General features: G+C 51.8%; 2 protein-coding genes across 2 annotated transcripts; both read right to left on the bottom strand.

Annotated features, from left to right (window-relative positions):
* Window positions 1-242: 242 nt before the first annotated feature.
* On the bottom strand, window positions 243-54702 carry TIMP2 (TIMP metallopeptidase inhibitor 2). Its single transcript, XM_055575284.1, has 5 exons — window positions 54269-54702; window positions 17117-17217; window positions 14740-14848; window positions 4647-4771; window positions 243-3189 (listed from the first exon to the last, which is right to left on the bottom strand). Exons 1-5 carry the CDS (start codon window positions 54396-54398, stop codon window positions 2992-2994), a joined length of 663 nt encoding a protein of 220 aa, XP_055431259.1. The 5' UTR covers window positions 54399-54702; the 3' UTR covers window positions 243-2991.
* Window positions 29361-35657, bottom strand: CEP295NL (CEP295 N-terminal like). Its single transcript, XM_055575283.1, has one exon. The coding sequence runs from the start codon at window positions 31570-31572 to the stop codon at window positions 29896-29898; it is 1677 nt and encodes a 558-aa protein (XP_055431258.1). The 5' UTR covers window positions 31573-35657; the 3' UTR covers window positions 29361-29895.
* Window positions 54703-70833: the final 16131 nt, after the last annotated feature.

The following is a 70833-nucleotide window of genomic DNA, read 5'->3' on the forward strand; positions in this document are numbered from 1 at the left end:
CAGGAGACACGGGTTCCAACGCTGGGTTGGGAAGATGCCCCTGGAGAAGGGAATGGCTACCTACTTCAGTATTCTTGCCTGGAGAATCCCATGGACAGAGGAGCCTGGTGGGCTACAGTCCGTGGGGTCCCAAAAGAGTCGGACACGACTTAGACAACAGGCCAACCCCCACCCTCCCCCATTCCAAAGTTAGAAAGGGGTGGCTTGAAACGTCGAAAATGAGCACACGGAGACAGCCAGTGTTCTCACTGATAATACTGTTTATTGTCCATGGGCCGAGTGGCCACTGGAGAACGACACAAAGCATCGGAGACATGCGCGGTCTGCCTGTCGACTTTCAATAACTCTCGCGTGTTCCCAGCACAGGAAGGTCTCAAGACTTCATATTCCAGCAAAATCACATTGCCCCAAAATTGAAAAAACAAACAAACGAAAAAAAAAAAATCCAAACAAAAACGAACAAGATCAACAAAGCTTTAAATTACGGCGGCAGGTCCGATATTTCTTAATACTTATCAAGCAAAGATTTGGAAATAACTACAATGTAAACTTTATTTTAAATATTTTGAGTCGCTTGCAGAAGACAAGAATAGAGGGAGGAAAGAGCAGTGCTTAGAACATAACATATAAATTAATGCCAAATGGAGAGCCTTCTTAAACTATATATATATGGCAATTATTGACTGTGAGGGTATTTGAGTGGCTTCTCAGCCACCATTGTGTTCTTCATCTTGACTTTTTTTTTCCTGCTCAGCATGGCTACAAGATCAATGTGTGTGGACTGAATATAAAGGCCATCTTTTAGAACCAACCTACACAAAGATTCTTTGCTTTGTGATAACTGGAACCAGAGAACAAAAAATAGGAGACAGAAAAGCAATGATACTCAAAGAACGGAAGAAAAGATCTGAAGGAATCACCATCATAGGCTAGCTACCATGCCATTTCCACTCTGGATCCAAAGCTCCCACGATGCAGAAACCTTTGGGAAAAAAAAGGTGCGTGTCTAACCCCTATCAAGGGTAATAGAAAACACAGCACAGGAATGATTACAACTGATGTCAGAAACAAACCAAAACATTAAAAAAAAAATCAGCAGAAACAGGAGTAAATGTTACATATGATAACACCGTACAGGAAGCAGACGGGGGTGGGGTGTTATATTGACTGGAGGGTCTGGTGTTCTTATATATACTGAAATCACACGGACTGGTCCATTATGACATCTTACAAACTTTCTATCACTGCACAACATGAAGCTGCCCTTGGAGCGGGCCGAATTCCTGGAGAGTCCCCTAGTCTGCCCTAGAAAGGGGGTCATCAAAATCTGTGCTGACCAGGCCCCCGGGTGGGCATGTGGGCTGCACGCCATGGCGGGGGAGGGTCAGGAGTCTTAGAGGTGCTTTGGGGTCACCACAGAATAGAGCAGGCTTAGAAGATGACTTTGGAACAACTCTACAGAATGACTACTCCCGAGCCAACAGACTCCAGTTTCATTGTGTGTGTTTGCATAGCGTGCATGATAAACTCAGGGCAGTTGATCTTCACAACACAAGTGGGGAGAAAAAGGAGACTATCTTTACTGTTACTGAGAAATTTTTGCCTCCGTTAACCCCCGATTTACTGGCATCAGGAAACTACCTTTAGGGAACAGCTAGGCTCCTTAGCTCCCTATGAAGTTTCTTACTTGGAGATCTTTGTAATACAAGAAATATAAGCAGAGGAGGGCGGGTACACCGGTAAATTTGGCTTCACCTATTCTCTAAGAATTCATTTTTAGCAGAATGAGATGTCTCTTAAAGCCGGCTACAGTGTTCTGGAGGCCCAGAAAAGCCATGAGCGCTTTACTGACACCACCTCCCCACCAAAATTCATTCTTCCCAAGGGAGGACTTCATTCTGCGCTTCGCTGACTTCACTCTGGGGAACCCCTGCACTCCTGGGGTACACTGACAAGTCAAGTCTTCCAGGGAGCTCACACTGTTAAAACTCTGGCACCTGCTTGGGGGGGCTCTGAGGTGTGTTGGGGGACAGGGCAGGACCCAGCTTTTGACGTCTTCAAGATGTGCCAGACAACAGGGGGAGTTCATGCCACCGGCCACACAGAACCCCTCGCAAAGCCAATTCATGTCCCTCCACCTGGGTGCCTGAGGCCAGAAAGAGGAAGGCGTGAGAGGGGCCTTAGCAGCTCAGGAACGAACTCTAGGGGCAGCCAGGCCTCCCTGCCAAACGTCTGCGTCAGGGCATGACGTTATAGACTCCCTCAAGGGCTGAGGCGGGTCCTGTGGGCCGGGGATGGAACCGAAAGGACTTGGCTGGAGCTGACGCCTGCCGCCCTCACATCTCTATGAGGCCAGGGAGGGAGGCTCCTGCTGGAATCCTGCAGATTAATATGATTAACTGGGGATCCTTCAAGAGCAAGCCACTGATCCAGGGCTGCTCCCGAAGTCAGACGCTGGGAGTCCGTGGTGGGCGTGGGGGAGACAGGGGGTGCACAGGGACCACCACCCTAGGGCCAGAGGTGTGGAAACTGCAGGAACCGAGGGACATGCCCCTCTCAAGATGAAAGGGACCTGGTAGGCCTGCTACACAGTCTGGCAACGACCCTCGAAAATTCCTGCAAAATGTACATTTCCAGGCTCTGCCCTGACCAGCTTGGGGACCCCAAGTGCTGTCTGCTCAGCGTTTGTGACAGTGCCAGGGCTGGGCCCGGGAGGGACGCCTGTGCGTCTGGCCCCTGCCCGCACCCAGGGACAGGAGACTGAGACGCACGGTGCCCAGGCTGGTGGATGGGGTGCGGGACCCATCTTTGCCTCCAGACCCACAGCTGTGTGTTTAAAAGGAAGATGGGGGCGGAGAGGAGAATCACACTAACTTAAAGCCACTTGGATGACTGTTTTTATTCATGCTGTTTCCAGGAAGGGATGTCGGAGCTGGACCAGTCTGAACTCTTGGACACTGTCAATTGGCCCCAGGAGTGCTGGTGGCCTGCTTACGGGTCCTCGATGTCCAGAAACTCCTGCTTGGGGGGTGCTGCTCCGCGGTACCAGGCGCAGGAGCCGTCGCTTCTCTTGATGCAGGCGAAGAACTTGGCCTGGTGTCCGTTGATGTTCTTCTCCGTGACCCAGTCCATCCAGAGGCACTCGTCCGGAGAGGAGATGTAGCATGGGATCATGGGGCATCGTGTGATCTAGGAAGGGGGACACGAGATGGATTCAGCTGGGGACCGAGGCCATTCATGGGGCATCTCCAGAACCTGGCCTTCACCTGGTGAAGGGGTTCAAGGGCAATGTGCAGAATGAATGACCAGGTAAGTGCAGCAGGGAAGGAGGGATGGAGCTGCTCCACCAGTAGGCTTTCCTGAGCTCCAAACTCTCCAAATGGCAGCAGGCAGTCTGTCCAAGATAGGACAGAAACCTTTCTGTACCCACCAACTACCAAGCACGCCCTCTACTTTGGGCCATCTGGTTTACCTTCTCTGAGCACAACAAACCAGCTTCAGCTTAGTCCCAGCCTTCCAGAGAGTATAACAGTAACAACAATAAAGGGCCTTGAGAGACTTCCCTCGTGGGCCAGTGGTTAAGACTCTGCACTTCCACGGCAGAGGGCATGTGTTCAATCCCTGGTCAGGGAACTAAGATCTCACATGCCTCATGGCACGGCCAAAAATACGGAAGTGGACGTCTCAGAATATATAAATAAAACAAAAAACAATAAAGAGTTTTGACTATCAGACAGGTTCAACTCAAGTAAAAAGAACAGCGTCTTGCTCTCAAGCAAACAGATGCTTCGAGGGGATCAGCAAGGATTAATAGCATCTTGGCAAAAGAACCTGAGTTCACAGGAGGGTGCAAACCTTCCGGGAGCGCAAAGAAAAAGGCGGAACTTGTTTTTTTTTTTTAACTTCACCTTAGGCACAGGGGAGTTTGCTAGACTTACAAGTAGTTGTGAGTCAGAATTCACACTATGAACGAGCTAAGGGGTGGGCTATCGAGGATCTACCAGGATGGGCAGGAAGGCCACACAAGCAGCGTGAACAGGCACAGGCCAATCTCTGGGCCACATGGGGCCCAGACTCACACCCTGTGCTGGGGTTGGGGGAGGGGCGGCGGGGACCGAGGGATGTTAGGAGACAACAAAATGGGACCCTGGGGGCACGGAGATCTCACCTTCTATGCTGCATCTGAGCATTAGCACTGCTGTGACTGTGTTTGGCACCGCCTCTGGGGTGCTTTCAAGAAGAAAGGCAGGGGCTTCAGGGGTTCTCATCACACAGACCCCATATTTACATGGACCCATGCGTGGAAATGGCTGGTACACTGGCAAAACCATAACACCTGAGATGTTCTTTCACAAGGCATGCCAAGTCTCTGCACTTGTACGTTTGTAGAAAGATACTCCTAAGGCCCATGTTCTGCCCACGAAACTCCTCCTGCTAGAAGGCTCCCTTCCTAGAAGCTACAGCCCATGTGGTCAGATTCCCCTTACCTCCCAAAAGTCCCTGGACGGACACCCTCACCTGTGGGCGAGGTGTGTCATACCTCCCTAGAGCCCTGTCCTGAGTCAGGACCCTGTGGATTGAGAGGCCCTGGGAAAGTCTGGCATCAAAGCCCAGCAGTCCACCTGGAGGAGGTGGTGGCGGCTTACCTTGCACTCACAGCCCATCTGGTACCTGTGGTTCAGGCTCTTCTTCTGGGTGGCACTCAGGGTGTCCCAGGGCACGATGAAGTCACAGAGGGTGATATGCATATTGCCATTCCCCTCGGCCTTCCCTGAGGAGACAGGGGTCACCAAACTCAGAACGAAATTACGCGTTCTCTTTTTCCTGCATCTGGATGAGGCTCAGGCATGGGGAGGGTTAGTTCTGACAGTACCCTGAGGCGTAGACTATTTTGTGTCTCCTCCAAAACTCTGAGGTTAAAGCCCTGACCCCTGGCACATTAGGATGTGTGACTCTATTGGGAGAGAAGGTCTTTAAAGAATTGATTAAAATGAGGTCATTAGGATGAGTCTGACTCCAGGTCCCCTTGTAAGAGGAAGAGATTAGGACACAGACACACAGGGATGACCACATGGGGACACAGGGAGAAACTGTCCATCTGCAAACCATGGAGAGTGGTCTCAGAAGAAACCAACTCTGTCAACATCTTAATCTTGAACTTCCAGCCTCCAAAATCATGAAAAAATACATTTCTACTGCTTAAGGCCTCCAGTCTGTGGTTTTTGTTATAGCAGCCTGAGAAGACTCATACACCATGGAATATGTATTCTGAGTATAAGAATGCAAGCTCAATGTAGAAAACTTAAGAAAGTAACTTTTTAAAGCGTCTCTCTTTTCATTACCTAGAGCTAACAGTCTGATGCGTTTCCTTCCAATATTCTTTTGTGCACATGTAGTCAAGTGAAAAACGTCACTGTTGTATGTAGATTATATTGTTTCCTGTTTTTTTTTTTCCCCCAAATATTTATTCACAAGCCTTTCCTCCATTTGATGTTGAACTTGTAATTCTGGGTGGTCCCATTATGAACAATAAGAGCAGAATTTTATAAAATCAGCAATCTGCCCTAAATTCCCTGTATTGAGCGTGATGAGACACTTGATAAGACACCGTTCGCACCTTAGACTCCTAACTCAGCCCCCTTCCTCCCTTTGTGAAGAGTTCTCACTGGTGACAGCCCAGGCATTAGCAGAGCAGAAGAAAAAGACAGACCAGTGTATTCTGGTGAATGACAGGACCTCATGAGGGCTGGCGAGGTTGTCTAAAATCTTGTCCTTCCTTTTACAATGGCACCTTGTCAAGAGACACAGACGGCCAGTGATGACACCGGAGCCTGGCAGAGAGTGACACGCGCCTCCCTGAGAGGCAGACAGGAGTCCCGGGCTGCACCCTGGGCATCTTGGCTTGACAAAGCTGCAGCGCGTCCAACTTAATGATCTCAGGCACAGCCCTGGCCACCAACAATCGCTAACAGAAATATAGCTCAAGGAGGTGCTGATGCAGCTAGCTTATCCACTGCATCCCGTCAGGAGGAAGTGAAACAGAAACCTGTCATCAGGGGAAAGACACGGGCTTGCCTGAGGCTGCAAGCAGCGCCGATGACATCCTTTGTGCTGGGCAGGTGGCAGGCAGCAGTCCCCAGGTGCAAATTCTCCTGCTCTTCTTTCTGTCTTAACCACGCCTCTAACCTTCAAGCCTTCTATTTTTTTCTTGGACTTGTCTGACATTTCAGGTAAAGAAAAGGATCAAGAAGCAGGACTCCTTGATTGCATTCATTCTGATCCTAATAACTAAAAATAAGATGTATCTGGGTGACCTTAAGCTTCAAAAACAGCTGTAATTTTTTCTAGACCTGAGGCTGAAGCTGATGCTTCAATACTTTGGCCACCTGATGCGAACAGCTGACTCACTGGAAAAGACCCTGATGTTGGGAAAAACTGAAGGCAGAAGGAGAGGAAGGCGACAGAGGATGAGATGGTTGTATGGCATCACCAATTCAACAAACACGAACTTGGGCACACTCCAGGAGATGGTGAGGGACAGGGAGGCCTGGCGTCCGTGGGGTTGCAAAGAGTTGAACGCAACTTGACAACCCAACACACACACACAGCCATTCTCTAAAGAAGTACAGAATAGACAGGGAGCTAAATTGACAATGGCAAGTAACTCTTTCCTACATCTTGGTTTCTTCTGGCATTGACCTTGCCCAGCCTGGTCATTCATTAGAGGCAGGCTGAGTACTCATTCCAGTCCCTCCCTCCAAACTTACGTAGCAACTTCCCCTGCGTCACGTGACTGGCATCAGTTTCCCACGTCACATTGTTCTTTGCCTCTCTTGCATATCATGTTCTTTAATCAGGTCGTAAGCACAAAGGGTAACGGTTGTGTCTTAATCCTTTTTTATCCATAGTTCCTTGGACATAATAATGGCTCAGTAAAAGTTTACTGATGATGACGTGGTTATCTGTTCTAACAATGTGTTCCAATATCTTTTTTTTTTTGCTGTCTTCCTTTTTAAACCTTTTCACCACCGATTCAAGCTTCCACAGAGAGTGGGCAAAGGCAGGGCATGGAGATGAAATGCAGATTTTTTCTTTTTAAAAAATGTTTATTTATTTTGGGCTGTGCTGGGTCTTTGTTGCTGCGTGCGGGTTTTCTCTAGTTGCAGCGAGCAGGGACTACTCTCTAGCTGCAGAGAGTGCACGGGCTTCTCACTGCAGCCCTTTCTTCTGTTGCAGAGCACGGGCTTCACAAGTTGCAGCAAGAAGGCTTAGTAGTTGTGGCACAGGGGCTTAGCTGCTCTGCAGCATATGGGAGCTTACCGGACCAGGGATAGAACCCATGTCCACTGCATTGCCAGTCAGATTCTTGACCACCGGGGAAGTCTGAAATTGTGTATTTTCAATGGCCCCAGTTCCCAGTTCCCATGAGCTTTAAATGTCACGTGTAAATGGTGTAGCATCTCAGAATGTTAAGAAGCAATGCCTTTCAGTAGAGATAATTAAGACTTGATTTGGTACGTGAGCATCTGTCTGCCTTGGAAAAAAAGCAAAGTCTTTCTTGGACACAGAAAAACAGGAATTAATTAAAATTTGTAACTGAGGGTTGTATGTTTACTTTTCTTTCCGGAGATGAGGACTGGAGAAGAAAATGACAGGGCCGAATCTCTAACAGTTCCTGAACACAAGCGTCTCGTGGTGCCAACTCGACATGTGAGGCTGAGTCATCAGCCCAGGAGGAGGTGGGCTGCCCCAAGCTGTGTGGTCACTCGTGGGGCCGCAGCCAGCGCCGGCTGAGTGATTTTTGTGCCCCGTGATTCTTGGTTAGCCCGTTGTGACTCCAGGAAAATAAGATCTAGATTCTGTGCTTCAGAAAGTAAACACCAGATTGAATCCAGAGCCGTCTCACTGAGCCAGGGAATGAAGCCGGCTTAGAGAGGTTCCTCTGTAATGGGGTGAGTCAGCAGCCAGTGGAAAGGCCTTTTATTAATCTTACCCTCCACGGCCAGTCAGGAAACTAAACTGTGCCCCACGTCGCTTGCTTCCTATGTGAAATGTATGGTAGCTTAAGACGATAGCTTCTCAGGTGGCATAGGGGTAAAGGATCCCCTCGCTAATGCAGGAGACGCAGGAGATGCAGATTCGATCCCTGGGTCGGAAAATCCCTCGGAGAAAGGAATGGCAACCTGCTCCAGTACTCTTGCCTGGAAAATTCCACGGGCAGAGAAGCCTGGCATACTGCAGTCCACGGGGTCGCAAACAGCAGGCTCGCACTAAGCTGACAGGCACACAGTTATCAACTGAGTGCATCTGCAAACATTTTTAGTTTTCCTCATAAGTGAAGCTACAATTTGGATGCTTTCTGAAGTTTCTGAGATGTGTGTGGCAGTTACTCGTGTAACTGTTTTCTCATTCAGCCTGGGAACAACTGAAAGGGCTTGGGTGTGGGAGCAGTTTCACAGGTCACGTACATATCACATGTTAAATAGCCTTGATGGCAGATACGAACAGCTGAGCTGACACGTGAGTGAAAAGAAATGTTATCAGAGAGTGACTGAAATTATGGGGCTTTCTGCCTTTGACTCACCATGTTCCCTTTGGACATGAAGCCTCTCCCTTTCAGAAAAGGGTCTGAGCACAACGGATGTTCCTATCACATCTCCCAAGAGAAAGAAAAGCAACTACCAGCAAAACACTCATCGCACCACCCTCCATGCCTGTCCTGGATCCACCTTCTTAGCAGCCCCGTGGTTTCCTCGCACTCCAGTGATAAGCAGGGCAGGAGGGGACCCAAGCCCCACACTCCAGAGAGACCTTGCCAGGGCTCCTGACTGCTGGACATAAGCCCTCTCCCCATCCTGCCCTGGAATCCAGCCAAAGGGCCCTGCGGTCTGGACCACCCATCTCGTGGAATAAAAGAGCAGTGCCATACTCCTCAGGATCTCTGGGCAAAAGGCATGTCTGACTGCCCGGGAAGGGCCCCAGCAGATGAAAATCATGTCCAGAGGCCACTGTGCAAGGGGGGCGACTGACCTTGGCTGCTAGGGCTCAGCCCTCCTGAGTGTGTGCAGACTGGCTCTTTGGCACCTCTAGAACAAAAGGTCTGCCTTTGACCCAGAGCAGGGCAGGTTCTCAGCCCTGGCTGTACACTGGACTCCCCTAGGGAGCTTTACCAATGCTCTGGGGGTGGAAGCCACCCCCAGAGATGGTGCTTGAATTGGTCTGGGGAGCTGCCTGGGCCTCAGGAATTTTGCAAACTCCCTGTGGAATTCCAAGGAGCAGTGGCAGCGGAGGACCGCTGGGTTAGGTGTTGGGGCAGCGAGACTTCTAAACCTGGACCAGTGATGGAAGAAGCAGAGTGTAATAGACCCAGGAGTCAGGCTGTTGTTGTTGTGTGGTTGCTCAGTCGTATCCAACTCTTTTGCAGCCCCATGGACTGTAGCCCAACAGGCTCCTCTGTCTGTGGGATTTTCCAGGCAAGAATACTGGAGTGGGTTGCCATTCCCTTCTCCAGGGGATCTTCCTGACCCAGGGATCTAACATTGCATTGGAAGAGATTCTGTACCACTGAGCCGCCAAGAGTTATGCTGAAAGTGAAAGTTGCTCAGTCGTGTCTGACTCTTTGCAACCCTATGGACTTCTCCAGGCCAAAATACTGGAGCAGGTAGCCTTTCCCTTCTCCAGGGGATCTTCCCAACTCAGGGATCGAACTGAGGTCTCCCCCATGGCAGTTGGATTCTTTACGAGCTGAGCCACCAGGGAAGCCTAGGGTTAGGCTAGTCAGGGTCTAATTTCTGGCAGCTCCATGGCACCACTCCCTGGCAGTGTGACGCCAGCAGGGATGTGTTGAGAAACGCCTAACCAGTAGCTCTCCTGGGATTAACTGTGTAGCATTTGAATTCTGTGTTATCAATACGCCTACCCTGGCCAATTTCAAGCTACCAACATGACATCAACCAAAGTTTAATCATCGGTCTGAAAGTGAAAGTGGGTTCAGGTACACACGATGGGGCCTGAGCACATGGCTCCATCCTCCACTTCTCATTTATAAAATGGGGTTCGTGATAGGGTGCTACTGCTGCTGCTAAGTCACTTCAGTCATGTCCGACTCTGTGCGACCCCATAGACGGGAGCCCACCAGGCTCCCCCAATCCCTGGGATTCTCCAGGCAAGAACACTGGAGTGGGTTGCCATTTCCTTCTCGTGATAGGGTAGTGAGGATTAAATGGAACCCCCATGAAAAGCATTTGAAGAACATCAGTGCCAGGAAAAGGGCACTCCTATTTCTATTAACAGGAAGCTGGTAGGGCCTGATGTAGAATCCTTTAAGACAGATTCATCTGTGCATGTCTGAAGGCAGACACTGGCCCAGACCAAAGTTACCTTCCCACCAGGAGCCACCAGCAACAGGATGCGGGCTCTCCCTTCTGAATAAGGGCTTCTGCAGCTCTGCGGTTTGGCCACATAGCTCCTAGAGGGTAGTGTGGAGACCCAGAGGGATGGCTGAGGCTCTCATTTTAAAGAGTGTTACACCCAAAATCCAGAGAAGGCAATGGCACCCCACTCCAGTACTCTTGCCTGGAAAATCCCATGGACGGAGGAGCCTGGTAGGCTGCAGTCCATGGGGTCGCTAAGAGTCGGACACGACTGAGCGACTTCACTTTCATTTTTCTCTTTCATGCATTGGAGAAGGAAATGGCAACCCACTCCAGTGTTCTTGCCTGGAGAATCCCAGGGATGGTGGAGCCTGATGGGCTGCCGTCTACGGGGTCGCACAGAGTCGGACACAACTGAAGCAACTTAGCAGCAGCAGCAGCACAGCCAAAATCACTTGCTCCTTGGAAGAAAAGCTATGACCAACCTAGATAGCATATAAAAAAGCAGAAACATTACTTGCCTGACAAAGGTCCATCTAGTCAAAGCTATGGTGTTTCCAGTAGTCATGTAAGGATGTGAGAGTTGGACTATAAAGAAAGCTGAGCGCCGAAGAATTAAGAATTGATGCTTTTGAATTGTGGTGTTAGAGAAGACTCTTGAGAGTCCCTTGGACTGCAAGGGACTGCAAGGAGATCCAACCAGTCAGTCCTAAAGGAAATCAGCCCTTTAGGATTGATTATTGAATATTCATTGGAAGGACTGATGCTGAAGCTGAAACTCCAATACTTTGGCCACCTGATGTGAAGAACTGACTCATCTGAAAAGACCCTGAGGCTGGGAAAGACTGAAGGCAGGAGGAGAAGGGGACAACAGAGAATGAGATGGTTGGATGGCATCACCGAGTCAATGGACATGAATATGAGTAAGCTCCGGGAGTTGGTGATGGACAGGGAAGGCTGGTATGCTACAATCCATAGGGTCGAAAAGAATCAGACACAAGTGGGCGACTGAACTGATAGCCTGGTGGCTCAGCAGTAAAGAATTCACATGCCAATGCAGAAGACACAGATTCAATCCCTGAGTCAGGAAGATCCCCTGGAGAAGAAAATGGCAACCCACTCCAGTAATCTTGCCTGGGAAATCCATGGTCAGAGGAGCCTGGCGGGCTACAGTCCATGGGGTTGCGAAACAGTCGGACATGACTTAGCAACTAAACAATAGCCTTTAAAAGGACCAAAAAAAAAAAAGGACTCAGAAAACTAGAAGCTGTTGATTTGTTAGGGCAATGAGGTCTCTACAGCACAGAGGTTGGGCTACTGTGATCTCAGAGTCAGATCGTCAGCTCTCTGCATTGTGATTTTTGTCCCTGTTCTCTTCTATTTAATATTATCTCTCCTATTGTAAAAATAGTAAGATACTGCAAGTGTGAAATGGTGCAGCCGTTTTGGAAAACAGTTTAGAAGTTCCTCAAATGGTTAAACACAAGAGTTTCCATAGGTCCTGCAATTCTACTCCTAGGTATCTACCCAAGGGAAATGAAAACATATATCCAGGCAAAAACTAGAACACATGTGCTCAGAGCAGCATCACTCAGTACATAAAAGGTAGAAACAGCCCCAGTGAAATGCTGAATGGATAGACAAAATGTAGTACACCCATCCAATGGACTATTATTTGGCCATAAAAAGGAGTGAAGTTCTGATACATGTTCAAATGAGTAAAACATTAAAAACTTAAAACACCAAAACATTATGCTGAGGAAGCCAGACACAAAGGACCATATATTACATGAGTCCACTTATAAGAAAGTCCAGAGTAAAGAAATCTAGAGATTAGTGGTGGCTGAGAGCTGGGGATGGGGGGAGAATGGGAGTTAGGAAGGTAATAACTAAAAGGTACAGGGTTGCCTTTAGACCATGGTGATGGTTGCACTCTGACCCTTGAATTATACATTCAATAATAAATACACCCTGACCCTTGAATTAATACAGTTTAAATAACAGATGCTCAGAATAAGACATTTAGGAAGTTCAGAAGGCCCTTTAAGAGAAGGAAAAAAAAATCTCCTTAAATATAATCTCTTTAAATATTTATTTTTGTTTAGTTTAGCTATTTGGCTGGGCTGGGTCTTAGTTACAGGACGCAGGATCTTCAATGTTTAGCTGTAGCATGTGGGATCCAGCTCCTGACCAGGGATCGAACCCAGGCACCCTGATTGGGAGCTCAGAGTCTTAGCCACTGGAGCACCAGGGAAGGCCCCACCTTCACACTTACATCAATTGCAATAAATAAAATTAAAGCCCTAGCTCTTCAGTTGCACCAGCCACAGCTCTCAAGTGCTCAGTAGCACACTGAACAGCTCGGACATAGGGCATTTGTGGCATCAGTGGAGGTTTGGTTAGACCCGTGGGTCTCAACTGGGAATGATTCTGCTCCCCCGACAGGGAACATTTGGTGATGTGGAAGACCCCACGACTCGGGGGAGGATGTTGCAGCAATCAGTGGGTAGAAGCCACGTGTGCACACGTGCTCAGTCATGTCTGACTCTGCGACCCCATGGACTGTAAGACCACCAGGTTCCTCTGTCCATGGGATTTTCTAGGCAAGAATACTGGAGTAGGTTGCCATTTCCTACTCCAAGAAGTCACAGATGCAGCTAAATATTCTCCATGCATAGGACAAGCCTGCCAGCAAAAAATGATCTGATCTCAAATATCAATAGTACTGATTTTGAGAAGCTCTGTTCTGGCCCCTGGGGGTGCAAGCTAGTGGGGCAGGCAGAGGCGGCAAAGGAAAGATGTAAAGGGATTTCTGTATCAATTCTGGTCCATGCATAGTAATAAAGGTACCATACTAATGTTAAGATGTTAGTAACAGAGGAAGCTGTAGGAAGACCTGAAGGAGCTGGCTATACTGTACTAACCTGCTCAAGTTTTCTGTAAATCTTTAACTGTTCTAAGAAATAAAGTGTAGTAATAATAATAAGAAAAAAAAAGAGAAGTCATTTTATGTAAGACTAAATGAATAAAACTTTAAAAGAAACGCAATGATAAAATTGTGGTCTATCCATACAATGGAATATTATTCAGCCTGAAAAAAGGAGGAAATTCTGACACTCGCGGCAACACGGCGGACCCTTGAGGACACTGTACTTAGTGAAATAAGCCCATCACAGAAGGACAAAGGGTGCTCGACTCCGCTTTTATGATGTCCCCAGAGGAGTCAGATTTCACAGGGACGGAAAGCAGAACTTTGCCAGGGGGCTGTGGGAAGGGGAGGTTAACGCGCACAGGGTTTGTTTGGGAAAGTGAAAGCGTTCTGCAGACGCAGGCTGGTGATGCTTGTGCAACACTGTGAATGAGCTTCGTGCTGCTGAACTGGGCACCCGCAACTGGCTAACATGGTAAACTTCATGTTATGTCTGCTGCTGCTGCTGCTGAGTCACTTCAGTCGTGTCCGACTCTGTGCGACCCTACAGACTTCAGCCCACCAGGCTCCCCCGTTCCTGGGATTCTCCAGGCAAGAACACTGGAGTGGGTTGCCATTTCCTTCTCCAATGCATGAAAGTGAAAAAGTGAAAGTGAAGTTGCTCAGTCGTGTCCGACTCTAGCGACCCCATAGACTGCAGCCCACCAGGCTCCTCCATCCATGGGATTTTCCAGGCAAGAGTACTGGAGTGGGGTGCCATTGCCTTCTCCATAAGCTATGTATGTTTTATCACAATAAATGAAAGAGGGATACGATGAACAAAGGAATGGGCGAGTAGCACACACAGTAATATTAAGAGATTTAAAGCAAGGTTTTGGGACTTCTCCGGCGGTTCAGTGACTAAGACTCCAAGCTCCCAATGCAGGGGGGGCCTGGGTTCGATCCCTGGTCAGGGAACTAGCCCCCACATGCCGCAGCGAGGAGTCCCTATGCCGCAACTAAAGATCTCGTGTGCTGCAACGAAGGTTGAAGATCCTGCATGGTTGCAACTAAGACCGGGCACGGCCAGATAAATAAAAAGCTACTTAAAAAAATAACAAAATGAGGTTTCAACTCTGCCTTTCACCTCTTGCCCAGCCTTGAGCACCTCCAGCCTCTCATCTGTGTCCACCTGACCTCAGATTTCCTATGAACACTGGTTTACTCTATTCTTTCTCTTAAGTCACATTGGTTCCACTATTCTAACAAGGGGAATGTGGAGGACGGTTGAAAATTCATCAGTCCTCTGATGGGAAAAAGCAGGGAATCCTCGCAACTTCTGAGTAGCACTGTGTGCATCATGCATGTCGTCAAGGCTCTGGTTCACCTCCAGCCACCCCGCCTCCGCTCCCCTGGACGCCCTCGAAGAGCAGCCCACACCCATATCCGCGTACACACCTGCAATGAGATACTCCTTCTTTCCTCCAATGTCCAGCGAGACCCCACACACGGCAGAGGAGGGGGCTGTGTAGATAAACTCTATGTCCTGGTCAGGTCCCTTGAACATCTGGAAAAAGGAGGATGAGGAACGTAAGTGAACGTGGGCGGCACAGCCAGGAATCCGGATGCCTCCCTGAACACGTGCCCCAACCTGCACCCGGGGTACTGCCAGCACGGAAAGGGGATGGGGACACAGCAGTCAGACAGGCTGGAAGACAAGTATTCCTAACGCACAGGGCTCTCCGGAGTCACTGTGATTCACTGCCTAGGGTGGCAGTTGTCTCCAGGCTGGGGATGACCTGGTCATCCAGAAGGACCCGCCTCAGACACACCTGCCTTCCCAAACATGTGTGAGGTCATCACAGAATCTCCAGGAAGGGGCTTGGATACCTCCAGGTGATTCAGACCCACCACGGAGGACAGCCACTTTTGTCTCTTTCCAGGAATTCTGATCAAGTACTGGCTACTTGATTCCAGAGCAGAGAGGCACCTCTTAATTAGGATGTAACTCTGGGCAAGAGGAGTTCAACTTGCGATTTCCTTAGAGCCCCTTGGGAACAGACCTGTTTCTCAGGAGAAGGGGTGCATTGTTCCAGCATCTGGGCAGGAAGTGAGAAAGCCCCAGCCAGGGGTTCCTGCTGCTCCCCCAGGGCCAATGACAGGCGGGGACGTGAGCGTGGGCTGAGAACTGCCCTCCACTCCGGTTTTAGGGGTACAGCTCACTCGCAGCCTGGTGAAAGGGGAGGGCACACGTGCCAGGACCAACACATAACAGGTGGCCACACAGCACCGTGGAACACACACAACTGAGGCTCCACAATTCCACACGAACTGCGTCAGGACTCTTGCTGCATGGTTAAACCCAGGTTAATGGTATTGTTTGGTTTTTGGGGAGGAGAGCCTCAAGAAGCAAACCCAAATGGAACAGGGTCATCCCAATGTCACAATGAACCAGCTCTGCAAGAGCTATACCCCAACCCATGCCAACGAAGGTTATGAATGACGTCTGTCACCAAAGGGCTGAAAGTGCTGCCTCGGTGTCAACACCTTCCTTTTCATAACCCCACAGTGGGTCATTAGAGCAGAGATACTGTCTTAACTGCTTCATAAATAGAGACGTTGGAAAAAAAAAAAAAAAATAGAGACGTTGGCACTGAGAGACCGGGGCACCCCTTTAAATGACACAGACATAATGATTAAGCATTTCGCTGACCTTCTGGTAACATGTATTTTCTATTTTTGTAACAATATGGACGGCCACAATGACTAACCAGGTCACAGAGCTGTCTCTCCAGCTACAGCCTAGAATCTTCTTCCCTCTTACAGAACAAGTTTTGTTGTTGTTCAGTCATGTCTGACTCTTTGCGACCCCATGGACTACAGCAAGCCAGGCTCTGCTGTCCTTTACTATCTCCCCAAGTTTGCTCAAATTCACGTCCATTAAGTTGGTGATGCCATCTAACCATCTTGTCCTCCGCTACCAATTTCTCCTTTTGCCTTCAATCTTTCCAGTATCACAGTCTTTTCCATTAGTTACTGTCAGTAATAACCTTCCATTAGCACCGGTTCTGTCCTCCCAACCTCCCCCGTGTCTTCCCTCCCTCCCTCCCAAATACGGGCTCCTTGCCATTTGACCTTGAACACAGCCCACATTCAGAAAAACTGACAAATACCAGTCATCTCCCACTGGGTCTACAGCTCTCAATGCCTCTGGTCCTATCCGGCCTGGCAAAGCATCTTCTCCATCACCGGCTGGGCTGCCAAGTCCATTTCTTCCCTAACTCCCCTCTCTTAGGTAATGTCCCAGCACACCTCTCCATAGGAGCCGGCCTCTCTCCAAATCCTCACTCCTCTTGAAAGTAAAGCTAACCAGGCAAGACCGGAGCCCACTCACACTTTTGGGGAATTAGGTCATTTGCCCCGTTGGTTGTGGGCTCCCAGAAACAATGGCCAAGTTCCCACTGCCTATGAACCCACCCACCATGGAAGAGGCAGAGAGGCACTCATGGAATGTTCCACAGAAGCTGTGAAGTTGGTGACTTAACACTGAAGCTCTGCCACTGATTTATAGCCATCAGAATGAAGATAACACATTTCTGGAAGAACTGAGCCGATGGGAACATACCATGTACACACAAGTTTTCTGGCATTTACAGATTAAGGAGAATCAGATCCACCTGCAGCTTGACGCCCCTGCTCCTCACCGTCCGCCCCACACGTGGCTGGGCCAGTTCTAGGGACCTAGAGGTGCACTGAGACAGCAGGACACCCTGCTGTGCTCCCAAACCTCCCACGGCTCTGCCGGACACAGCAACCCCAGGACGGCCACCGTTACCTTTATCTGCTTGATCTCATACTGAATCCGCTTGATGGGGTTGCCGTAGATGTCGTTGCCAGAGTCCACCTCCTTCTTACTGACCGCTTTGGCCCTGATCACTGCAAAACAAAGATGCAAAGGTGAGCAGAGTCCCCCGCAAGACCGTCCTGGCTCCGAGGTTGGGGCGGCGGGGCAGAGGTGACAGAAGGGAGGCGGGAGGTGAGGGCAGGTAATCCCAGCCTGGGCACAGCACTGGACTCCATCCAGAGGGGGCAGACCAGGAATGACGCCAGAGCCCTCTGCTGACAGGACCCCGGAGCAGCTCTTGTCCCTCAAGACCTGGGGGTGGCTGAGGCCATCACTGATTTGAACACGGATCACTGTGGATCTCACACGATGGGACTCTGGGGCTTTTTTCCCTTTCTCTCCAGTGTGTATGTACCGGTGGCTGGGAAAGCAGATGAGCACACTGACTGGCCTGCCATCCTGCTCACGCAGTTGAGGATGGTGAGAGTCCTACCCTGCCCACCTCCTCCCATAGCCTACGGTCAGTCAGGCTTTTTCAGGCTGAAGATAGAGGGGGAGTTACCTTCCTGTAAGAGGCCCCATCATATTTAGGTTGGGGGTCTGACATCAAAAAAGTCTATCCTGCCAGCCTCTGAATCCGTCCTCTGCATGTCCCTGAGAAACGTCCTGGGGCTGCTTTTTGTAACAACACACATTCTATCAGAGGCAATGGCAGAGAAAGGTCAAACATTTTAACCCAAAGTGCGTGGAACGGAGAAGGAAACATTTGAGAGCGTCTGTGGCAGAAAAAAGGGACAGATGCCGAGGGAAAAGGCCAAAACACAAAGAAGGATGGTCCTGGACCTTGACACAAGATGGAGGAGAGGGGAAGAGGTCAGGCTGGGAAGGTTCCGGAATGTTCCCTGAGGCCTGAGGCTGCTCGCGGGCCCTGCAACCCAGGGCTTCCTACCAGCAATTAAGCGGGACCCTGCTCTGCCCCGTAACCTGACAGGTGGGGATCAGCAGCTCACGCTGTCACTTGGGCAGAGCCCTCCCTCCCTTTTTTCATTTTGAGGCTCGTCAGCTGGTGGCACAGGCCATTCTAATGGCTTTAAAAGCTTTGTCCTTCGAGATTCGGCTGTTCAGGGTCACTGTGGATGAGTGTCACGTGAGCATGGGTGTGAGCAAAATAGAGAAACAAGAAGCAGACAGGGCCTGGCTTGGAGGAGCCTCCCACCCTCCACCCCAGTGAGCGGCTGGAATCTCAGAGCCCTGGTCAGGGCTGTCTTTTCCTGCAGAGCAGGGAGGTCCAGGACACAGACCCCCATCTGTGCCCACCCCTCTGGATCCCCCAAATGCTCTCTGGACCCCAGCCTGGCACCAGAGCCCCATGCCACAGCTCCAGTGCCCCGCCCCGACGCAAAGCCATCCTTATTTTTCCTTCTGTTGGCGCTGAGTCATGACTGGCGGAGGCCACAGGTTCCTGTTTCCCAGGCTAAGCCAGGCCCCAACCTACGAAGCCACATCCAGGAAATGCCAAGCGGTGGGCCACGCCAGAACAGAGGGCCTTGCCCTTGTGGCAGGTCGTCCTGATCTCAGCGTTTCTTCCCACCCCTCCACCCATCTTCCCACCCCAGCAGGTGTTGCCTTTTCATGGCCACACCCCATCCAGCTCAAGCATCTTCCTTGGCCGCCCGCTGCCGCCCTCTAAACATCCTCCTGGCAACCTGGCACCAGTCAGTGACTGTTTCAGCTGCCTTGGTGGTCACCCGCTCTTGTTTGTTCCGCCAGTCCATAATACTTCCTGAATCTGAACCTGCCCAGAGGTGTCCATATTTTCAGCCCTGAATGCCATTTCCTCTCTGCCTGGAGAACTTCTATTCATCCTTCAAGACCCAGCTGAAATAGCCCTTCTCCATCTTCCGTCTGGGAAATCCTGTCCTCTTGTGGCACTTGGTGTATATCCCACACCTCTAATCCATTTTGCTATAAACACCTGTGCCCTTGTTTACGCAGAGACCAGGGAGCTTCTAACAGGCAGAAGCTATGTTCTAACCATAGAACAGTTAGCTCTATTTGCTGAGCTGAACCTGAGATAACTGGATGGCAACACAGGTGAGGTGGTTTGTCTCGGTTCCTCTTACAGCCTGCCTAGTCTATGCCTTATCGCCACACTGCACGGAAGTTTTTCTGCGCATCAGCAAACATCAGATCAGTCTGTCCCAAGTTTGCTCTTCCACAGTGTCATCCTCAGTGCACGCTATCAAACGAACCAGGAACATCCAAAGGAGATCATGGGTCTAGAAGAAGCAAGGCTGAACTGTGGTATGGTGTACCCAATCCTGCGTGCTTTTTGAAGCTGCTTGGTACTATTGTTCAGAGGCCCAGCACTCTGCACAATGCTTACCGCACCACAGGTGTTCAATAAACACTCTGCTGACCATCAGAAAACAAGCAAGAAGTCAAAACTACCATGAGGTAACACTGCTCATCAGTCAGAAGGGCCATCGTTAAAAAATCTACAAATAACAAATGCTGAAGAGGGAGCCCTCTACCCTGCTGGTGGGAATGTAAGCTGGTGCAGCCCCTATGAAAAACAGGATGGAGTTCCTCAAAGAACTAAAACTTAGAGTTGCCCTATGATCAAGCAATTTTATTCCTGGGCATATATCTAGATAAAACTGAAATTCAAAAAGATACACAGACTCCCCCTCACTTTCAAAGCAGCACTATTTACAGTAGCCAAGACACAGAGACCACCCGAATGTCCCCTGACAGATGAATGGATGGGTAACATTTCATCCATGTTACTCAACCATAAAAAAGAATAAAATAATATCATTCGCAGCAACATGGATCGACCTAGAGATTATCACACTAAGTGAAGCAAGTCAGAAAAAGACCAATGCCATATGATATCACTTACATGTGGCATCCAAAAAAAAGACACAAATGAACAATATCTATGAAACACAGACAGACAGAGAGAGCAGAACTCTGGCTGTCCACGGGGAGGGGTGTGGGGGGAGGGAGGAATTGGGAATTTGAAATTAGCAGATGTAAACTACTATATGCAGGATGGATAAACAGCAAGGTCCTACTATACAGCACAGGGAATAATATTCAATATTTGGTGATAAATCATTAATGGAAAAGGATATGAAAAAGAATGTATATAATATAACCAAATCACTTTGCCGTATAGCAGAAATTAACAGCACTTAAATCAACTACACTGAAACCAATTTTTTTTTAAAAAAGGAAAATAAGCAAAAAGTACTCCCAAATAGCCAAGAGACCCCATTCCATTGCACACAATAAGGTCCATGCATTTTTCTCTCGTAAAAGCTCCTAAAGCTCTCAGGCAGTCTGGGTCCTTATTTGAAAGCGGGCAGCACCAGGAGTCCATCCTGCCGTAGCCCCTCCCTGCGACACAGCCTCAGGGAAGCTCCTTGACCCTGCTGGGACGCAGTTACTCATTTCTGAAACAGAGAAACACCACCACCGCCAGTATGGGCACACCCTCAGGGTGAGGGAGGGGAGGAACAGCTGGGCCTAAGAGATGCCTGGCACATAATGCTTGCGCAGCTCAGCGCAAACACAGCCAAGGAACCCACCCTGGGCATCGCGGACGCCAGATCTGGGTCTGGTAACAGCTTCCTGGAGGACCTGCTCTGGGGCTACAGACCACACGCTCATCTTCAAAAAATTGTCAGAAAAGACGAGAGTTAAGCCTTTAACGTTCACTGGCCCGAGCTCCCAGCAGGGAGGTCGGGGGTGGGGTGGGGAGGATCTCTGATTGGGCTTGTCACCACGGAACAGGAGTTCAGATTCTTCAGGGTCTGTGAACTGAGTCTCAATGTTTTACAGAATGAAAGAGAAAGAGAAGGAAAGAAAGTGAGAAGAAAGACAGAAAAAAGAGCTCAGTTCAATGGAAAACCTTCCCCAAAGCATCAACATCCTCCAACCACGAAGTAGAGAGGCTGGGCACACTCCTGTCCACCTGGGTGCGAAGTGCCATCTGGGCTCAGCACCCTCTGCAGGGGGTGGGGGTAGGGAGACACACATAAGTATTGGCAAAGGAACTGATTACAACCAGAGGATCCCATGGGCAAGCTACAGATAGCAGACCCAAACAGATGTCTAGGCCCCACATGAGAGGGAGGGCGAGATGGCATCTCGGTGGACCCCAGCCAGCTCAGCCACGGACATCCTGACCTTCAGCTTTCGGCCCCCAGCACGAGCCCGAGTGGGGACTGTCTTCCCTGCCAAGCTCAGAGTTGGGCTACCTTTTAAGTACAAACCCAGAGAGCAGGGGCCCCATTCTGTTGTCCAAAGGGAGAAAGGTGCAAGGTAGGGGAAAGTCTTCAGTAAGAAAGCCTGCCTTCAAGAAGATCCAACCCAGGCAAGACAGATGGATGATGGGCTGGAAAACAGAGGAGCACCATCTCTACCTGCCAATGGCAGACAGAGGAAGACACAAGGAGAACGTTCCAGAAACACGTTTCCTGCACCCAGCACGATGGCATCACCCTGAGCTCTGGACTGGAGCCGCTCCAAGTGAGGTACGGGCCTCTCTGACACCCAGGCCCAAAGGACAGGGCTGGGGAGTAGCGAAGAGACCCGAAGAATCTGGGAAGAAATTAAAATCGAGGCATGGACTCCTGTTTACCAAACACCTGCTGCGTGCTAAGCCCAATGTCTGACCCTGGGGCTTGGGATCAGGTTATGTCCTGTCCACCCCCACGAGCAGACAGCTCTGCCTCACCGCCCCGCCCCTCAAGAACCAAAGGCAGCAGCAGGAGGGAGGGTCTTTACAAAGATCCCTGTTCTGACTGCTTTGCACCCCAAAATGATGGTCTCTCCCCAGGCCGCTCAGATTTCTGTTTCTTTCCCTTCGGCTGTGAACACAACATCTGGGTTTGAGATCAAGGGTGATTTGCTGGCTGATGAATTCACCGCCAGATGTTGGCTACTGGAATGCACAATCGTGGACTTAATTCAAAGCACACGCGACCGCAGAGCGCCCGGCCCCACCCCTGGGCTGTGGACACCACACGACGTCACTTCCCCCACTAGGAGCCTGCAAAAACAATCCTTAGTCCGCCCAGCCAGATTTGGGATGGAAAAGAACGGAGTGGATGGAAAGTCAAGGTTGCGGACGACCATCCAAGGAACACAGGCGACGTTCAGACTTTGAGAGATGACGACAGCCCAGGCAAAACCAACGGAGGCCAGACTGTGCCACTGCCCTGGGTGGGGAGCCGGGCAGGGGACAGGGAGAGGACGGGCAGGAAATCTTGGGTGTCCCCAGCACATGGTGTGGCCCGAAGAACAGCACACTTGACCAGCCCATGTTGATTCAAGTCTCTCCCACTGACATGAGTCCTCCAGTGTCTGCGGACCTTATCGGGGAAGCAATGGAGGCTAAGAACAAGCCAAGGACATAGTCTGTGGGGAAGCCAGACCCCCCCAAGGAGAACTGCCTTTCTGAAATTCATTTATTTCACACTGAAATAAACTGAATTATCTTGTCTTGCCACGGGCCCAAATGCTCTCTGGAGGCACCCCATATGCTACGTATATATCCTATAGGACCTTTCCCAGTGGGGCCACTCTGCCAACATGGGCTCCCGACCCCAGAGCACGGTCAGCCCCTGGATGTTAGGACTCTGACTTGTAAATGTTCACGGCCTTGCCCCAACACACTCTACATCCCTGAATCCCGAGCGCCCAGTGCCAGCCCTTGCACAGCTTCCAGCTTAATAAAAAAATCACGGGTCTGCCTGGAAGAGTTGTGGGCATCTCCAGGATTCGGAAAAACATCCATCTAAATACAAGGTCAAAATCCGGCCTGAACCATCTGAACCTTACGTGTGTACTGACTCAAACTGACAAGGGTGGTTCAGCGTCTACAGAAGCCACCAGTCCTCTCCCAGGCCAGCGCACCTACCGCAGCCTCCGCTTGGACCTGGGAGGGGTGCCCAGGGAGATGGCATTAACCAGGACCCCACTGCCCTGCTCTTCAATCTTGCTCACAGTCACATGGAAAATGCCCAGTGGTCCCCCTGGTGAGGGACACATGACCTGAGAGTCATCTACTGCAGGGGAGGGGTCAGGGGACTTTGGCCAGCACATCAGCCAAAGACCCTACTGGCCCCAGTCAAGGGTGGGTGGGGGGCCGCTCTGCTGCTGTGCCTGGAATGGGAGCCCTGGTTTGCAAACAGGAGGGTCGCCTGGTCCATCTGCTTGTCTCTGGGAAGAATTACACACCAACCATTTCAGAACAGTTCAGATAGAAACAATTTTGCTCCAGACAGGACCTTGTTCAGTTGCCAAGTCATGTCTGACTCTTTGCAACCCCGTGAACTGCAGCACGCTGGGCTTCCCTGTCCTTTACGACCTCCCTGAGTTTGCTCGGACTCATGTCCATTGAGTCGCGATGCCATTCAACCATCTCATCCTCTGTTGCCCCCTTTTCCTCCTGCCCTCAATCCTTCCCATCATTAGGGTCTTTTCCAATGAGTCAACTCTTAGCATCAGGTGGTCAAGGTATTGGAGCGTCAGCATCAGTCCTTCCTAGCCCCCACTTATTTCAGGCTGGGCTCCAGACCCCTACTCTCCAGCTGTGCTCTGCTCCACTGGGGTACTTGGGAGGGGGCTGGAGGATTCCACACTTTTGTCTACACTCACTGGAGAATGGGCACCTCGAGTGTAGACATCTACACCCTCAAATCACAGAGCCACCGAAGTCTTTGCTTAATCCCTGCAGCGACATCCTGGGGCTGCCACTTTAGCTGAGGGTTTCCTGTCCCTTTTGGGTGAACACAGTGACACTGTAGGCTGGTCGACCTGGCTGAGGCCCCTTAACCTTTGATTGATGAACGTGTTCCAAGTCTCAGGGGGATGTGAACGGGGGCACCTCCATCCCAGCTGCCACTAACCTTTGAGGCTAGAGTCAGGAGAGCGAGGGGCACCCTCTTCTTGCATCTACCACCCCAGACACATAGTCGGCTGCTCTGCTCTCTGAAGCTGTAATGGAATGATTATATTTTTTCAGATCTGTGGCCTGGTATTACTGAAAGAGTTCTAACTGCTTGCATGTAACTAAATCATCTCAGGGGGCCATGGGGTGTGTGGTAAAGACACTGTGAGCCTTGGCAATGGGGCTGCATCTGCTTGTTTAGTGGGGGCAGGGGAGACAAACTTCTCTGGCTGGAGTAGCGGTGGGGGGAGGGTAGATGGTGACTTAAGAGACAGGGTCGTGCTCACAGGGACTGCAGACCGCTCCGATGCCCCACGTTTCAGGGCCACGCCCCTCCCTACTAAACAGCACGTGGAAACAGGGTGTGGCTGCGGGTCCTGGGAGATGTCACAGGAATGCATGACGTCAGCGCTGGCCTGGTGCCTGGAAATCCCTGGGAGCACCCAGCCCCACCTCCCCTCCAGCCTCATTGTGCACCCAGCCCTCACCTTCCCAGCTGTCCCTTGGTGGACACAGCCCTGGGAGCTCTCCCTGGGTACTCAGCTCTGCCTTCCCTGGCCTCAAGGCCAGGCCCCTTTCAGTCTGGCTGGAGGAGACCTCGAAGTTCGCTGCTTTCAGGGAAATGAAGTAATCAGAAACAGCCTGGGATGCTGCAGGCAACTGAGGGTTTCGTCTGTCCCTGCAGCAGCTGTGAGAGACCGGACCCTCCCCCCACCACCAGGTCCCCCAAAGCTCCCCAGACCTCCCCAACTCCAGGAGCCAACAGATGTCCAGGGCGGAGCAGGGCTGGGCTCTCTAGGGTGAGGACAAGACTTGGCCAGCATGACTCAGGCCAAGGTCAAAAACTCCTGGAATGATAACTGCTCAGCGCAGATGTGTTTATTCGGGAATCAAGGGTGGGGCAGCGACGGTGCAGACAGACAACAGGAAATAGCACCACAGCCCCAGCCCTGGTCCACGCTGCTTGAGAGCCTGCTACCTGAGGATCTGCCAGGCCCGCCCTTGTTGCTCAAGATTCTAGCACACACACGTGAGCGGCTGTCCACTGGATGCCCCGTCTCCATGGAGACCAGCTCGCCCATCTCCATTTTCTGTCCGTTTGCTTTGGCTCCCCTGGGGAGCAGGAGAGAAGCAACTCTAGGAGAGGCTTGCCATGCAGACACACGCTGCAGGCCTCACTGCCCCACTTCAAGCTGCCCTCCTGACCGCCCCCCCTCCAGGACTCGGATAGGACCGCAACTCAAGCCCCACCACCCTTCCTCCTTTCTTGCTGTCGGCCCAGCGGGATCTCACGCCAGAGGCCTTGATCACGGTCTCCGAAGCCTTGGGCTCGGGGCCCTTCCCATTCACGTGCTGCTGAATCACTTGAAAAAAATGCATCCCGCTCCTGGGAGGATTTGCTGAGAACAGTGCGGCTTTGTGGAGGGAACTGCTGCTCTGCACTTTCTCCGCCAAGACCCTGAGGAGGAGCCAAGCTCAGCCCTGCAAACCCAAGCCTGGAGCCCGGAGCGGGGGCAGGAGCAGGACTGGGCGGGGCAGGGGGCAGCGGGAGGCTGGGAGAGAAGCTGGGAGGACTCCCGGCTACCCTGCCTTGCCTTCATCCCTCCCCGCCCGAAGGCTGAGGAAGGGGCCTGATGGGCAGCAGAGAAGCAAGGGGCAGCAGACAAAGGTCCCATCCTCACTGGTGGGCCGGGACCTTGGGCAGGTCTCACTTTAGGGTGTGAACACACACAGAGTGCCGGGCCGGTGGCTCAGGCCCCATCCGCGTGGACGCTGCAGCAGCAGCGGCCCTGGCGTGGGATGCTGAAGCACGTGGTCTGTGGGCTGACCCCGACACACCGCACTGCTCAGGAGCCAGGGGCAGGGATGGGAAGGCGGGAATCCCAGGACCACACCCCCAGCTGTCAGTGTGGAGGGATTCTGGGCAAGTGGGCTGGGAGGTCATGCGCCCACTCCTCAGCTAGTCCTTGTGAGCTTAGCTCACCAGCCCCTTGGAGTGGGTGGTGTGTGGGGTGCAATCCACCCCCCAACCCCACCTCGTCTCCAGGCCGGGATGAGGGTAGGCTACACTCTGCCATCGACTCTCCATCCTGTTACAGAGCAAATAGCGTGGAAGTAAGAAGTGGCCGCACCTTATGGCCTCCTCCTGCTCACCGGAAGAGGCACCCCTGCCCCACGCCTCAATTTTAAAAACCTATTTTCCCGTCATTTTACATTTCTGAGTTTCTGGATGTTCTCGCGCACGCTGCAACCCAGCACCTGGCTGGATGGGGGAGGGGACAGGCACAAGGACCCCCAGGGCAGCACCCACGGAATGCGGGGACACATCCAAAACCAAGGGTGCCCCCCTGGCCCCACCAGGGCAGGACCTGTCCCGCCATCTCAGCTGAACTGCTGTCCCTTGTCCCACTGCTTGTCCGTCACTGCCGGCCCACACGTGCCCGTGGAGAGTGGACCCTGTGACAGGTACCACCTGTGCTGCCTGCCCCGTGCAGATTGCTTGGGCAAACGGGCGGGGGGAAGGGGCTGTCCACCAGCCCATTGGCCATGGAGGCCTTCCCCAGGGGCCACCATCTGGCTGCAAGGACGTGACCTGATGACCCAGAGTGAAACAGGAACAAGTAAGCTGCCCCAAGTGTGGGGATGGAAGCACACAACCAGGGGAACGTTCTAGAAGATGCAATTTCAGAGAGGAAGAGCCCATGGGGAAGGAGGGAGGACCCCCTAGGAGGAGCCACCGTGTCGGGGTCCTCACTGCTCTCTGGAAGGACTGGGTGGAAACTGTCCTGGGGGCGCTGCCCCAGGGTCCTTGGCACCTGCGTCCAGTCGCATCAAAGTGACCGACAAGGAGTGAAGGCGGTGTCTTTGCAGACGCCACAGTGGGCCCCTGGGACACCACTGAGATCAAAGTGACCGGTGACGCCTCTGCTGGGAACCACTGGAGGGTCACCTGTTTGGGAGGAGGTGGTCCTGGAGGGCTGTTCTGTTGCTGACATTGCTGGTCCGGGCAAGAGGGTGCTCCAGACCACCCTGCTTCGGTCTTCTGCAGGTCAGGTGGAGAAGGGCAAGGTGTCTCATACAGCTGCTGGGGGACAGTGTGGGAGGGACCGTCCAGGCAGAGATGAGTCACCCTCCACCATGTCTCGCTGCCCTGCCCCGACACCTACTTTTAGCTCAAGTGTGGCCAAGAGGGGACGACTCCTCACCTAGAACACACGCAGCGCAAACACGACCTTTGAAAGTGGAAACAAAAATAACGCGCTCAAAGGCAGGCTTGCCCCTTCATCAGACTGTGGCTTTCAGGCCGAGTCAGGAGAACACCATTACTCAGTGTTTGGGTCCCATCGTGGCCACGGCTTTAAACCCGGTGACCCCAGGGCGCCCCCTCCACCTTCAGACCGAGGCAATCCCATGGCGACAGACGGAGTTCTGGCTGAGCACCTGCTGAAGGCCTGTGCCCCTCCCCGCGGGGAATCCTCATTTGGCCCAGGAGTGACAAAGGTCTCCCAGCCCCAGGACTTTTGTTTTTATTCACGTTGGACTCAGACCACACTGAGCGGCTCTGCAGCCCTGACCCATGACTTTGCAGAAGCAGATGAGAGAAATGGGGCTGGGATCAAACATTTTCTCTACCTCAAATGGGAAAGCCACAGACAACAGAGACCCACATGATGGAGACATGAGATGGTGGGAGGATCCTCACTCAAAACTATTGATTTTAAAACAAAACCAAAAAAAAAAAAACAAAACCACCAAACACCTTGTTGGATGCCATTACTGCTCTATACAAATGGGCAAGTTCAGGGGCTGGGGGCTGGATGCTCAGAGACGCGCATCCAGTCACTCACCCTGCCTCTCTGAGTATTCTTCCACCGCCATCTAAGTCACTGTGGTCACTTGTTACCTGTATCCTCCACTAGAATGTAATGTTTCCATGTGTGTGTTGTTCACTGTTCACCTCCAGGCTTGTGAGGCAGTGTCTGCCAGTCAATATTTGCACAGGAAAAATGGCGCAAGGTCAGGCCAACATTTTCCAGAGGCAAAAAAAGAGGTGAAAATGGGAAGGAAAGGAGGAAGGAGACCTTTCCCACACCTCCGTCCCAGCTGGGGTGGCCACACATCCCCAAAGCACTGTCTGATGCCAGGCCTTTTGACCCCCGTGCATTAGGGATGTTATTCTCATTTCGGGAACTGGCCCAAAACAAGCAGCGATGGGAAGGAGACTCAGAGGGTCCCATGATAACATGACGCAGCAGCAAACTTGACACCTGCCTGTGAGATGGACGAACTCACTACGCTGGGTCCAAAAAAGCTTCCAAAAGACCACAGGTGCTATAACATCCTTTTTATAGGGGTCAAGCATAAGTAAAGCTGAACAATATAGGTTGTGTACTGGTGTGTGAAGTGGGGACAACTCCCAAGTTCTGCGGATACACAATACAGCTAAGGAGGAACAGCGTACAGAAAAGGGAAGGGGCACACAGATAAAGCTGGTTTTCGGCAAGTATTTCAGATCTCAGATTTGAATGGTGGGCTCACAGGTGATGATTATACCGTCTACATGTGGGCAGGCAGGGGTCCCAACAGACCCTGCCTTCACTCCCTGTTGGTCACTACAGCTAGGCTATGGTGCAAAACATACGTAAGATTAAAAAGGCCATTGATGGCCCAGTGATGCCCACATACCATGACTGAAGAGGGGCTCCTACTCAGGATAGCTGAGGTTCCTGGAAGGGAAGGGAAGGGAGGCCCATCTCCTTGATATGCTAAGCCCAGGGGTCAGCTAATGCTGGCTTGAGGGCCAAAGCCTGCCTACCCCTTATTTTTGTAAATCAAGTCTTATTGGAACTCGGTCACACCCATTCATTTAGTCTATGGCTGCCTTCCAGGCATTGAGTAGTTGCCACAGAGACCATATGGCCAGAGAAGCTTAGAATGCTACTCTCAGCTCCTTGCAGAAAAGGTTTGTCCACTCCATTCCAATCCCTAAGTATGCAACTGGTAGATAAAGCCCCACCCAGTATAGGGTCTCCGTGGCTACTGAGGCTTCTGGGTCAGGGGTAAAGCTGGGAAAAAGGCAACGATCAGACACCCTATTCCCCGCCGCCCCCATCCCCCACCACTGCCAGCCCCAAAGGAGTCTGTAGGGCTGTGTCACTGAGAAGCATTTCCCCTTTCTTTTCTTCTCTTTCCTCTTTCTTCTCTTGCTCCCACCCCCTTCTGTCCCTCCCTCCCACTTTCTAATATTAAATTTACAAGAATGTTACCAAGTGATGTCCTATGAAATGACGTTGCTTTGAAAAGACTGAAAGATTTTCGTTAGACCTCTCCGTGAACGTCTCAGCCACTGGCTAAGCAACCAATGATGTATCTTTTGAAATTGCGCCCGTCTGACCTTGGATGCCCCTCAAAGTCCAGTGTTTATTCGACTAAAACATCTGAAGCGCTTAAATGTACCTGGCACTTCCATCTGCGCTCGCGGTTCATGAAAACAGCCTCAGCTCCAGGACACACCTCTGGGCTAACGCTGGCCAGACCCACATACCGCGCCCTACACGGGTTCTTATTTTCGTGCTAAGGATTCTTTCCGAATAGGACTTAGTTTTTAAAGGCAAGATTGGGAGTAAGTAGGATTTCTGCAGAGGAACTCGCGCCAAAAGCACAGAAGGATGACTGATGGCCCATTTTAAAGAGGCTACGGGTTTCTGAGCAGATGACGCAAATACAATCGCACAGACTTGGGTACCAGTTCTGGCAGAACGCCCAGTTATCAGTGATGTATTTACCATGGGTGGGACTCTCACTTTTAACATATTTTCTGAAACTCCAGCAAGCGTTTCCTGGCTTCTTTAAGAAACTGCTTGTGCAACTTGTTTTGCTCTAGAATCTGCTGTTGAATGTCACGGATCATCTGACTGTGCCTGTCATCGTCGACCATGGCAGCCGAGGGGGAAGTGGGGCTGCGGTCATACCCGCCTTCCTTCTCCGGGTCTGGAGGGGAGTCAGGCTTCGGATGAACCAGACGAGCTTGCCTCTGTTCCCTCCTGCCGTCTTTCAGCTCCGTCTGGAGGTCGGCCTCCAAACTCACCTTGTGGTGTTCGATTTGCTCGAGCAGGTCCAGCTGCTTTAGTCTTCTTTGCTCCACCTGCATTTTCTGCTTCTGCATTGCTGCCATCAAGCCAACCCTGTCTGCCTGTTCTTGCGGGTGAAGCTGAAGGGAGCCCTGCACCAGCGCATCCAGTTGGGGCGGCTCCCATCCGGATCCGGGGCTGCAGAAGAGCCAGTGCTTTTCATCCAGAGAGGTTCCTGCCTCGGGACACCCAAGTGTACTGTCGCTCTTAACCACGCCCTTGGCCATCCTATGGTATTTCTGGTTCTCGAGCTTGCTTAGAAACTTTTGCAAGCTGGTTCTGGACGGCGTCAAGTGGGCTTCCATCCCCACTGGATTCGTGGGCTCTCCGGCGGACACCACATGAATCTCTGCGTCTCCTTCCGCCTTCTCTCTCTGGCTCTCCCTTCTCCGTGCTTGCGTCTCCTCCTTGAAGTCCTGGTCTTCCCCAGGGCTCTGCTCCACCCCGGGCTTGAGATCCAGCTGCGAGGTCAGGTGTTTTTTCAGCTTCCTGTTGGTATCAAACAACTCTTCGAAGGCAAATTCCAGCTCTCTCTGCCACTTGCTCTTGTTCCCAAGCTTCGCGGGCGGCGAGGCCCCCCTTCTGTGGGTCAAGCCGACTGGACACAGCTGTTCCAGGTGGTCGGCTTTGCCTTCGGGGCTCTGATCCAGACAGTTGTTTTTCGGGCCTTGACGACGAGCTGGCCGCTTCCCCAGCTGCCTCCTGCCCTCCCGGGCTGCGTCACTCTCCTGTTCCTCCAGGCGCTTGATCCCCTCCGTGGCAGCCAAGAGCTTCTTCACATCTGTCCCGTGACGGCAGCCCCCGCCGGTCTTCGTGGAAGGCGCTCGTTTTCCTTTACTCCTCTCCGGGGGGTTCAAGGAAGGGGGACATGGGCCCGTGGCTCTGGAGGCCCTCTGCCTCTCTCGGTCCACTGCTCTCCTCCGGGACGTGGCGCACCAGGGTTGCCGCCGGGCCAGCTCCTCCCTGCGTCCCTTCTCTTCCCGCGCGGCCACTCTGTGCTTCCCCTTGGCCCTGGGCAACCTGGCTGCTCCTCGCTGGGCCGAGCCCTCTGAGTCAGGTTCATGGTCCTCGGCCCGTTCGCCCCCCGAGCCCAACAGATGCGCTAAGTACAGCCGCCCCAGGCCTCGAATTTGCTGGTCCAGGGCCTCTGGCCACTCTGCCTTCAGCTCCTCGACCAAGCGCTGGAGCAGCTGGGTCTTCCGCTGCTGGGGGTCCTTCTGTCTTCTCTGCGGGGCCAAGGCTCCCTTCTCTCGGACCTGGAGCAATCTGTCCGAAAGGTTCTGCCTCGAGAACCAGGCTTCCTTGTCGGGACTGGGGCTCAGTCCAGCAGCTCTCTCCGAGCTTCTTCGCATGTCAGGGACTTGTACAGACACAGCTTTGGAGAGAAGGTGGTAGGAACCCAGAGAGCGGAGGTTCAAGGGCACCAGGGGCCGAGAGGCCACAGGTGCCAGGGCTGTTTTGGGTCAAGCCCACCTGGAAGGAAGATGCACAGTGCTGCCCTGAGTGTTCCAAGGAAAGCGAGACCCTGGAGACAAGGCAAAGGGGGGACTCTGAGTGTGGCGGGCTGGGGGTGCCTAGGGGAGGTGACCTGTCCCTTCAGACTGTCCTCCAGACCCCCACCCGCAAGGGCCCGTTCTCAGCTCCCGATTTCTGTCTCACAAGCCTCCACACAAGACCTATAGGGCAGCTATTCTCAGCGGAGGGTGGTTTTGCTTCAGAGGGGCACGTGTGGCCATTTCTGAGACAGTTTCGGTTGCCACACCTGGAGGAGGGGGCAGTGCTAGAGGCATCTAGCGGGTGGATGCAGGGTTGCTATGAAACAGCCCGTGATGCACAGGACGGCGGCCCTGCGACTAGCAGGGACCTGGCCCTCGATGTCCACAGTGCTGAGGTTAAGACCCCACCTTAGGAGACGAGTTAGGGCTCGGGTCGGGGGTGTGTGTGCAAATGCCTGGCCCTCTGGAGGGAGCTACTTATAAATGAAAGGAGGAAGGAGTGTAGGAGGAACACACCCCGGTGAGAAAGGTGTGTGCGTGTGCGTGCGTGGGTGGGGGGAGGTGCGCAGATGACTGCAGATCGAATGTTTGTACTAAAATTCAGTGCAAACAGAGGTTAAGCTGGTGGTATCTCTTTTTTCACATCTCTTTGGCATCAGGCAGGGACACGTGCTCCACCAGACCTTCCTAAAGAAGGACCTGCATTTATACCAGAAAAAAAGAGTATGGAGCCTGTGGCCACTCACAGCTGGTGTCCAAAACTGCCATTATTTGTGGGCTACATGAGCCGCCTCCTGGACACTGCAGTTTGAACGGAGCCCGCTTCACCTGTGTAGGATTCCCTTCCCTTCTTTCATCTTAGGGTATGAGGGGTGGAGTCAGGCTGAGCAAATTTTAGCTCAAAAGTAATGGTGGTCCCCAGAAATCCCACTGCATCAATTGGAACAACTAATGTGAACTGTGCGGGCTGCCCTCCACTCGTCTGTTTTCCAGTAATCCTAGAGGTAAGGAGTTATCGAGGGTGCAAGGGTGAATGAACCTGTGCACCCCTGGTTCACAGGTGGGGAAACTGAGGCAGGGAGCAACTGAGAAACTTGACCCAGATCACACAGCTGGCAAGTGGCAGCTGCTGCTCAGGTAGACATCTCGTCTTTGACCAATGGTCACATAGCCACCAGCTTTTGGTAACTGTGATCATGCAGTTAGACATGTGGAAACCTGGTTAATACCATATTCTACCAGTCTGCCAACCCCCATGATGAGCAAGAGGAGAGAGAAAGAGAAAGCTAGGGCGTTAAACACAATGGTTGAGATTTTCAACCAAAGTGACACGGGTATCCACATACAAAAAAGATTAGACCCTATCTTACCATATACCAAATTGTATATCATATACAAAAATGAATGCAAATGGATCATAGACCTTAACATAAAGTCTAAAGCTACAATTAGAAGAAAGCAGAAGTGTAATTTCATGACCTCAGACTGGGCACACATTCTTAGATACAACTCCAAGAGCACAAACAATATAAGAAATTGATAAGTTTGGCATCATCAGTATTAAAAACCTTTGCACTTCAAAAGACATTGTCAATAGGTATAAACACAAGACACGGACTGGAAGGCAATACCTGCAAATCACACACCCAACAAAAGACCTGAATCAGTTGGTATAAACTACTCGTACAACCCAGTAAGAAGACAACAAACAATCCATTTAAAAATGGGCAAAAGGCTGAAATATACACATCACCAAAGAAGATTTATGTATGGCTGATAAAGCCCATAACAAGATGTTCAACATCAACCCTCATCAGGGAAATGCAAAATGAAGATACCACTTCACACCCACTAGGATGGCTACAATGAAAGAGACAGGCAATGACAAATGTTGGCGAGGGCGTGGGGACATTGGAACCCTCACAGACTTCTGGTTCCTGGTGGGGATGCAAAATGCTGCAGCTGTTCTGAAAGAGCTTCGCAGTTTTATACAAAGGTAAATGTATGGAACTTTCCTGGTGGTCCAGTGGTTAAGAATCTGCCTGCCAATGCAGGCGACACTGGTTTGATCCCTGGTCCAGGAAGATTCCACATGCCTCGGGGTAAACTAAGCCCATGTGCCACAACTGAGAAGCCCCTGCAGTAAGAAGTCCAAGTACTGCAACTGGAGGGGAGCCCCTGCTCGCTGCAACTAGAGAAAGCCCATGCCAAGCAATGAAGACCCAGTGCAGCCGTAAGTAAAAGGTAAAAGTAGATCTACCTAAGTACACGCCCAAGGAAAAGGAAATCATGTCCCTACACCAAGAAAGGGAAGCGCAGAAACTGAGTAACTGTCCCAGCTCACAGGGATGAGCTGGGTTTGAATCTGAGTCCCAAACATCAGAGACAGCTTTTCCTACCCTTAGGAATGGCCACAGGCTTCCTTGGTGGCTCAGATGGCAAAGAATCCGCCTGCAATGAAGGAGCCCTGGGTTTGATCCCTGGGTTGGGAAGATCCGCTGGAGGAGGGCATGGTAACCCACTCTAGTATTCTTGTCTGGAGAATCTCCATGGACAGAGGAGCCTGTCCGGCTACAGTCCATGGGGCTGCAAAGAGTCAGACATGACCGAGTAACTGAGCACAGCACAGGAATGCCCATAGGGGTGTCCAAACAGATGAGGAGAGAGACAGAGCTGTGAAGGTTTCTTTGTCCATCTTGGAAGACAGCTGGAGAGAACAGCGTAAACTGCACTGCTAACAGGTGACAATCAGCATAACCTGGACGAGTGTCTCCCACTCTTGAGGCCCCCACCCACTCAATCACCCCGTTACAGCCCAAGCCAGGCCGGCTGGGGCAGGCGCCCCAGTGCAGTCCAGTTGATTTTCCTAGACACATGCAAATGGGTGAAAACCTATAACATCTGGATGGTGACCTTGGGGAAAAAGCCCAGAAATTAGTCAGCTCCCTTGTTCAGGAACTGAAAACCCTGGAGCAACTGGCAGATGCACCTGGGCCCTCTGCCCACGTTCCCAGCTCCCTGGGGCCCTCACCTCCAAGCCCTGCCCTGCTCGCTGACCAGACCAGAATGCTCTGGGCATCCAGTTCTCCCTTGGGTCTTCTGCTCCTGCTCCCCCAGAGGGCGATGGGCTGGGCTGTGACTACCACCCTCAACCCTCAGGAAGCCACAGCCCCGTCCCTACAGAAGGCCTGCTCAGCACGGCCGCCGTGAGGAACACTGGGCCCATTCTCCTCTCACCCTCTGCTGTCCCTGGTGCACAGAGCCAGCCCTCGGTGGTCACCTGGGCAGCGGCTTAGATGACTCTTCAGCCAAGATAGACCCCCTCCCAGGCCACCGGGAAGCGCCCAGGCCCACAGCAACCCTCCTGCCTTCTGACCCCTCAATGGAGCCTCCAGGGCAACCCCACTCCAACGAGGAGGAACAGTGACCACGAAGGAGGCGGTGAGGCTCTGATGCCAGGCGGGCTGGATTGAAGGGTCTCACCTGAGCCTCCTAACCAGGCTTTTGTCACCTCCCCCATCTCCACCCCGCCCCGCACCTCCACATCACCCCTGCCCTCCTCCCCGGCACTGTGGTTACAGCCACTGTTCTGACTCAGCCAGCTGTGTCCCTTCAGCATCTGCAACCGACTCCCTGGTCCGCAGAGCAAGTCTCCAAGCAGAACGCAAGGTCACCTGTATCACGGTCGCCTGAGCTACTGGCTAAAATGCAGACTCTGGGGCCCTGCCTCAGACTGATGATCCCACCCCAGCCTCAGTGGGAAGGGGGCCCAGGAATGTGCTTGGTTAACCATCTCATCAGAGTCCGTTGGTCGATCCCTGATCTGCAGGCTTGAGAACATTCTGGCAGTTCATGATCTTGCCCCCTTCTCCCCAGCCAGCCAGGCTCCGAGCCATCCCAAATGTCCCCCATGCAGGTCGAGCGCCTACGCTGTGCTCAATCCCATCCTTCTTGCTCAAACAGAACCCCTCCTCATCCCACCCACCCACCTTTCCCAGACCTGGTCTGGTTCCTCCTCCCTGACAAGGTGGCCCCTGATTTCCGCAGCAACGAGAAAAATGCTCCGGCTTTTCTCCCAAGGCCCACAGGCTCAATGCCCAGGTGACATGGTTTAGCACACTTTCTTTGAAACATTTAAAAATAGAAATAAAAGGGCGCCCAATTAGTGGCATGGCCAGAGAGAACCTTTCCATGTAATTAAAGCTCTTTCACACGTAAAGTTAAACATTTCTCTGTCTCCTGAATGTACAGAAGAGATATAACTTGACCTTTTTAGAACTTTGGATTACCTTTAGGACTACAATATAGAAAATCCCTCAAGAGCTTTGAAGATATATAGGACCCCTCAAAAAACATTTCTGAATATTCTGAATATTCACTGGAAGGACTGTTACTGAAGCTGAAGCTCCAATACTTTGGTCACCTGATGCAAAGAACTGACTCACTGGAAAAGACCCAGATGCCGGGCAAGATTGAAAGCGAAAGGAGAAAGAGGCAACAGAGTATGAGATGGTTAGATAACATCACTGACTCAATGGACATGAATTTGAGCAAACTTGGGGAGATAGTGGAGGACAGAGGAGCCTGGCAGGCTGCAGTCCATGGGGTTGGACACTACTTGGGAACTGAACAACATCAAAAACCATACATATACGACACAATTCCTCTGAACGAAATGACCCCAGAATATAATTTAAGTCGCCTTTTCACAGCTTCCTCCATAGTTGTAACTTTCTGGGAGGTCTGATGGCGTCTTAGCCCCCTTTTCTCATACAGCTTCTAAACTGCTCTGGACTGACTGGGACTCACACAAAGAAGTGTCTTAAAACTGTGTCTAAAGCCAGAAGAGTGAACAGAGTCTGGGGCTCTGATGGGCTTTCCATGAGTCAAGCGCACGAGCGTCTGAGTCCAAGTCCATTGTCGCCGAATGTGACATCCCCAGCACACAATAACCCACAAGGAGATGGAAAACCAGCCATGCTGCTGGAATGCAAGGCTTCAGCTCAGATTTTTCACAGGTTTGAACACCTGGTCAGATCTAACAAGGCCCAGTGTCCTGGGAACCCATTGACAACCCACACGTGGGTCTCCATGTCCAACCCTGCATGTGCCAAGTGGGAGACCATAGTTCCTAAAGAAGCAAAGCAGGAAACGAGAGGGTCTGAGCCAGCTGTGAGCTCAGAGTCGGCAGAGACCTGTGGCCACCAAAACAGCCAACGTGATCTTTACCTGTTCTGCTACAAGTGCCAAAAACAAGCAGGACAATGATCCAGCCCAGCCCCGTGAAACAGGTACTTGGAAGAATATCCATGCCATTCCCACCCCACAGGATGTGTGAGGATCCAAACAAAATAGTCTGGAAGTTTCAAAATCAAAATATAATAACTGAAATGTTTAGGAATTCACCTAGTAGAAAATATACAGCAGGGTTTCCCTGGTGGCTCAATGGTGGAGAATCTGCCTGCCAACGCAGGAGACACAGGTTCAATCCCTGGTCTGGGAGGGTCCCACATGCTGCAGAGCAACTGGGCCCATGCGCCACAACTGCTGAGCCTGTGCTCTAGAGCCCAGGAACCTCTACTGAGCCCACGTGCTGCAACTGCTGAAGCCCAAATACCTAGAGCCTGTGCTCCGCAACAAGAAAGCCACTGCAAAGAGAAATCCACGCACCGAGAAGCCTGTGCACTGCGGCTAGAGAAAAGCCCTCAGCAACGAAGACCCAGAACAGCCTAAATAAATAAATAAAACAATATATAAAAAATATATGTATACTAAATAAGAATGACACATTTACTAGATAAGGAGAAAACCTGAGTAAGGGAGAGGCTGCCTCTTCCCAGATAGGGTTCAGAAAGACAGAGAATGGTTACGGATGAGGAGGGCCTCAAAGTTCAGGAGAATGAAAAAAATAGACAAAAACAGGTCATAGGAAGGAAAGCCCTATGGAACCAAGAATGCTTGGAGGGATGCTTGCAGGTGGTAGAAAAGTCTAGAACAGTATACTCTGGTGGTTCAGAGTATCGAGCAGTTGTGTGACCTAGGGCATGTTTCTTAACCCTAGGCGCCTCAGTGTGTTCGCCTGTAAGATGGGGATGATAACAGCAACATCCATCTGGGCAGATGCTCATCACTATCAGAAACACCCACAAGCTTGGCAAGCTGTTTAGAAAAGAGGGTGGTACTTACTGTGTGTGTCTCCAGATGCCTGGACCAGACACTGAGAACACATTACAGGGAGGCAGAAATTGGCCCAGGTGGAAAGCAGCACTTTCTACAGGGCTGTCTTGAAATCATTGGGCTGACTTGATAGGTGGTGAGACACCCATCACTGGAAACATTCAAGTCAAGCCGGGATAAAACAAACATCAGAAACATTTTTAAAACTCCATTCCTCTGAGTTCTAGCCTCTAAAAGCACACTTTGTGACACCCCAGGTGCTGCCCAGAGTTTCCGCTTTTTGCTCACTTCCCTGCCCATTTCTGTTTTTGCTCACTTCCCAACTCTCCCTCAGTTAAGTGGTGGTTCCTAAAGCCGGCTGGGTGTTAGGCCAGCTGTATCAGAATCACCTGGCAAGGAGGTGATCGTGGACAGAGACCATGACTATGAGTCCTGGCCAGGCCCCACCACAGGTTTCTCCTGGCATGCTGTTTGTAAACCTGTATGTTTAACCGTCTCCCTGATGCACATTCAGGACCAGGACAGTTCTAGAAAGCTGAGATGGCCAGGCAGCCAACCTCGTAGGAGAACAAGCCTCGGTCATTGTGTCTGTTACCTTCCCAACGAGCTTCATTAAGACAGTCATAAGGCATAGACTCTTCCAAAATTATGGGAGACACGAGGCTGGCTGCGTGGGGGGTTGCTTATGGCTGATCCAGCTAAATGTCACTTGATAACGTCAATCGCTTTCCCTCCGACCTTATGACTGTGGCTACCCCGCCTACGTCAGGGTCCCCAACACCAACAACTGTTCTCGTTGTATAATGACCTATCCCCGCCCCCGACAAACCACCACATTCACTCCCAATCCTGTCCCACTAGCTTCCACTGTCCATCCTCCCCAGTCGAACTGCAGATGCAGAGCCCCGTGGTGCAAGGACTTTCAGTTAGCCTCTGGACATGCGGCCTGGACATCCTTATCGGCCCACTTCCTAGGGCCCCCTTCAGAGCCTCACCAAACCACTGGCCACAGAGAACACTGCCCCCACAATGGATAAGGTGCCGGACCCAAGAACCTCGGCCCTGGGTGGCCTGCATAGGGTTTCCAGGGCCCACTGACCAAAGTTGGCTGGAATCGCAGCTCCCCACCTTCGCCAGCAGCCCAGCACCCACCCTAGCTGGTGAACTCTGGCAGCCGCTGCCACGGAAACGACAGAGCTGCTGTGCTGTGACATCAGAGCAGGGGTGAAGTCAGGGATAGTGACGGGCCAGCCAGAGGGCGAGCATGTGTCAGCACACTGGTTGTGGGTCCACTGATCACAGAAGACTTGGCTTAAACAGCTGGGGCGATGAGCAGCATGCGTGCGCGTTAAGTCACTTTAGTTGTGTCTGACTCATTTTGCAACCCTATATGGAATGTAGCCTGCCAGGCTCCTCTGTCCATGGGATTCTCCAGGCAAGAATACTGGAGAGGGTTGCCACTTCCTTCTCCAGGGGATCGTCCCAAACTAGGGATTGAACCCATGTCTATTATGTCTACCTGCACTGGCAGGAGGGTTTTTTGCTAACAGCGCCACCTGGGAAGTGCCCAGTAACGGGCAGAGGGATGGCAATGAGCAGAGGGATGGCAGAGGGGCACCATGAAGATGCCTGTTGAGAGCGCGCTTGCGTGCTTTCGATGTTTAAAGACGGCCTGGCAGGGAGAAAACCCTTCCCGTTCCAGCTTGGCAGCACGGTCACAGTGGTCCTCGTCAGGGCGCCTCTCTTCTGAGCTGTGGCACCTCAGGGTCAGCTCCCTGACGACGCTGGCCACCCCTCCTTCCACAGGGACGGCGTCTGGTCCCACTCAGGTTGGGGGCGTTTGCCCCTCCAGGGTCCACTGCTGAGCCGAGCTGACTGGAGGTGGGGGGAGGGAATGCTGGCCTGGGGCCCCCACTGAGCACCCAAATTAAGAAATCATACAAGCCTGACCTCGGCTAGGACTAAGGGCACTCGCCACAAATATGACAATTGAGAAATTTAGTTTGGAGGACGTGATATTGGTCCCGAGATGTTAAAGCAACCGATCACAGGGTTTGGTTTCTTGACAAAGTCAATAGCAGGAACTTGGAATCTTGGAGGCAGAGCGGATCCAAGGACGAAACTCTTTTGTGTGGGGCTGGAAGGGCTCTGGAGAGGTCATCTGGTCCCTGACCCGGCACGTGGCGGGAGGACTTCTGCCCCTGAACCCCTCAACCACAGCCCCCCCACCACCCACTCTCTGGGCCCCTCTTCCAGGCCCCCTAGATACAAAATCTTATGTCTATTTCTCCTTCCCCAGAGCATACTCAGCCCCCAGTCTCTTAGCCTCTTCTCAGCAAGGTCATCGACACTGACCTTCAGCATGGGACAAGTTTGGGGTGGGGTCGGGGGGAGGGCAGATAATATGACCAAAACCTACAGCCTGTGGGGCCTTTGATGGCATTCCAGAATGTCCCAGCACAGCCACCGCTGCCACCTCTTCCAGATGATCCTCATTGAAGGCATTTCTCCCAAGCCCAGGCTCTCCCGACACCAGCTTAGTGATTCCGAGAACATGGTTCCCATCCTCTGCATGATCCTGCTCTGCTCAGCGGGCCCTTCTTCATGGGGCCCATCGCTGAACATGGACCAAACCAGCTTTAAAAGTCTGGGCCCCATCCCACTGTTGCCCACAATCAGACCCATCCTTCAGCAAACTCTTAAAAACAACACATGTCATTCAAGTTCAACACAGAAAAATTAGAAAACCATATTTCAGAAGCAAGTCTAATTCCTTCTCCTTTATCTGAACATTTTACAATTCAGTAAGAAGTCCTTGAGGAGGACTCCAGAGTTTAAGACTCCATGCTTCTACTGCAGGGGGTGCAAGTTCTATCCCCGGTAGGGAACTAAGATCCCACATGCTGCTCAGCTTGGCCAAAAAAAAAAAAAAAAATCTGCAACCTTTGGTCCTGCAGAGCATCTGCGGCTATGATGTATCTAACACTGAGATAAACAAGATGGAGGCGAGCACCCTTGTGATGAGATGCTACCACACATCCTTTATTATTTTCTGCAGAAAAATTTCTAGATTTAGAGTTGCTTGACCAAAGGGGAGACTTCTTTTCTCCCTTTCTTTTTCTTATAGTTGACTTACAATATTGTGCTAGTTTCTGGTGTACAGAAAAGTGATTAAACTATACATATGTTTTTTCATTATGATTTATTACAGAATGTTGACTATATCCCTGGGCTCTACAATAGGACTTTGCTTTACATTTAGTGGTTTATATAATATATCCTTCCACCCACTTTCCCCTTTGGCATCCATGTTTGCATTCTACGTCTGTGAGTCTGTTTCTGCTTTGTAAATAAGTTCATTTGTATCATATTTTAGACTTCACATATAAATGACATCCTATGATATTTGTCTTTCTCTTTTTGACTTACTTCACTTAGTACGATAATCTCTAGGTCCATCTGTGTTGCTGCAAATGGCATTATTGCATTCTTTCTTATGGCTGAGTAGTATCCCATTGTATAAACAAACCACATCTTTATCCATTCATCTGTTGGACATTTAGGTTGCTTTCATGTCCTGACTATTGCAAATAGTGCCACTCTGAACACTGGGGTGCATGTATCTTTACAAACCAGCTTTCTCCAGATACAAGCCCAGGAATGAGATTGCTGGATCATATGGGAACTCCACTTTTAGGTTTCTAAGGAACCTCGACAGTGTTGTCCATAGCGGCTGTACCAATTTACATTCAAGGGGAGACTTATTTTTAAAGTTGTAGACCGGCGTTGTCAAAATGTCCTTCAAACTTCTAAACTGCTCAGGTTAAGATAAAACACACCCACCTAGAGTCAGCCCTTCCAAGGACAACACACTTCTTGGCCACGTGGAACACAGCAATGGAAAGGCTGTAGCTGTGACGTCCAACCTGTTTCCAGAGACTTGAGCCAGGTTCTGGCTCATTAGATTCCTGGCACCGTGTCGACCACGAGACCTTGGGTGAGTCATCGACTGTTCCCCATCCAGACAGGGGAGGACACCTGCCTGACCTACCACCTTCCTCCTGAGTCCTTGTCAACAGGAAGAGACAAAGTCCTTTTGCACCAAAAAAGGGACTTCTGATTGGAGACTATTTGCCGGTCGTTCTTCCCTGCTTTCCAGAATTGGCGCATAAGTAATAAACACCTCCTCAAATGTGTTCCTTTGTTTCCTAGTGTCAGTCCCCCAGGCGTGTCTGATTCTTTGCGGCCCCATGGACTGTAGCCCGCCAGGCTCCTCTGTCCATGGGATTCTCCAGGCAACAATACTGGAGGGGGGAGCCCATTTCCTTCTCCAGATCTTTCCAACTCAGGGATCAAACCCAGGTCTCCTGCACTGCAAGCAGATTCTCTACCATCTGAGCCACCAGGGAAGCCCCCTCCTGGAGCCAATGGGCCCGAGAGGCCAAGACGTCACAACAGAGAATCAGAGACCAGCCATGCTCATCACTTCTCTGCTCCAATGCCTCTCTTCCCGAGATACCTGGTTTCTGTCTGGGCAGAGCCTAGCGGGGCCATTTCTCCCAGGGGCTTCTGAGGGTTGAAGGGTAAATGCTGGAGGGGCTGTGGAGAAAAGCCCCCAGGAGAGAACTGTGTTTGCCCTCAAAGCCGTCCTGTCACAGGGTCAACAGTCCTTCTGAAAAGGGACGCTTCTCTGGGAGTGGAAAAATCCACACGGACCTGAAGTCCATGAGTGACCCCCAGTCTTTTCTCCTAGATACATGGAACACTGTCTAATATTTATTTATATTTATTTATTTGGCTGCGCTGGGTCTCAGTTGCAGCATTCAAACTCTTGGTTGTGATATGCGGGGATCTAGTTCCCTGACCAGGGACTGAACCCTGGTCCCTGCCCTGGGAGACTCCATGTTCCTTGGTGGTCCAGTGGCCACCAAGGAAGTCCCTGGAGCGCTGCTAACAACCTCCTGGACTCCAGCGCCTGGGGCACTCACTTCATTGTGTGTGTGCAAACTCTCTAGACTTGGGGCCCTGTAGGATCATGCCTACGCATCTCCATGTCTAATGCATTCCTGGCATCCTCCCCTCCCGGTCCTTGTTCTTCACTACCTCACATGTCACGTGACCCATGTGAGGTCACAGTGGTCTGGGGCGTGTCAACCAACTCTGCACAGTGAATTCTCAACTACCCTCATATCACATGCCTGCACTAAAAACCCATCCAGGGGCCCTGAATTCTTGATCTGGACCAAAGGAAGGGCAGCAGAAGTGAGCTGAGCCGAAGAGAAAAACCAGGCTGAGTTTCTCACGTTGTAAGAACAGTCAATCCTAAAGGAAATCAACCCTGAATATTCATTGGAAGGACTGATGCTGAAGCTCCAATACTTTGGCCACCTGATGCGAAGAGCCGACTCATTAGAAAAGACCCTGATGATGTTGGGAAAAGTTGAAGACAGGAGGAGAAGGGGACCACAGAGGATGAGATGGTTGGATGGCATGACCAACTCAATGGACATGGGTTTGAGCAAGCTCCGGGAGATGGTGAAGGACAGGGAAGCCTGGCGTGCTGCAGTCCATGGGGTCACAAAGAGTCAGACACGACTGAGCGACTGAACGACAAGGAAGAGCCAAAAAAAAAACCAGAGGGGGCAGGAACGTCAGAGGAGGTTTATTTCTTTTTTTATGCACATGACTTTCTTCTCGAGGAGCTCTGGGGACAGAGGCCCACAAGGTTTCACAGAAACATGATCCAGGATCTCAGAAATCTAGATGGAGTGGGCGGGGTTGACATTTATTGAGTCCCTCCCATGCTTTCGCACACTTTACTCATTCATCAGAAATTCACTCACCATCTGCTGTGGCCCAGCCCTGAGGAGTTTCTTTTTTCAAAAAATATTTTTTAAATTTATCTGGCTGTGCTAGGTCTTAGTCTCGACATGTGAACTCAGTTGCAGCATGTGGGATCTAGTTCCCTGACCAGGGACTGAACCTGGGCCCCCTGCATTGGGAGCACACAGTCTTAGCCACTGGACCACCAGGGAAGTCCCCGAGACATTTAATTCTGCTTTTACAGAAGAAACTGAGGCTCACAGAGGCACAGAGTCAGGACTCAGAACCAGCTCTAGTAGGCTCCAAAGACCCAGGCCTTTCCTCTGATATTTTTTACTTCATCTTTTTTTCTCTAAAATGTCAGTCCACTTCCCCATCCTGTCCTTGGTTAAGAATCAGCTGTTGAAGTCCCTCCTAACTAGAGCCTTTGACTGTCATCAGTCAGTCAAAGCAAAGCCTGATGCAGAGCCTGAGTGCTGAGCCAAGTCATGAAGATGACCTGACCCTACAGGGTCTCCAGGAAGCTCAACCAAGACCTCCAGACCACAGATGAGAAAGGGCCAAGTGAAGACTCATCCCAATCCAGGCTCTGTCCCCGGGAACTCTCCACCCTAGAACGTCTCACAGCAGAAGGGTTATGGCCTTGAAACTCATCTCTCCCTCTCTCGGGCTCACAGGTTCAAGATTCACTGCATCTTCAGGGTCAGTTCAGAGAATGATACCCCAAGGCATCAATCTTTCTGGAAAGCAAGGAGCAGGCCACCAGGTGAGAGGTAAGTCGGCCCCAGGAAGTTCACACCCAGGGGTGAGGGAAAGTTTTCATAAAGGGCAAGATGGTAATTCACGTAGCTCTGTTGTAACCACTCAAGGCTGCCATTTTTCCAGCCGGTAAGCAGCTGCAGACTTTGTATTAGGAATGGGTGTGGGTGCATTCCAGTAAAACCGTATTTACCGTAATAGGGGATCAGAGGTGTGGGGGGGGTAGTGGGGGGTACTGTTTGCCAAGCCCTGAAAGGCTATATTCTATGCGTCCTGTTGCAGGGCATGGCCTTGCTGCGGCAGCACCAGGTGGAAACATACTACCTGAGTCTCATCGGAAATATCAGACTGAACCCAGCACAGGGGTCCTTGGGATGCTGTAAAATCAGATAGTGGTGAAGCTGCACAGCTCTGTGACTGCACTAAAAAAACCACTGAATTGCACTTTATTTAATTTATAATTTAATTAATTAACTTATAAAGGAGAACTGAAATTTATTTATTTTGGCCATGTTGCACGGCATACCAGGATCTTAGTTCCCCTGACCAGGGATCGAACCCCTGTGCCGCCCTACGGTGCAAATGCAGAGTCTTAACCATGGGAATGTCAGGGAAGTCCCTCCCTGAATTGCCCACTTTAAATGGGTGAACAGTAGAATCATACGTCAACAAAGCAGATAAAAAGCATACGTCTCTGAGGCAGAAAAATGGTAACAGTTCTTTTCAAGAAGCAATAAACCCTTCCCGAATCTGCTTCTCGGAGGAACAAGGCAAAAGGGAGGCAGCCCTGGACGTAATCCCCACCCTCTAGGTTCAGGGCTCTCACTGCCTCTCTTGTAGCCTTCTCTTCCGCCTCTCCCATCCTGAAGATACCCCTACCCCAGTCTCCTTGTTGCCTTTTCACTTTAAAATAATTATACAATGAACACACGTTAGTCACAGAAAATTTAGAAAATACAGATAAGCAAAACGAAATAAAAATTACCCTTGATCTCACCCACTGCCTAGAATTTTGACAGACATCCTTCTAGACTTTTCTCTACATGTGTATGTATAAGAATAATTAAAAAAAAAAAAAACAATAGACTACAGATAAATATGGAATCAGTAAACTACATTAAAAGAGCCAGGGAATTTTCACCATAAAACCCAGGACAGTGGTTATCTAAGGAAAAGGAGGTCCCCTTTTCCTTAGGGACCAGGAAGAATTAAGAGAGTTTTTAGGGTGGCAGGGTCTTGTTTTTCTTAACCTGAGTATTTGCTTGATAACTTTGTTAACAGTGTACAGTTATGCACTGTGCATTTAAAAATTATATTAGACAGGGTTTGAAACGCGAAAGCATACAAATGTACCTGGGCTTTTAAATTTAATGCACTCTGAACATTTTTCTAGGTCATAAACATGAATCTATAATACTGTTTAAAATGACTGCTTAATATTCTGCTGTCAGGATACAGCTTAATTTAATTTAGCTCATCTCCAGTTGATGGGGAAATCTCCTGAACAAGGTCAGCTCTCAAGAGTTCTCCTTCATGGTCCTCCATCTTTCATGCTCTGCAGAGACCACCCCCTCCAAGCCAAGGTGGACCGAAATGGTCGCCTTCAGCTTCCCCCGTACGCCCCCTCTCATTTTAAAACCCTGTCTTCTTACTCTGCTATTTGATAGTCATGTGACCCGAGCAAAAGAATCAGCTGGTGCCTCAATCTGATCATCTGTAAAATAGGGATAATTATAAATTAGGTGAATTAACAGGAAGACTGTGTGAACACGGTTCCGAGCGCTTAGCGCCGATGGTGACTGCTGCTTACCGTCGTCAGTCACTTTTCCGTCACAGACCTAGAGCCGTTTCCCTCCCGGTTTCCTGGCCGCCCTCCCGGAGGCACCAGAGCCCAGCTTGTGCGTCTCTGCACCCCCCACGCTGTGTGAGAGCCACGGCCCGCTCTCGGGGTGGGGTGAGGGTTACACACCCAGCACAGCATCGAGCGCAAAAAGTCAATACCCCCCAACCCCGACAGCCGCCATGGGCACCGTGCCAGGCACTGCACCTCTGCCCTAGGAGGTAGGAAGGGATCATCGCTTCTTCGGAAATTGAGAAACCGAGGCACAGGGCACCTGCCCAAGTCTCACCCCTGGACCGAGGCGTGGGCTGCAGAGCGGCCATCCTGACCACGCTGCTCCGAACCCACGTGCCCCCACCCCTTTCTCTGCCTCTTCCCTTCAAGGCCCCTCACTCATTCCCATGATCTGCTGGAGCTACACCTAGAGACCCCTCTGTCTCTCTTTCCCAGCAGAACTCGGCAGGGAACGCACCCCTGCTGGCCACCTGACCACATTAGGGGCTGCCTGGCCCCAGCCAGACCCCAGAGGCGGCCCCCCACGCACCCCGCCCCGCCCCTCCAGCCTGTCACCCTCCCTCCTTCCTGAGTTCCTCCCCTGTGAGGTACCTGCTCTGCGCTCTTGGGTGACTAGAAGCCCCTTAACCCAGCTCTCCTGCCTGCAGCTTCCTTCTTCCTCCCCTGCCATGTCTAACAGCTCTCAGGGGGACAGCAAAGACCCTCACCCTGGTCCCCACTGCTGGGGCTCAAGGCTGCCCACCCTTTGGTTCCAGAGCCCCTACTCCCCCCACAGGCCATAAGAACGCCTTCTAAGGCAGTGGCTAACCTTTTAGAGGTCACATACCCCTTTGAGAATCTGGTGGAAGCCACAAAAACGGGCACGCACACACTCAGCTGAGCTGACTGCTTCAGGGCTCAAGGCTGTCCTGCCGGCCCATCTCTGGACACACATCCACATCCCCCAGGTTCAAAGGATGCAAAGGATCAGTCGTGTCCAACTCTGCGACCCATGGATTGTAGCCTGCCAAGCTCCTCCGTCCATGGGATTTTCTAGACAAGAATACTGGAGCGGGTTGCCATTTCCTCCTCCAGGGAATCTTTCTGACCTAGGGATCGAATCCAAGTCTCGTGTGCTTCCTGCATTGCAGGCGGATTCTTTACCACACTGCAGCATCTGGGAAGCTCCCTGCCCCCCGGGTTAGGACCCTTCTTTAGAGGTAACATCTCAATTTGATTTTAAACTTTTAAAAAATTTTTATTATATTTTAAAATTTGTTATGGCTGATCTGCAGGCCATGTAGGATCTTAGTTCCCCAACCAGGGTTCAAACCCATGCAATGGAAACTAGGAGGCTTAACCACTGGGCCACCAGGGAAGCCCCTCAATTTGATTTTTACAGCAAACCCTTACCCAGTCCACCCTGCTGGGGTCTTCAGAAGCTTAACCCAGGAGGTTAACTGCACACAGCTGACCCCAACTTTATCAGCTACAAAACAGTATTCCCCTGGGTCTCTATCACTTTTCCACTACAGCTGCACATCCATGCGGTGACGGTGGCACCGAAGGCTCCAGGATTCCAGCCAGACCCGGTCTCGGAGGCCCGGGACTGTGGGCCCCGGGCTGGGGGAAGCCCGCTTCATTCCTGCCCTTTCTGAGACGCTGGTGCCCCTGACCATCCCTCAGGCTGGAAGTCCTCCCCAGCCTCACTTCCCTTGACTGCCTTTCCTCCCAGCATTCCAGGGCATCTCACATACCCCTCCTGTACCCTGACACCCTGTGGTCTCACGGTCTACGGACCCTGTAGCAACCAACCAGAAACCTAGCCAATCACTCTCAAAATCTACTTGCTCATTTGAAAACTAGGCACAAGTGCTGCTGTCAGTCTGTACACTAAGGATCTGTAAGGTTCTCTTCTCAAATCCAAGTTGCCTTGGTTACCCACTTTGGAAACGAAGGCTCTGTGCAAACTTTGGCGGGCATCAGAATCACCTGTGAGATACCAATGCCCAAGCCCCGGGTCCTGAGGGTCCCATGTGTGTCTGTGTGTGCACTCAGTCGTGTCTGATTCTTTTACAATGGACTGTAGCCTGCCGGGTTCCTCTGTCTATGGAACTTTCCAGGCAAGAATACTGGAGTGAGTTGCCATTTCCTTCTCTAAGGGATCTACCTGACCCAGGGATGGAACCCGTGTCTCCAGCATTGGCAAGTGGATTCTTTACCACTGAGCCACCTGGAAAGCCCCAGTATGGGACACTAATTCAAACATCTGCCTTTTGGCAAACTCCCTGAGCGATGCCCACTGTAAGCATAGGTGCACAACCTCAATGCCTCTCCTCGGGTCCTTCGAGATGGAATGCAAACTCCACGTGATAAACCAGATGTCTAGTCTCATTCGTCCTCTTGGGCCCTGCTGCTATGTACCCAGACTCTCACCTTTCCCAAGTAGCCTGTCTGTTTACTTTGACACCATGAAATGGCACTTAACCATGCCTAGTCCACAGAGAACGCAATGGCACCCCACTCCAGTACACTTGCCTGGAAGATCCCATGGACAGAGGAGCCTGGTAGGCTGCAGTCCATGAGGTCGCTAAGAGTTGGACACAACTGAGCGACTTCACTTTCACTTTTCACTTTCATGCATTGGAGAAGGAAATGGCAACCCACTCGTGTTCTTGCCTGGAAAATCCCAGGGATGGGGGAGCCTGGTGGGAGGCCGTCCATGGGGTCGCCAGAGTCGGACACGACTGAAGCGACTTAGCAGCAGCATGCCTAGTCCATGTTCCCCTAGCTCCATCCTCCAATTTAGGGTTCTTTATACTTCCAACCTTGACTTCCTAAGTCTGCCCTTCTCTTTTCAGAAAGCCCGTCCTAGCCACAAGACCATTTGCTCTTGGCTCCGGGTGTGTGTGTGTATATGCAGGCTGGAGGCATGTCCAGGACAGGGGAGAAGAAACAGTGGCATTTACACTCCTACTCCCGGTCTGCCTTCTCTTTATCTCCTTTAGTGTATATTTTTTTTTTTTGCTTTATTGAGATATAACTGACATATAGCACTGTATAAATTTAAGGTGTACAGCATTCATAATCATTTGACTTACATATATCATGAAATGATTACCACGAAATATTCCATTAACACCCATCATCTCATATAAATACACAATAAAAGAAAACCAATTTTTTTTCCTTGTGATGAGAACTCTTAGGATTTGCCCTCGTAACAACTTTCTTATCTATCACCCAGCCGTCTTACCTACAGGCATCACATTGTACATTACATCCTTAGTACTAGTTTTTCATTTTTTAAACTTTTTGTTTTACATTGGTGTATAGTCGATTAACAATGCTGTGATGGTTTCAGGTGTATAGCAAAGTGGTTCGGTTAATATACACACTTTTTATTTTTCCTGCCTTTTTTTTTTTTGCCCATCCTCTAGACTGCCTGGGGTCCTCCAAGCGTATCTCTTAGCTGCTTTGGGAGCCAAGGGCTTCATCTGCTCCCACAGCGCCTTGGGCACTGGATCAATGGCTCTGCATCAGGATGAGGAGGGCTGCATGCCCCCATCCAAGCCTGGGACTCATCCGCACCCGCACATATGGGATGCCCTTGGCAACTCAGCAGAGATGGCAAAGAGGAAGAGCGGGATCCCAGCCCATCTGCAGCTCAAGGACTAGCATCCAAGACCACTGACTGCAGAGGACACGGCAGTCCCCAAGCTGCAAGCTGGCACCACGCCCTCAGATCAGAGAGGGAAGAATGTGTAGGGTAGGAGAGGGCCCTCCCAGCCACGTGCCACACCCACAGCACAGCCTCTAAGCCCTGCACACATCTCTTCCCACTTCCCAACCCAGGTTCTAGTCAACCCCCTGGAGAATACATCCGTCCAGGGACACTGTCCAGGACCAGGAACTCAAGTGCCCCACCCCTGCCACGGTACCCTCCTCCTCCTCCCATCAGAACCTGGAATCTCTCTTCAGAACCCCAAATGCTTTTCATCTTGTGACCCAGTTACTCTGTTCATTATTTGCCCGAAGCCCATGGAGTCGGGTTTACTTTAAACCATCCCCTGGCAGTCGGTTGGGGTGGGGGGATCTACAGGGCTTTGGTCCCCCTTGATCCACACAGTCTTACACCCGCTTCCACCCTGCCTGGAGCCAGAGTCCTGGCATTCCTTCCCGAGGGCAGGGAAAATGCCTTGCATCTCCCTGCCATCCCCTGGGGTGGAGCGGGTCACTCCGTAACTGCTTGTTGAAACACGAGCAAGCCCGATAGGCAAACTGGGATTATAAAACACAGCTGATTGTACACTTTGCAAACGGACTTGCCAACAGTGTCTTTAAAGAGCACCCACCCACACCCCCACTGCACCCAAGGTCTCACTCTGCTCACAGGAAGCTCTGCCTTGCTTTCCCCCAGCACGTGTCTGGAGAGGGCACTGCCCTTTCTGAGTGTCTGCTGTGTATTTCCCCGAGAGCCCACTACCTGGAACCCATCGGCCTGTGCCCCAGGCCAGCCCATTTGCCCTGGCAACCAGCATGTGGTCTTGGCTGCGGGCCCTGCCCCACTTGGTGCTAGAGACCATTGGAGGGTCTGCAGATAGCAGTGACTGGAGATGGGAGTGTTCTGAGAAAGATGGACTGGAGGCGCTCTTCTGGAAGACAGTGGCTCTGGGCACCAGGGCCAGGGTGGGTGGGGACTGGTGGAGATTTTACCCTCTGGGTCCAAGGAGCTCCTGGATTTACCTGTGACTCCAGAAACCAGCCGGAGCAGCCCAGGTCTGCCAAGTCACTCAGCTGGCTTAAGGAACTCCATGCTCCTTCACAGTGGCACTGCCCAAAGAGCAAGCCCAATGCTGGTTTCCAGCCAGATTCCTGGAGCCATGCGGGCCTGCAGGAGATGGCGAAGGACTCATCCATTAGATGAGATAGGGCCAGGCCAGCAGCACTTTGGAGCAGGGCTCTGAGACCCAAAAGGCTTCTGGATCATTCCCACTTTCCTGGAAAGGTCAGGGAGCAGGGCCTCCCAGGAGGAGCCCCCGTCACCCCTTCCCGCCCCTTCCACCTCAATTGCACAACCTCATAACAAACTTTGTGCTAACCCCAGTTCCAATCCCACAGGCTGCAAGAGCTAAGGAGATGCCATCCCCCACCCTTCCCCCAGTAATCTCTACACAGGCAGACAGAAACATGACTGTTTCTTAAGCCAACTGCCTCTTGCTGACCCCAAGCCATTTATTAAGCCCACAACCAGCCAACAATGAAAGGAGCCGGCACGCTGCATTAAAGACCAGTCTTTAGGGAACCCCAGTGTGCAAGAGGCCATCACCCTTCTCGGATCCCTGACCCACTTCCCTGGTGGCAGTCACCTGTAGAGCTTGACAACAACAAAAGCCAAGGTCTGAGCCAGATTTTGTGTCTGCAAAGAGCTCCAGACCCCAGGCAATTCTGCTGTCAGTCAGAGTAGGAAATCATCATCATCATCAAAGAAGTCATGAACTTGTACCATGTAAAGTGGAGGTGGAAAGACTATTACTTTGCAAGATTTCCTCCACTGCCACCCAGGTCTGACACCCTGGGCTGTCTCTGCGACATGTCCCCAGTTGAGTGAGCACAGAAGGGCTGCCCGTGCAACAAGACTGGGCAGCATTCCCCCCAAATTTGCGTCCATCCAGAAGCTGTGAATGTGACCTTATTTGGAAATAAGAGTCTTTGCAGATGTGATCAAACGAAGATGAGGTCAGTGGACTAGGGTGGGCCCTGAATCCAGTGACTGGTATCCTAGTAAGAGGAGAGAACACACACACACACAGAGAAGGCGGCCACCTGAAGACAGAGCAGAGATGGGAGTGATGTGTCTACAAACCAAGGGACACCAAAGACTGCTTGGAGCTACCAGGAGAGGGGCCTGGCACAGATTTTCTCTCCGGGCTTTCAGAAGGAACCTGCACTACCAACACCTTCATTTTGGACGTGAGGCCCCTAAGCTGTGAGAGATCAATTTCTGCTGTCTTAAGCCCCCCGTTTGTGGTCACTTGTTACAGTAACCATAGGGACCAAAAACACTGGGCTCTGCAGCAGGACCCTGGCATCAGCATGCCCTGTGGAACCTCTGGGCTGGGCTGAGGTGAAAAGTTTTGGCTCTGTGACGACTCTGATGCAATGATTGAGACACAAATGCCAGGAGATGCAGGTGGAAGAGAGGGCAACCTACAAAGCAAGAAGGAGCCTTGAGGCACATGGACACTCCTGGACCCTGAAGGACCTGTGCTGCCCTTGATCCAAATCTAAAGCAGAAAACAGCCCCAGCCCTGCCTCAGCTGATGCTGGGCAAGGAGGGCAGTGGCTGGCTGGACATCCTCTCTGTGCAGCTGAGGAGTGTGAGGTGGTCCCAAGCCCAACCCCTTCCTGCTCCTAGAATCTTCTAATTCATGGATTCCTTCTGGGCCTGGGCCTGATCCTGTCCCAGAAACACAGCTTCTCTTTCTGCAAGGGGCCTGGACAGGTCTGGACTCCCAGGGGACACCCCTTGGAAGGCCTATCCTGGCTCCCACACTGGCACGAGCCTCTCCTCCCCATGCCAATCTTCCTGAGCAGTGAATCCAAATTGGTGAGCTTCCCGCAGTCGGGGTGCTGTAGGAAACCACTCTGGGAGCACATGCTGGGCCCCAAGTGCAGGCTGGCCTGAGCTATGTGACTCGCACAGGTAGGATCACCTTAAGACTTCCTGGAGCAGGTGGTGGCGGCAGCTCCAAGGGCCACCTGGGGTGTGGCCAGGAGTCGTGGGGAGGTCAGAGTGGTATGGCTGACAAGGGGAGAAACCCAGAGACCCCGGCTTTGAGCCTGCACAGGTGAGGGCAGCCCAGCCTCCCCACCCCTGGCAACAGGCTGCGGGACTGGCTGAGACTTAGAAGCAGAAAATAAACCTGTGTGGAAGTGAGAGGGAGCCACAGAGACCCACCTGCTGTACATCTGTCCTCTTGGTGAAACCTGTCCCAGGAAAACCAGGGCAGTGGAGGCCCGCAAGTGACAGAACTAGATGGAAACCTCCAAGCTCAGCTGGTTCTCCCCATTCTGCGGTGCTCTCTCTCCCCACTCTGCCTCCTGCCCCTATGTGGCTCAGAATAACTGGGCTCTCTTTCCCTTGCCAGCTCTCGTATTTGGGGGACAAGGAATCTGGAGGGGAAAGGATATGTGCTGAGGACTCTGGGCAGCCAGACAACCCTACCTGCCATCTCCAGTCACCAAAACTTGTGTCCAGAAAAAGCGGTCCCCACTCAAGGACCATCCTGCCTGTCCCTGCAGAGGTGTGCCTCCTGGGCAGAGCAGGGGAGGAGACGGCCCTGGGGCTGGGCCCATCTTTCGGGCTGCCCCACTGAGCCCGTGGGGAACCTGCCCAAGGGAGGGACGCTTCCATCCAGCCCCAGCCGGATCTGGTGAACCCCACATGGGGTTGCTGGCAGAGGCCCAGGCGGAGTAGCTCTTCCCCACCCAGCTCCAAGCCCAAAGGAGCCCAAGTCCCATCTCACCTGTGAAAGTTTCTTCCTGGGGTCCCCCGTCCTTCAACCCACCGAGGTCAAAAGGGCCCCTACCCCCGCGCTGTGGCCCCCACTCTCCCCGCCCCCCCTCGCTGGCATCCCGGGGCCCTCCGCCTGCCAAAACCCAATCCGTTCCCTGGCTCCCTTTCTGGGGCTGGAAATGCAGCGGAATTTCGGTGGAATTTTGAGGTTGAGAAGCATCTCGGCAGAGAGGACAAGAAAGGGAGAGAGGGAATGGGGAAAAAGAAAGTACGATTTTGGTGTCAACTTGCAGGATTCTAGAAAGCACCAAGGCCCCCGGGAGGCGGGCGCTGGGTCCCTCTGCAGGATGCGGGCGGGCGGGGCCCTGGCGAAACCTCGAGGTCCCGCGCGCCCCGCGGGGGTGGTGGGCGCCCGGTCGGGGCGGGGTCGCCGTCCTTACCTATGTCTGCATTGCAAAACGCCTGTTGCGGGTGCACCGGGGAGCAGCTGCAGGCGTCGGCCCGGGGGAGCAGCGTCCCCAGCAGCAGGAGGCAGAACGCGAGCGGCAGGCTGCGGGCCGCGGCGCCCATGGCGGGCGGAGGGGCGGGGGTCGCGGACTCGGGCTAGCCGCCGCCGCCTGGGCTCGGGGCGCTCCCCTCTCGCGCCGGGGCCGCGCTGGTCTGGACGGCACTCCGCGGGCGCGCTCTCCTCTCCGGCCCTCACTCGCTGCACAAACTTTCTTGGCTCTAGGTCGCGGGGTGCAGCGAGGAGGGCGCGGGGCGCGGCTGGCGGCGCGGAAGCGAGAGCTGGCTGGGGGGCGGCGAGCGAGCGAGTGCGCGCGCCGCGGAACTGGTCCCGAGTGCTCCACTGCCTTCTATGGATGTGTGCGCTGCGGGTGCGGGCCGAGCCGGCCTTTTATTGCGCTCAGAGGCGGTTTGGCTCCGCCCCCCGGTGGCGGGCGGCCAATGCCGGCTCCGGGAGCTCTCGGCCGCCTCCCTCCCCGCGCGCCTCCCGCGCCTCCCGGCCCTCCCCCAAGTCCGGCTTTTGTTGTGCCCAGCCTGGCACGGCCAGGGCTCCCAGCTGCGCACCTGGCTTCCCACCGCTCGGGGCCGCACCCCCGCAGCCTCCCAGATCGCCAGAGGTTGGGGGAGGGAGGACACTGCAGGCAGACAGCGCCCAGTGGACCCTGACTCAGCACTCGGGACTCGCAGTCCACCTCTCCAGGGCACCAGGCGACCCACCCATCACCCCTTCCCCTCCAGCTTGGCGCGGGAGGTGTACACTGCCTGATTCCCTTCCACCCCTGGGATCCCTGCGATTCTGGCCAGGGATGAGGAAAAGGATGTGCCACTTTGGAGCACGGATCGGATCGTTCTCTGCCGCCCCTCTCCCTGCCCCCTGTGGCTGGGTGGACTCCTGAAACTTACTGCGAACGCCTTTTTCAATTGGAGGCCTTAGAATTTTAAGTGCGCTTGGCCAGTAGAGTCAGGGGGTGCGGGCGTGGGGGGGAGTGTCGGGGGGGCGGGGGGATGTGGGTACTATGAACAACACAGGATTTCATATAAACTGGCCGTCATTTTGACCAGCCGGCAAGAGTGAGGAGCTGGCCCAGAAGAAAAGAGGGTTGGATGAAGGTGTTTTCTGGGCTCTCCTCCCTTAGCCCACAAATGTGGAAGCTGAAATACTTTATCCAAAACAGTTCTGTGTTCCAGGAAAGGCAGAGGGTCTTAGAGGTGTGGATGGCATGGAAAATGTGACCCCCGGGGATCTCTGTCTGTGTCTCTGAGCCCCCTCTGTGGTGGGCACTGTTACACGTAGGGCCTCATTCTTGTCATCCAGCCCAGGAGTTGTAAACTGAGAAAATGACACAAACAATCATTGTCCACTCCACTATGTGATGCTGACTTGAGATATGAAATGGGAAAATACTGAAAGAAATTTTAAAAATGGCTGCCTTCTGTTTATGCATGCTTTTGAGCCAGTAGATGGGCACCCCCAGAGTAAATTGATTGGAGATTCGTTCCCTGCGGACTGAAAACCAAGAGGAGAACAGCAGGATAATTAAGAGAGGAGGCTGGGCTCTGCCGTGTCATTCTCATTCTGGAGGTCAGGAGATCTCCCAACCACACAGGCACAGAAAGGTTTGTTGGAGGTCAAAGCGGAGTGATGCTGACCTAATGCCAGGCTACCCATAGGTTTTTCTGGTAGAATCCATCTTGGCTAAGAGATGCATGCGCCCATATAGAAGGATTCTGAGACACACCAAATGTAGACTGTGAAGCAGACAAATCAAAATGATCGGCCAAAGGAAACCAGAAAGAAACACCCCATTTAAGTGATTTAAATTGCCACAAGGTGCAACTCAGGGACTTTCCCTCTGAGTCTGCCTGTGTCTCTATCCGCACGTACTGTACTCTTTTTCCTTGTGATAAATCCTTTGAGTCACTACTTTCTGTCTTTGTGGGGATTCTCTTCTGCAAAGCTGAAGCGCCAGAGCCTTGTCAATGACCACTGGTCTAGTGGCTAGAACTTGGTGCTTTCACTGCTGCGACTTGGCGCCAATCTCTGGCTGGGAACCCAAGCCCCGCTTCAAGCCATTGCAGCCGTGGCCACCCCGGATCACTTGGAAACAGACAACTTAGAGAAAAGTTAAACTGGTAGAGCAGTTATTAATACCTTAGAATCCGGACAATTCCAAAGTCAGCGCTTCAGCTTCTGTTTCTGTAAAATAAAGTGTCATTTGTGAAATGATGTTTGATGCTAACTTAGTGAGTACAGTTAATGCAGAAAATTATGACAAGTTGGCGGTCTGTAGCCTCTTCTTTCTTTGTTATTGCAGGTAGAACAAAGTGCTGTTGAACTTTACAGAAGCTAAAATCCATTTATCAGTTTATGAAAGAAATAGATAAGCTAGGGGCTTTCAGCCTTTTAGGCAAGATAGACACATAGATGATCAAGTACACAGAGGATGAGAAGTACATTACAGGTAGGTTGATGGTGGTGCAGGAGGGGATTAGGGTCCACGCTGGGCACAAGGCAGGAAAGGAGGTGCCTGGGCTGGCCTTCCTTCCATCAGGAGTGCTTTCTTAAACATCGACAGCGGACACTGTTCAAAAAGTGGGACGGTCAGGCCTCCACGGAACAGACAACGATCCCTGGACCAGTGAGACTCCTGAGCTGGTGGAGGAGGAAAGAAATGAAGGGAGAGGAGCCACGGAGGAGACTTTTGAGGGTCTGGGAGGGGATCTCATCTTCTTCTGAGGTCAGAGCTTCTACAGCAGAGGAACAAAGCGATCCCCTCTGAAAGGATGCTTTCTGTGGTGGGATAGGCAGGAGTGGGGGCAAAGGGTCCACCTTGTGGCTCAGAGATGCAGCAGCCCAGCTGCCTCAGTGGCCTTGTCAAGCCTCTGCCTCCCCATCTACAACATGGGGATAAAAGCCCCTTCCTAATATGTGAACCATGAGCTTCCAGATCTTCAAGCTGGTTTTAGAAAAGGTAGAGGAACCAGAGATCAAATTGCCAACATCTGCTGGATCATCGAAAAAGCAAGAGAGTTCCAGAAAACCATCTATTTCTGCTTTTATGACTAGACGGACCTTTGTTGGCAAAGTAATATCTCTGCTTTTTAATGTGCTGTCTAGGTTGGTCATAACTTTCCTTCCAAGGAGCAAGCATCTTTTAATTTCATGGCTGCAATCACCATCTGCAGTGATTTTGGAGCCCAGAAAAATAAAGTCTAACACTGTTTCCGCTGTTTTCCCATCTATCTCCCATGAAGTGATGGGACCGGATGCCATGATCTTCGTTTTCTGCATGTTGAGCTTTAAGCCAACTTTTTCACTCTCCACTTTCACTTTTATCAAGAGGCTTTTTAGTTCCTCTTCACTTTCTGCCATAAGGGTGGTGTCATCTGCGTATCTGAGGTTATTGATATTTCTCCCAGCAATCTTGATTCCAGCTTGTGTTTCTTCCAGTCCAGCGTTTCTCATGATGTACTCTGCATAGAAGTTAAATAAGCAGGGTGACAATATACAGCCTTGACGTACTCCTTTTCCTATTTGGAACCAGTCTGTTGTTCCATGTCCAGTTCTAACTGTTGCTTCCTGACCTGTATACAGGTTTCTCAAGAGGCAGGTCAGGTGGTCTGGTATTTCCATCTCTTTCAGAATTTTCCACAGTTTATTGTGATCCACACAGTCAAAGGCTTTGGGATAGTCAATAAATCATTTAATGTTCAGTGCCTCCTGACAGCAGCTACCACCAGCACCAGATTTTAGAACCTTCTGGGCATGGTCAGGCATGCCCAGAAATCCACTTGTTGTTCAGTTGCTGAGTCATGTCCGACTCTTTGCAACCGCATGGACTGCAACACGCCAGGCTTCCCTGTCCTTCACCAACTCCTGGAGCTTACTCAAACTCATGTCCATTGAGTTGGTGATGCCGTCAAACTGTTTCATCCTCTGTCGTCCCCTTCTTTTCCTGCCCTCAATCTTTCCCAGAATCAGGGTCTTTTCAAATGAGTTAGCTCTCCGCATCAGGTGGCCAAAGTATTGGCGTTTCAGCTTCATCATCAGTCCCTCCAATGAACGCCCAGGACTGATCTCCTTTAGGATGGACTGGTTGGATCTCCTTGCAGTCCAAGGGATTTTCAAGAGTCTTCTCCAACACCACAGTTCAAAAGCATCAATTCTTTGGCACTCAGAATGGCCCCTGAAAGCTCGCCACACCCTGACCCGCCCAGCCTTTTCATGGTGCCCATGTGGCCTTGGCTGCTGGGCACCCCGCCTCACCGTCCTTACCTCTCCGTTCTTCCTCGTTATCCTCTGCCTGTGCTCTCAGCTAGAATCTTCCCATCTTCAGACCATGGGAACTGAGCCCTTTGATGAGAAATCTACCAGAGATACTCATAAGAAGTAGATTACTTAACAGTGGCCCTTTCATACACTCTCTTCTCTGCTGACAAGAGGGCTCAGCTGCTGCGGGTGAGGGCAGGTAGCTGCTGGGGGAGTGCAGGTAGAGGGCTCAGCTCTGACCACTGCCACAAGGAGGCAGGTCAGGGTCAGGACACATCCCAGCCTCAGGAAGAAGGAGGACCCTGGGGCTGACAGCTCCCTCTGTGGGCTTCTCTCCTAACAGCCTCCGCAACCCTGATCCTAGGGGGCAGGCTAACAGGGGAGCCTTAACAGGAGACCCCAATCACACCGGACACCCCGGTCTGGCCCCCATATGCATACTGACCACAGCCTGCCGGACCTTGGCCTAGGTCTGTGGCTCCCAGCAGGACTCAGGACAGACAGGAGGGGGCAGCACCTACCAGACTAGTTGGGGATGGAGGGGCTTCTAGGACCCTCAGATCACACTCCTATGGTCCCTATTTCCCACCAGGAATGCCCACTTTGCCCCTGCCTCCTTCTTAAAGAGACTGTCTCAAGGCAGAACCCAGCGGAACTGTTGGGTGGTCCCATCCAGGTGGGAGCACGCCCAGCAAGCATGTCCTGGGCTGGGCTTGGCAGAGTGAGCGTCGTCCAGGGCCAGGAGGAAGTGCCAGCACCGCCTCCTTCCGGCTCCTGGCAGGTAAACAGAGTCAGAATGACCTCACAGCCCTAGGCAGGAGGCGCTGCTGAACCAGGTTCTGTCCCCTCAGCACAGAGACGGGCATCAGAGGGGCCTCTTCTCGGTAGAGCCACTCTCCCAGTTTGGAGACGATCCATTTCCTTCTGAGCTTAGAGTGCTCTCTCCCTAGAGACAGATGAAGCCCCCACACTCCTTCCAGCAGGTTATGAAGACCCAGACACACTCCGGTATACAGAGTTAACATTGGCCCCATGGGCTGTGGGCGTCACTTGGAAAGGTATGGGGTCAGCAGGGTCGGGTGGCTTGCAAGGGTGGGAGATGTGTCCATGTGCCCAGCTGTTTGTGATATGCGGCCCCTGGAGACGGATGGGCAGCTGGCATTGGGGTCATGCCACTGCCCCAGTCAAATCCAGGCATCAGATTCATGGCCACAGTAGGTGGGTGGTACCACCCAGCTCAGACTTCAGCCCCTGAAGTTCCATTCTGTGGTGGGGCTGTTTATCATAGGACATCCCAAAGGTGACAAGAAGGTGACTAAGGATGACTGGGCTGTGTGCGGCGTGAAGACAGGCTGCACGTCAATGCACAGTCTGCGTAAGCAGCTCCGTGATCAGGCAGGAACACTCTCAAGGCCATTTTGATTTTCATTTCATTAATTTCATTATTAATCCTCTTCAGCCCAGGCCAGCTTCTCAGCCTTGGCAATGTTGACCTTGGGGCCAGACCTTTCTCTGGGGGAGTTGTCCCTGTGCCAGGTGGAGTACTGAGCAATAGCCTGGCCTTCCCCTTGAGATGTGATAGCATCTCCCACCCCCAACCAAACTGTCCTCAGACATTGCCTGATGTCCTAGGGGCAGCAGAACCCCTAACGGTCGTGTGTTTAGTCACTAAGTAAAGTGAAAGTCAATCAGTCGTGTCCGACTCTTCGTGACCCCCATGGACTGTACAGTCCATGGAATTCTCCAGGCCAGAATACTGGAGTAGGTAGCCTTTCCTTTCTCCAGGGGATCTTGGTTACTAAGTCATGTCCAATTCTTTGCAACCCCATGAACTGTAGCACTCCAGGATTCCCTGTCCAACTAGGGAAACTGATTGAAAACCACAGGTCTTGAGACCAACTGCAAAGATATAAATGACAAGGTTCCATTTCTATAGAGCAGATAGTAATACAGAGTGGGCAGGGGGTCCCTGTACCCATGTATCACCCAAAGAACAGGTTAGGAGATGGCACTCTGCCCACGCCTGTTCTCCAGGGAGAGAGGAAAGGCAAGAAATAGGAAGAAGACTGTTGTTTAAAAAGTGCCCACAGGAATTTCCTGGCGCTCCAATTAATCCACACCCTCACTGCTGAGGGCCCAGGGTCAATTCCTAGCTGGGGAGCTAAGATCCCACAAGCCACACAGCCGAAAAAAAAAAAAGTAAAAGGGTCCAGGAGCAAATGTGTGATAGTTCGTTTATGGAAAAGTATGCATATGCCTGGAGAATCCCAGGGAGTGGGGAGCCAGGTGGGCTGCCATCTATGGGGTCGAACAGAGTTGGACACAACTGAAGTGACTCAGCAGAAGCAGCAGTATGCATATGCAGGGATGCAGACAGATGTATAAATAGGTGTTCACCGAAAAGTGTGATGCATGTCTCTGAGTGGTAGGAACTTAGGTGACAGGATAGATGTCAGATCCTGCTCGTCGTGTAGGGAGAGCAATTTTTAGATGATGTTGTTCTTGAGTCACTAAGTCATCTCTGACTCTTTTGCAACCCAGGGATTGTAGCCCACCAGGCTCCTCTGTCCATGGGATCTCCCAGGCAAGAATACTGGGGTGGGTTGCCATTCCCTTCTCCAGGGGATCTTCCTGACTCAGGGATTGAACCCACGTCTCCTGCATTGGCAGGTGGGTTCTTTACCACTGAGCCACCAGAGAAGCCCTTTCAGATGATGGTCTGACCCTAAAATGGACAGCCCCTGGGGGCAGAAATATGGATAGTTTTCTACATTTCCTGTACATCGCTACTGAAACCTGCCCTCCAGGCATTGGCTTCCCAGGGCCCTTGCTCCATCATCTGCACTGCTCTTGACTCATGCTTCCCATTGGGGTTTTTTTGGCTGCACCCTTGGCTAACACTTGGCTAATACTTTATGCCATCCCATAAGGCATCTTTAAGAAGGTGGCATCTGGCCTCTTTCCTTTACTCCTTGCGTCTGTACCTGTCAACACCCCCTCCCTCCTCTGGGCAAAGGCAGCCTTGACCCGGGCATGCACCTTCCACGCACCTTAACCCCTGCTCGCCACTATGCACAGTCTTCACAGACAGTCCCCACACCAACCGTGCTGCTCTGATCGTCTAGAGTGATTCAGAAGAAAAGAGGTGGTGAACAGGAAGCCGGTGAAGTAAGTCATTGGCTTGAAGACACTGCCACATCTGAAGTATGCAGACAGACAGCTAGATGGACAGCCCGTAAATACTTCTTCCAGGGAGACGGCTCTGGCACAGCTGTGGTTCCACCCCTGGACCAGGAAGCCTTTTCAGCCTCTTCTCCATGTTTGGCCATGTTTTGCCTCTGTGACACAGAGGGGTCTCCAGTCCTCCAAGCGAGGACACGTCTCCTTCTTGGAGTGAGGGAGGGCCAGGGAGCCACTGTTTAGCAGAAAGTTCAAAAGAAAGTGAAAGTGAAGTCGCTCAGTCCTATCTGACTCTTTGCAACCCCATGGACTGTAGCCTGCCAGGCTCCTCCGTCCATGGGATTTTCCAGACAAGAGTACTGGAGTGGGCTGCCATTTCCTTCTCCAGGGGATCTTCCCGACCCAGGGATTGAACCAGGGTCTACCTGCATTATAGGCAGACGCTTTACCATCTGAGCCACCAGGGTAAAGCCAAAATCCTTTTAGAGTCAAAGGATTTGTTAAAAAAATAAACCATTTACTACACACAAATAAACAATTTTCAAATTTTTATAGAAGATTGACTTGATTGCAATATACAGTCATTAAAGGAAAAGAAATAGAAATAATAGAGACAAGTAATAGCATACGCATCACCAAGCTGAGCCAGCCTATATCCAGACTTGAACAGCGATGGGAGGTCCCTCGTTAACAGCAGTTTGGAGTCCCAACTGGGAAAGGGTCCCCCAGCACTATGTCCACCCCACAGGTGGGATTTCAGATTGCAGTTCTGAGGGCTCCTATTTATCATCCCAGGTCACAAACTGATATCATCATCAGTTTGCCTGCAAAAAGCCGCTCTGGGCTTCCCTGGTGGTCCAGTGGTTAAGAATCCACCTGCCAATACAGGGAACATGGGTTCGATCCCTGGTCTGGGAATGCCACAGGGCGACTAAGCCCATGGGCCACAACCACTGAGCCCGTGCTCCCCAACAAGAGAAGCCACCACAAAGATAGCCCACACACTGCAACTGGAGAGTAGCCCTCACTCGCCACAACTAGAGAAAGCCTACACAGCAACGAAGACCCAGCACATCTACATTGGGGAAAAAAAAATGCAGCTCTGCTTTAACTTTTACAATGCTGTCTGTTTCACCTTGTGAGTCACAACACTTCTTAAACCTGAGGACCTGGCCAGGGTGACTTAAGAGATTCCAAGATTCACTTCCTTTCTTATCTAAAGTACTGCCTGGCCTGTTATGCTTGCAGACAGGTATGGAATCCAGGCAGTGTCCAGGCAGCTCAGAAACAAATCTGAGGCCTGCTCCCCTGCTTCTGAAGCCTTGAACAAGACCTCGTCCATTTTAATTTCCCTAACAGCTGTTCCTCCTGCGTAGTCTGTGCCCCAGGAGTCCATACCCTGGAGCTCTGCCCTTCTCCTCTGGCTCCCCACTTGTCTGCCTCCCAGGTATCCCCGAAATGGGCTCCCCTTGGAGCCCCCTTTAGGCTTCCTTTCCATGGAAAACAAAGGATTACGAGAGCTAAGCAGTGGCTGTCTTCGGGGCGCTGCTCTGCATTTTCTGGTGCCCAGGCCATTTCCTTCTGGCCCTGGGCATGCGGTCATGTGCTTCCTCTCATGGGCGGGTTAGGGAGCAGGGCCAGCGAGCAGAGATGGGATCCGTGCTCCTCCATCGCCGCCTTTCTCCCGGAAGCAGCCTCAGCTGGCGTTCTGGGGACCAGGGGCTGGCCAGGAGCGGGGGGGTTGGGACAGCTGGGGGACTGGCTGCCCAGCTCAGCAGGGGAGGGTTGCGGTTGAGTTTTCCTGGTTTCAGGTTCCCCTCCCTGGAAGCCAGAGGCAGGAGGCTCAGGTTTCCCGCCCGCCATCCTGCTCTTCCTTTGGTGTTGGGAGTGATGGCCCATGGCTATGATGTCATCGACTAATCCAAACAGAAGGGGGGCTGGTTTGGCGGCGCTGGCTGGCGTCCCATGCTGAGTGCAGCAGTAAATTTCATTTCAAGGCTATGATTAGGACTGTGCCCAAGAATTTCCTCTCTCTCCTTCCTCTCCCCAATCCTATTTTTCTTTCTGTGTTCCTGCCTTGCCTTCTCGCCCCCTCAAGTCTCTCTTCTCTGAGGGTGCCTCAGGTTCTCAGCGGGGCCAGCCGGTGGTCGGCATCACTAAGCTCCTTGCATCCCCAGTCCGGTTTCTGATCACCTTCAGATTCGAACCCGCCTCCTTCCCTCTGTGATCAGCTTCGGAGCACACGGATGAGGTCCCAGCCCCTAGAGGTTGTCCATGGCGTCCAGGGTGAGGGCGAGGGGGCAGAATGCCTACAGCCCCTCCTTCAACCTTGAGCTGAATTATCTGACAAGTTAGAGATCAGGGTCTTTGTGTCTCTGGTCACCAACAAAGAGATCCGAAGACGGCAAGTAGAGCCGGCAAAAAGGCCCTGGAAAGTGACTCATTGGATCCTCACCGCCATTTCCAGCTGGTGTGTGGAGCTGTGAGTCTGGCTGGTTGACTCTCTGGCTTTTGGCACTCACACCCTCTTCTCAGTTACGAGACGGCAGCCCAGGCCCACAGGCGAGAGGTGGCCGGGACCCCGTCTCCTGCCTGCCTGCCTGCAGGGCCTGCCGGGGAGACGTGTACAAGTGTACAAGTGCGACCACGTGTGCAGCCCTCCCCCAAGTCCCGCTGCTTCTCCCCTCCTCCCGCGTGGCCCCGGCCCTGCCCCAGCGTCCCCTGGCCTGGGAACACAGCCAACGCCGAGTCACTGCTGAGTGGCCCCTGCATCCTCCAGCTCAGCCTCTCCTGACAGGTGTCACCAACCCCAGAGCCGGGTCACCTGGATGCCCACAGAGAAGGCACCAGGACTGCGGAGGCTGCGTCTTAGCCAGCACCAGGCATGCTGGGCTTCCTGCAGACGTGGAGGGTGCCCTGGGTCTGTCCCCCTCAGTGGTCTCCCACTGAATTGTGATCTGACTCCTCGGGGCAAGCAGAGGGATGTCCCAGATGTGGCCTCCTGGCTGGCCAGGAGACCCTCTGTCCACTCCCCCCACCCACCCACTCCAGGCCCCCACCAGACACATCGCTCTCCAGCACTCCTTCCCCACTGAGCCTGGTCACGGCCTCGGAGCTTCCTCACCATGCCCCAGGAGTCAGCACAGCCAGCCAAAGGGGGCGTGTGATTGATTTCCATCCCAGGGAGGTGCCCAGCTGGGGTTGGGCCAAGAGCAGGTCACCCTAGGGAGGGGTAGAGATGGAAACTGCCCTTCCGCAGCCCATTTACCTGGATTTCTCAGACCCCTTGCATTTTCTCTTGCAGGTTACGCATCTTCATGTCTGCCTTCCCCAAGACTCCCGACTTCTTTAGGTTATAGCTCATTCATTCATTCAGCAAGTTTGCGTTGGGCCCCAGCTGTGGGCCAGGCACGTTCAGGTGCTGGGGGTGTGAATGGAACAAAAGTAGCCCCTTGCCTCCTACAGCGTGATCCCCCTTCAGTAGAAATAAAGACAGAGATTATGGCAAAGCGTGTCAGAGGCTCAGTGGAGGAGCAAGGGCACCAGCGAGGTCCGGGTGGCTTGGGCTAGAGACCGGAGGTGGTCACAGTTATCCAGACCAAGGGCAGCGCTGCTCTAGATGGGCTTCCCTGGTGGCTCAATAGTAAAGAATCTGCCTGCCAATGCAGGAGACGGGGGTTCGATCCCTGGGTCAGGAAGTTCCCCTGGAGAAGGCAATGGAAACTCACTCCAGTATTCTTGTCTGGGAAATCCCATGGACAGATGAGCCTGGCGGGGCTACAGTCCACTGGGTAGCAAAGAGTCGGACACGACTTAGCGACTAAACAACAACGACATCTGTCCTAGGCAGAAGGTCCTGGAGGTAGGAGAACACAGGAGCTCAGACTTGGGTGGGGGTGGGGCAGATCTGGAGGTGAGGGGTGGGAGACGAGACAGCCAGCAGCTGTCCGTGGTGACTCACTGCTGAGCAGAATGATTGGAAACACATGTCCCGCAGAGAGGCGCATGCATTACTCACAGCCCAGGGTTCCTGGACCACATGGGAGGCGAGAGGGAGACTAGTGGGGAGGGAGCATAGTCGGCAGGGCTGGGCTCCCAGCTTTCTCTTGATGCCCACTGTCTGTGCCTTGCCTTCCTCTGCCGGATAACGTTCCTCAACTCTGGCTGAGTTCCTACTCGATACATTCAAAAAAGCTTTTTATTCTGAGAACTTCCAGACATGTTTATAAGGCAAGAGAACAGTGTAATGCTCACCCACATCCCCAGTGCCCAGCTTTGAAAACGATCAGCTCATCCAATTTGCTCCCATCAACACGTGCCCCCGTGGACGGTTTGGAAGCAAATCCCAGACGTTGTAGTTCCTCTGTAAACACTGGAAGAACATTTTTGTTGAAGGTCTCCCTTCTCTCTTCCCAGGTAGGGAAGCGTGTTAACTTCATTTTGTGAGGGTTTTTCACAAGACTTTTTTCTGCTCTTTGGGCAAAACCAGCTCCCAGAATCAGATGAGCTGGGGTTTATCCTCCATCATCAGCTGTGTGACTTATGTCCAAGGCTTCACCTCTTCCCATTTCTGCTTCCTTGTTTGGAAAAATGAGATCCCACTGGTACTACTGCCTACGGTACCCTCCAGGAAGGCATCTAGCAGGTCCCTGATGATATTGGTGATGAAGGTGCCAAGAAACAAAGCAGGTCCCACAGCTAGGAGGCTGCTGGGACCCGGATACCAACCTTAATCTGCAGACTCCAAAGCCTGTTACCTATTTTATACCTTGGGCATGGTCAGCATACCCAGTCAGCGTGGTTTTTAGGGCCCATTGAGTGACTTTTGGTTATGATTTGGATGAACCCCTGAAACACCCCTCTCTTGGACACCAGAATTGGGAGTCCTGGGGAAGCGGTTTCTTCAAGAACTCAAGGCCCATGGGGATGAGCAGCAAATAGAGTCTCCCAGCCTGTGGGAGGGTGGGGAGAAGGACGAGGAGAGGGCATCTCCCTCCACTTGGATGAGGTTCAGCTCTTCCCACCTGGAAACAGGTGCTCTCAGTGTAACCCTGAATCTATGGGCTGTAAGGAATAAATACCCAGATGAGATGGGTTGACTAAAGTGGGCTTTCTGCAGGTGGTGCAGCAAATGTCATGTTAACCCCTGGACGTCTGAAATATGGAGAACCCTCAGAGCTACTTTATCCCTCTTGCTTCTCTCACTCCCAGGAATGGCTAATCTCAACCATTTGCCTGCCTCTCTTTCCTTTCTCTCCTCGAACTTCTCTGCATTTTCACCGCTCGGCCTGACTGCTCTACCTTCTTGGCCCTTCTATCCAGATCATTCTTATTAGTACAGAATCAAAGGACCAGCCAGGGTCAGGTGACTACACCCATACCTGGCTCAGTGACTATGGCTTCTGATACTAACTGGGTATGCTTGCTCCTTGGAAGCAAAGCTATGACAAACCTAGACAGCATATTCAAAAGCAGAGACATCGCTTTGCCAACAAAGGTCCATAGGGTCAAAGCTATGTTCTTTTCTAGTAGTCATGTACAACTGTGAGAGCTGGACCATAAAGAAGGCTGAGCACTGAAGAACTGATGTTTTCCAACTGTGGTGCTGTAGAAGACTCTTAAGAGTCCCTTGGACAGCAAAGAGATCAAACCAATCAATCTTAAAGGAAATAAACCCTGAATATTCATTGGAAGGACTGACACTGAAGCTAAAGCTCCCATACTTTGGCCACCTGATGAGAAGAGCCAGCTCATTGGAAAAGAGCCTGATGCTGGGAAAGATTGCGGGCAGGAGGAGAAGGAGCCAACAGAGGATGAGATGGTTGGATGGTATCATTGACCCAATGGATAGGAGTTTGAGCAAACTCCGGGAGATCGTGAAGGACAGGGAAGCCTGGCATGCTGCAGTCCATGGGGTCACAAAGAGTTGGACACGACATAGCGACTGAACAACAACTACCTGTGTATCAGGTCCTGGGGTCTGAATGACAGGCTAGCCCAGAAGAGGAAGAGGAAGGGACATCTCTCTGGAATGGACAGGCCCTCCCCAGGGAGACACTCGGGGTAGGGGACAGTCGGGCCCTTGACTCCCTGATGGTGAGACTCTCGTACCCTTGAACCTTTCAGTAGCAGGAGAAGGCAGTCAGGTTCTGGACCCAGAAGGATGGCTCTGTGCCATTGGGTCGGAGAGGTTTGGTCCACCAAGGGATTCCTGTGGGGGCTGCACCTCCTGGGCTCTGAGATCGCTTACACCTTGATTGGGGCAAGAGCCCTATTTGAGGCGATGATGTCAGAACACTGGCCTCGTCTCTGACCGTGTCTCCTGGCAGCAGGGCAGAGCAGCAGCCGCTCCAGGCTCGGACGTCGCCTGGAAGGCATGTCTGGGGCTGCTACTCTCTAATTGACTGCCAAAGAAAATATTTTTTGCAGGTTCCTTGTGAGCCGAGAATGGAAACACAACACGCAGTGGGATGAGTGGGGGAGGGAGGCCTGCCTTTCTCCGAGAGTTGGGGAGACACCCGGGGATGGCATGACTTGAGCACAGCTGGGTCAGCAGGACCTGGTGGCCAGGAGGGACCCAGGTGAACAGAGTGGCCAAGATTAGGGAAGGCCCAGGACCAGGGCAGATGATGGGGTTGTTGGAGAAGTGTGTGCTCTAAAAAGGTGAATGAGATGACTCAGGCTGAACTGAAGGGCTCTAGTTTAAACTAAACAAACAGAAAAAAAAAGAACAAAAAAGAACCCTAAGATGTATAGAAATCAGTTGGAGTTTTGAAAACTCAAATAAACAGAAAGAAAATTACATAATCAATATTCACACACACAGAAGTGATGTTAGTACTTTGGCATCTATTATCCATTTTTCATTTGCATGTATGTATGTGAACACATATGTAGCAAGTAATATAATATGTTCTACTTTGTAGCTGCCTTATTTAAAACCCAGGAAGGTATCCGAAGATCTCTCTATGTGATTATTTCCCTGCAATACTATTTTTAACATCTGCATGGCATTCTGATGTAGGCTCTGCCCAGGAGGCAGGATGAAGTTGCCAATGGCAGTGCCAGGCTTGATGGTCCCTATAGCTCCCAGTCCCAAAGAGTAAGCAGGTGTCCTCAGCCGTTACTATGGCAAAATACTTGAAGAAGGCTATGATTGGCTGGGCTTGGCTCCTAGGCCCATCCTTAAGCCAATCACTGTGGCCAGCAGGATTGAGGGCTTTGATTGGTTAGGCCTGAGGCACATGCCCATCCTGTAGCCAGGAGGAGGCTAAGGGGAGGGCTGCAGAGCAGACGAAAAGCACTGATCCCTCCACAGACTGCAAGCCAGTAGGAGCTCCCATAAATATGCGTGGAAAGAATGTCCAACAAGGTAGTAGGTCTAAGACTAAAGAACTGTGAGACATGGTCCTTACCCTGAAGAGTCTTACAATTTGAGGGAGACCCCAAAATATGTAAAACCAGTTAAAGAAAGGTGAAATGACAAAAATGAAATAAACACAACAGAAGGACTTTATGGCAGGCAAGACCTGGGTTCAAGTCCCATTTCCACCGTGATTTCAGCCAATCTCTTTATTTCATTGGACCTGAGCTTTCTCATCCATAAAAGGGAAACAATACTCACCATGCTTATGGGGTTACGGTGAGAATTCAACCTACTGACATAAGAAGAGCCCAACTTGGAGTCTGGCACATAGTAAGTGCTTGGTGCGTGTGTGTGTGTGCTAAGTCGTTTCAGTCATGTCTGACTCTTTGTGACCCTATGGATGGTAGCCTGCCAGGCTCCTCTGTCCATGGGATTCTCCAGGCAAGAATACTGGAGTGAATTGCCATTTCCTCCTCCTGGGATTGGAGTGAATTGCCATTTTCCTCTTTCCTGACCCAGGGGTGGAACCTGTGTCTCTTACATACATTGCATCGGCAGGCAGGTTCTTCACCCCTAGAGCCACCTGGGAAGCCCCTTGGTTCAGTTCAGTTCAGTTCAGTCACTCAGTCATGTCCGACTCTTTGCGACCCCATGAATCTCAGCACGCCAGGCCTCCCTGTCCATCACCAACTCCCGAAGTGCACTCAGACTCACGTCCATAGAGTCAGTGATGCCATCCAACCATCTCATCCTCTGTTGTCCCCTTCTCCTCCTGCCCCCAACCCCTTCCAGCATCAGAGTCTTTTCCAATGAGTCAACTCTTCGCATGAGGTGGCCAAAGTACTGGAGTTTCCGCTTTAGCATCATTCCTTCCAAAGAAATCCCAGGGCTGATCTCCTTGGTAGAGGGTAGTTAATATTAGTAGCGGCAAGATTTGTGCGAGGGAGGCAAAGATGACAATGCATAGACCAGCTGCTTGGGAAAAGCTGAAAGGTGAATGGTGGATTCATCACAGCACAAGATGGAAACCACTCAAATGTCGGTTGGATGATGACTGGATAAGCAAAACGAGCTGCCTCTGGACCATAGATTAGGATTTAGACAGCACAAAGAGTGAAGCGCTAGCACAGAGAACTTCAAAAACATGCTCGGTGAAAGAAGCCAGACACAGAAGGCCACATATGGTATGATTCCGTTTATACGAAGTGTTCAGAGTAGGCTCAGGGCTGAAGGAGAGAGGCAGGGGAGATAGAAAATTTCTTTTTGAAGTGATAAAAATGTTTTAAAATTACCTATGGAGACGGCTGCATCGCTGGGAATGTACTAAAAACTATAGAATTGTATACTTTAAATGGGTGAACTGTATGATATGTGAATTATATCTCCCTATAACTTATTTTTTCTCCCCAAAGACATGTGAATGATGGAAATTGGATCTTGAAAGCTGGGTTAAATTTGGGCAGTCAGGGCAGAGAAGATTTCCTTGGGCAGAGGTGGGGAGGTGTGTGCAGAGAGGGGCGATAGCCTGGCTTGTGGGCATGGACTTAGGCTAGGACAGGATGGCCTGGGCAGGGAGCATCTGAGGAGAAGTTGGCAGGGAGGGTGAGTGAGGGGCTGAGGACAGGAGACCCATTGAAACCGAGTCCCCCTAAAATCGGTTTTTTCTGCCAAGTTTGTGACCGGCC

Source organism: Bubalus kerabau, chromosome 4 (assembly GCF_029407905.1).
Source record: "Bubalus kerabau isolate K-KA32 ecotype Philippines breed swamp buffalo chromosome 4, PCC_UOA_SB_1v2, whole genome shotgun sequence".
Classification (NCBI taxonomy): Eukaryota; Metazoa; Chordata; class Mammalia; order Artiodactyla; family Bovidae; genus Bubalus; species Bubalus kerabau.

Bases quoted from the DNA above. Each gene is read 5' to 3' on its own strand.
- CEP295NL (XM_055575283.1), bottom strand. From the start codon at position 31,572: ATGCGAAGAAGCTCGGAGAGAGCTGCTGGACTGAGCCCCAGTCCCGAC.
- TIMP2 (XM_055575284.1), bottom strand. From the start codon at position 54,398: ATGGGCGCCGCGGCCCGCAGCCTGCCGCTCGCGTTCTGCCTCCTGCTG. The intron at 17,218-54,268 runs GTAAGGACGGCG...TTTGTTTTGCAG, and splicing joins GTTTTGCAATGCAGACATAG to TGATCAGGGCCAAAGCGGTC. The intron at 3,190-4,646 runs GTAAGCCGCCAC...CCCCCTTCCTAG, and splicing joins AGATGGGCTGTGAGTGCAAG to ATCACACGATGCCCCATGAT.